We start from the raw sequence: 63,298 nt of genomic DNA, 5'->3' as shown, positions 1-63,298 counted from the left end.
CGTCCTCGTCCCCTGACCTCCCTCTCTATCTCCGTCTGCTTCTCGTCCACGTCCGCTGTCTTCGTTCTCCTTCCCCGTCTTCTTCTCGTCCTCGTCCACTGACCCCCCTCTCTATCTCTGTCTGCTTCTCTTCCTCGTCCGCTGTCTTCGTTCTCCATCCTTGTCTGCTTCTCATCCTCGTCCGCTGACCCCCCTCTCTATCTCCATCTGCTTCTCGTCCTCGTCCGCTGTCTTCGTTCTCCGTCCCCGTCTGCTTCTCATCCTCGTCCCTTGATCACCCTCTCTATCTCCGTCTGCTTCTCGTCCTCGTTCGCTGTCTTCGTTCTCCATCCTCGTCTGCTTCTCTTCCTCGTCCGCTGACTTCGCTCTCCATCCTCGTCTGCTTCTCGTTCTCGTCCACTGATCTCCCTCTCTCTCTCAGTCTGCTTCTCGTCCTCGTCTGTTGTCCTCCTTTCCATCCTCATCTGCTTATTGTCCGTTGTCTTCCTTCTTTCCTCTCCTTCTACGCCACCTTCCCTGTCTGCTTTCCGTTTTTAATATTTATTTTTTTCCATCATAGTTTTTAAATTTAATACTCCTATAACCATTCAAAGTGTCTCTCACCCTCCAATGGAGTATCTGCACTGAGGATTTATTACTTCATTTAATCTTCTTCCCTCATCTATTTAAAAAAGGGGGTTGTTTTATTTCGGTGGAGCTGTTCTGGTAAGAACCCAGCCCCGGTTCGTGGCTGCAGTCAGCCCTCGCCCTCTCCAGGATCTTCACTGTCATCCTCCTGGAACATCTCCTGGGGAATTGGAGTTAATTCCTATCTTTGGGAACTCCATGGGCCCTTCTGAGTCCTATTTATCGGGGGGACCTTTTTACCCAATTGCCATTAAAATTATTTTAATATGACTAATAGGCTCCACTAATAGTCATATTAATAGGTAAGCGTCACTTACCACATGCTTCTGTGGTTTGGGACTTTTCACTCCGCCATCTTACTGGACGTCCCTTGAGAAATCAGATCTGCCTGGACTCCTCTCTGAGCCTGGATGCCCATGACTCAGAAATTGCCAGGAGTGCATTTGCACATCTTAAACTTATGTGCCATCCGCGTCCGTTCCTTGAGACGTCAGATCTGCCTGGACTCCTCTCTGAGCCTGGATGCCCATGACTCAGCAGTTGCCAGGAGTGTATTTGGACATCTTAAACTTATGTACCATCTGCGTCCATTCCTTGAGACGTCAGATCTGCCTGGACTCCTCTCTGAGCCTGGATTCCCATGACTCAGCAGTTGCCAGGAGTGCATTTGCACATCTTAAACTTATGCGCCATCTGCGTCCGTTCCGTGAGACGTCAGATCTGCCTGGACTGCTCTCTGAGCCTGGATGCCCATGACTCAGCAGTTGCCAGGAGTGTATTTGCACATCTTAAAGTTATGTGCTATCTACGTCCGTTCCTTGAAACGTCAGATCTGCCTGGACTCCTCTCTGAGCCTGGATGCCCATGACTCAGCAGTTGCCAGGAGTGCATTTGCACGTCTTAAACTTATGTGCCATCTGTGTCCATTCCTTGAGACGTCAGATCTGTCTGGACTCCTCTCTGAGCCTGGATGCCCATGACTCAGCAGTTGCCAGGAGTGTATTTGCACATCTTAAACTTGTGTGCCATCTGCGTCCGTTTCTCGAAACGTCAGATCTGCCTGGACTCCTCTCTGAGCCTGGATGCCCATGACTCAGCAGTTGCCAGGAGTGCATTTGCACATCTTAAACTTATGCGCCATCTGCGTCCGTTCCTTGAGACGTCAGATCTGCCTGGACTCCTCTCTGAGCCTGCATGCCCATGACTCAGCAGTTGCCAGGAGTGCATTTGCACATCTTAAACTTATGTGCCATCTGCGTCCGTTCCTCGAAACGTCAGATCTGCCTGGACTCCTCTCTGAAACCGGATGCCCATGACTCAGCAGTTGCCAGGAGTGTATTTGCACAACTTAAACCTATGTGCCATTTGCCTCCATTCCTTGAGATGTCAGATCTGCCTGGACTCCTCTCTGAGCCTGGATGCCCATGACTCAGCAGTTGCCAGGAGTGCATTTGCACGTCTCAAACTTATGTGCCATCTGTGTCCGTTCCTTGAGACGTCAGATCTGCCTGGACTCCTCTCTGAGCCTGGATGCCCAGGCCTCAGCAGTTGCCAGGCGTGCATTTGCACATCCTAAACTTGTGCGCCAACTCTTCCCGTACCTTGAGTTATTAGATCTGCCTGGACTCCTCTCTGAGCCTGGATGCCCAGGCCTCAGCAGTTGCCAGGCGTGCATTTGCACATCCTAAACTTGTGCGCCAACTCTTCCCGTACCTTGAGTTATTAGATCTGCCTGGACTCCACTCTGAGCCTGGATGCCCAGGTCTCGGCAGTTGCCCGGAGTGCATTTTCAGAGCTTAAACTTGTGCACCAGCTGCACCCGTATCACAGATGGGGCAGGAGGATTTTTAGTCTGTTTTTAACTTGGGTATATTTTATGTGATTTTATATATAGACTTGGTAATTGGTTGAATTTTATAACAATTTTAAAGGTTTTTAACTGTGAGCCACCTTGGATCCCTCCGGGGAGAAAGGTGGTATATAAATGAAATAAATAAAATGAAATACAATAAGTATTGGGGGTACAAGAGACATGAGAATGCATGCGAAATTCACAGAAAGGTATCTCCATTAGCCTTAATATGACAGTATTCGAGCCCAGATGGGAAAGAAGAGGTGAGGCGAGGCCAAGAGATCCAGCTTTCTTTATGACACACTTGAACCAGGAACTAACATAATTCTCTTCTGCTAGATGTTTAAGCAGATCCAAGTCCTCCTCAAATACTATAACCTTCCTCTATAAGTTAAGGGCAAGCCACTAAGCTATGCTAGATAAGGAGTTTCCCCTGTTTCCCGCAATAGCAGAAATATAAATATAAATAAAGTCATAGGCCCCTTGTTAATCCTAACTGTAGTGGATAATATTAACTGCAGCAGAAATCGAAAGACATTTGGTAAACCAAACCACAGCAGAAATCATAATGTCCTTTGCAAAACCAAAGTATTATCTGTCATCCGCTTACCTTCCTTCCTTTCTTCTTTTCTTCTCTCTTTCTGTAATTAAAGTCTTAAAACACCTGTTAATCCTAACTGTAGTAGATAATACAAAGTATAGCAGAAATCAACAGACACTTAGTAAACCAAACCACTGATACATATCCATTCTGGGAGGGACCAGCCGTTGAATTGAACCCAAAGTGATGGATATACTCCTGGCTTCACAGAAATACATACAAACCACATTTACACATTGGAAGACAAATCTCAGTGGTTTTTGAACGTTCTCTCAGGAAAAGAAAATGTGACACAATGGCCCAGTACATACCGGGATTTGCGGCGCTCGTCACGTGCGAGGGTTGCCTGGGGGCGGAGTGACCACACACCATACAACCCTCGCACATGATGAGGGCGTAACAATGGCACCAGCATTGTTACGTAAGTGCCATGTGGCATCCGCATGGCGCCGCGCGGTAGGTATGTAACAAGTGCGCCAGTGGCACACTCGTTACGCCGCCACCATGGCAGAAAAAGAGCCCGTTTTTGTGGGTTCTTTTTCCGCCGGTGGGAAGCCTCGCAATTTGGCATCTGAGGCTTCCCTCCGGCGGAAAAATAGCCGCCGGAATGCCGCCCTTTTTGGGCGGTCTGTACGGCGCCAATGAGAACATTTGCTCTGTAAAACCTCAGCTGTTTCGGCATATTCACTTTTTGCAACCTGAAAAACAGTAATGAGACATTACAGAGACCTGTTTCCTAGCATCCTTACTGCCTTTAAGAGATATCATTGAGCTTTCTCTTTTGAGGGATCTCTGCCTAAAACACTGTTGTTGGTATTTATTGCTATTGAAAACAGAGAAGAGGGCTTACCTGATCATACAGCCGCAATTTCCGAAAACAGTTGTGTGGATTCTTCATGGGAGCTGCTAGAATGCCAGAAAAGGAGAGAAGCCCCCCCATACACAAATACACACAACATACAAAAGCATTCCCTTGTTATTCCTGGTGTGGAAAGAGAGAATAGAGGGTTCACCAGTACTTGGGTCCCTTGAAGCCTGAACCTCTTGCATCTGAAACACTGTCTCCTCCTCCGGATCCGGGAAAAGCAGCCTCCAGACCCCAGTGCTCCTCAGTCCCTCCCAGTAACCCCAAAGACCTTCTCTGGCCGATCCTGGAGAGAAGGCCTTGTTTGGAGGGTCAACTCTTCCAAAACCAGGAAATCAGAGAACACCCCTCGACACACAACAACACAAAAGCAATGCAGTAAAGAAGGTTACACAGGGATCAAATGCAATGTGAATAAGGGATCCAATGCAGAGGGGAATTGGGGCTAAATTCAGTGGCTTGTTCCAAACAGTGATTCAATGGGATTTGTGCAAGTGGATTGGGTTCCCAACTGACTGTTGATTTCTGGTAAGGTTAGTATTATTTATTACAGTTAGAATTAACAATTGTCTTAAGGCTTTAATTGCAGAAGGAAGGAAGGAAGGAAGGAAGGAAGGAAGGAAGGAAGGAAGGGTAAATAGATGACAAATAATACTTTGGTTTTTTAAGTCCTAAAAGGAAAATTAATGCAAGTAAAAAGTTTAAAACCAAAACCAGAGGGAAAATAGTAACGAGGAGGGAACGAGGAGAAGTACTAAAAGAGAATTAATCAAAACAAAGTAACAAAAAACATGAAGATAATCCAGTGGGTCCTTGGCATCCGCTGAGATTTGGTTCCAAGACCACCATCCCCCAAAGTTTGGGATCTTGCCCACATTCCAGCTCCCTCTTGGTCTGGTGACATTGGGCATCCTTTGCTGGCCTTGCAGGGTCCTTTCTGTGGAGCAAACGCTGCCTCTTTGGGATGGATGCCAGTCCCTGTGCCAGTCTCTGGGTCCCAGTCTTTGGATGTTTGCGGGTGAAGACAACTGGACAGTGAGTGAACCTCCGAGATTTGACTGCATTTGAGGACCTTGTTCTAGTGCCTTCCTTTGAAGGGATTTCATAGCAATAATTGTGCGGGAAGCATGTTACTTGAAATGCTGTGTTTTTGATAAAATGCTCTTTGGCAATGGAGGGAGGGGGCACTGAAGCCTTTAGTCTCTGGTTCCAGATGCCTCTTGGGATCACAGACACACCAGAAAGCAAACTTCCAAGAAAAATAGCCAGCAAGTCTCCTTTGCATTGGATCCCTTATTCACATTGCATTTGATCCCTGTGTAACCTTCTTTACTGCATTGCTTTTGTGTTGTTGTGTGTCGAGGGGTGTTCTCTGATTTCCTGGTTTTGGAAGAGTTGACCCTCCAAACAAGGCCTTCTCTCCAGGATCGGCCAGAGAAGGTCTTTGGGGTTACTGGGAGGGACTGAGGAGCACTGGGGTCTGGAGGCTGCTTTTCCCGGATCCGGAGGAGGAGACAGTGTTTCAGATGCAAGAGGTTCAGGCTTCAAGGGACCCAAGTACTGGTGAACCCTCTATTCTCTCTTTCCACACCAGGAATAACAAGGGAATGCTTTTGTATGTTGTGTGTATTTGTGTATGGGGGGGCTTCTCTCCTTTTCTGGCATTCTAGCAGCTCCCATGAAGAATCCACACAACTGTTTTCGGAAATTGCGGCTGTATGATCAGGTAAGCCCTCTTCTCTGTTTTCAATAGCAATAAATACCAACAACAGTGTTTTAGGCAGAGATCCCTCAAAAGAGAAAGCTCAATGATATCTCTTAAAGGCAGTAAGGATGCTAGGAAACAGGTCTCTGTAATGTCTCATTACTGTTTTTCAGGTTGCAAAAAGTGAATATGCCGAAACAGCTGAGGTTTTACAGAGCAAATGTTCTCATTGGCGCCGTACAGACCGCCCAAAAAGGGCGGCATTCCGGCGGCTATTTTTCCGCCGGAGGGAAGCCTCAGATGCCAAATTGCGAGGCTTCCCACCGGCGGAAAAAGAACCCACAAAAACGGGCTCTTTTTCTGCCATGGTGGCGGCGTAACGAGTGTGCCACTGGCGCACTTGTTACATACCTACCGCGCGGCGCCATGCGGATGCCACATGGCACTTACGTAACAATGCTGGTGCCATTGTTACGCCCTCATCATGTGCGAGGGTTGTATGGTGTGTGGTCACTCCGCCCCCAGGCAACCCTCGCACGTGACGAGCGCCGCAAATCCCGGTATGTACTGGGCCATTGTGTCACATTTTCTTTTCCTGAGAGAACGTTCAAAAACCACTGAGATTTGTCTTCCAATGTGTAAATGTGGTTTGTATGTATTTCTGTGAAGCCAGGAGTATATCCATCACTTTGGGTTCAATTCAACGGCTGGTCCCTCCCAGAATGGATATGTATCAGTGGTTTGGTTTACTAAGTGTCTGTTGATTTCTGCTATACTTTGTATTATCTACTACAGTTAGGATTAACAGGTGTTTTAAGACTTTAATTACAGAAAGAGAGAAGAAAAGAAGAAAGGAAGGAAGGTAAGCGGATGACAGATAATACTTTGGTTTTGCAAAGGACATTATGATTTCTGCTGTGGTTTGGTTTACCAAATGTCTTTCGATTTCTGCTGCAGTTAATATTATCCACTACAGTTAGGATTAACAAGGGGCCTATGACTTTATTTATATTTATATTTCTGCTATTGCGGGAAACAGGGGAAACTCCTTATCTAGCATAGCTTAGTGGCTTGCCCTTAACTTATAGAGGAAGGTTATAGTATTTGAGGAGGACTTGGATCTGCTTAAACATCTAGCAGAAGAGAATTATGTTAGTTCCTGGTTCAAGTGTGTCATAAAGAAAGCTGGATCTCTTGGCCTCGCCTCACCTCTTCTTTCCCATCTGGGCTCGAATACTGTCATATTAAGGCTAATGGAGATACCTTTCTGTGAATTTCGCATGCATTCTCATGTCTCTTGTACCCCCAATACTTATTGTATTTCATTTTATTTATTTCATTTATATACCACCTTTCTCCCCGGAGGGATCCAAGGTGGCTCACAGTTAAAAACCTTTAAAATTGTTATAAAATTCAACCAATTACCAAGTCTATATATAAAATCACATAAAATATACCCAAGTTAAAAACAGACTAAAAATCCTCCTGCCCCATCTGTGATACGGGTGCAGCTGGTGCACAAGTTTAAGCTCTGAAAATGCACTCCGGGCAACTGCCGAGACCTGGGCATCCAGGCTCAGAGTGGAGTCCAGGCAGATCTAATAACTCAAGGTACGGGAAGAGTTGGCGCACAAGTTTAGGATGTGCAAATGCACGCCTGGCAACTGCTGAGGCCTGGGCATCCAGGCTCAGAGAGGAGTCCAGGCAGATCTAATAACTCAAGGTACGGGAAGAGTTGGCGCACAAGTTTAGGATGTGCAAATGCACGCCTGGCAACTGCTGAGGCCTGGGCATCCAGGCTCAGAGAGGAGTCCAGGCAGATCTGACGTCTCAAGGAACGGACACAGATGGCACATAAGTTTGAGACGTGCAAATGCACTCCTGGCAACTGCTGAGTCATGGGCATCCAGGCTCAGAGAGGAGTCCAGGCAGATCTGACATCTCAAGGAATGGAGGCAAATGGCACATAGGTTTAAGTTGTGCAAATACACTCCTGGCAACTGCTGAGTCATGGGCATCCGGTTTCAGAGAGGAGTCCAGGCAGATCTGACGTTTCGAGGAACGGACGCAGATGGCACATAAGTTTAAGATGTGCAAATGCACTCCTGGCAACTGCTGAGTCATGGGCATGCAGGCTCAGAGAGGAGTCCAGGCAGATCTGACGTCTCAAGGAACGGACGCAGATGGCGCATAAGTTTAAGATGTGCAAATGCACTCCTGGCAACTGCTGAGTCATGGGCATCCAGGCTCAGAGAGGAGTCCAGGCAGATCTGACGTTTCGAGAAACGGACGCAGATGGCACACAAGTTTAAGATGTGCAAATACACTCCTGGCAACTGCTGAGTCATGGGCATCCAGGCTCAGAGAGGAGTCCAGACAGATCTGACGTCTCAAGGAATGGACACAGATGGCACATAAGTTTAAGACGTGCAAATGCACTCCTGGCAACTGCTGAGTCATGGGCATCCAGGCTCAGAGAGGAGTCCAGGCAGATCTGACGTTTCAAGGAACGGACGTAGATAGCACATAACTTTAAGATGTGCAAATACACTCCTGGCAACTGCTGAGTCATGGGCATCCAGGCTCAGAGAGCAGTCCAGGCAGATCTGACGTCTCACGGAACGGACGCAGATGGCGCATAAGTTTAAGATGTGCAAATGCACTCCTGGCAACTGCTGAGTCATGGGAATCCAGGCTCAGAGAGGAGTCCAGGCAGATCTGACGTCTCAAGGAATGGACGCAGATGGTACATAAGTTTAAGATGTCCAAATACACTCCTGGCAACTGCTGAGTCATGGGCATCCAGGCTCAGAGAGGAGTCCAGGCAGATCTGACGTCTCAAGGAACGGACGCGGATGGCACATAAGTTTAAGATGTGCAAATGCACTCCTGGCAATTTCTGAGTCATGGGCATCCAGGCTCAGAGAGGAGTCCAGGCAGATCTGATTTCTCAAGGGACGTCCAGTAAGATGGCGGAGTGAAAAGTCCCAAACCACAGAAGCATGTGGTAAGTGACGCTTACCTATTAATATGACTATTAGTGGAGCCTATTAGTCATATTAAAATAATTTTAATGGCAATTGGGTAAAAAGGTCCCCCCGATAAATAGGACTCAGAAGGGCCCATGGAGTTCCCAAAGATAGGAATTAACTCCAATTCCCCAGGAGATGTTCCAGGAGGATGACAGTGAAGATCCTGGAGAGGGCGAGGGCTGACTGCAGCCACGAACCGGGGCTGGGTTCTTACCAGAACAGCTCCACCGAAATAAAACAACCCCCTTTTTTAAATAGATGAGGGAAGAAGATTAAATGAAGTAATAAATCCTCAGTGCAGATACTCCATTGGAGGGTGAGAGACACTTTGAATGGTTATAGGAGTATTAAATTTAAAAACTATGATGGAAAAAAATAAATATTAAAAACGGAAAGCAGACAGGGAAGGTGGCGTAGAAGGAGAGGAAAGAAGGAAGACAACGGACAATAAGCAGATGAGGATGGAAAGGAGGACAACAGACGAGGACGAGAAGCAGACTGAGAGAGAGAGGGAGATCAGTGGACGAGAACGAGAAGCAGACGAGGATGGAGAGCGAAGTCAGCGGACGAGGAAGAGAAGCAGACGAGGATGGAGAACGAAGACAGCGAACGAGGACGAGAAGCAGACGGAGATAGAGAGGGTGATCAAGGGACGAGGATGAGAAGCAGACGGGGACGGAGAACGAAGACAGCGGACGAGGACGAGAAGCAGATGGAGATAGAGAGGGGGGTCAGCGGACGAGGATGAGAAGCAGACAAGGATGGAGAACGAAGACAGCGGACGAGGAAGAGAAGCAGACAGAGATAGAGAGGGGGGTCAGTGGACGAGGACGAGAAGAAGACGGGGAAGGAGAACGAAGACAGCGGACGTGGACGAGAAGCAGACGGAGATAGAGAGGGAGGTCAGGGGACGAGGACGAGAAGCAGACGGGGACGGAGAACGAAGACAGCGGACGAGGACGAGAAGCAGACGGAGATAGAGAGGGGGGTCAGCGGACGAGGACGAGAAGCAGACGAGGATGGAGAACGAAGACAGCGGACGAGGACGAGAAGCAGACGGAGATAGAGAGGGAGATTAGCGGACGAGGACGAGAAGCAGACGAGTCTCCAGTGTGACTATTGCTACATTTTCTGGTGTTGGGAGGTCCACAGTCGGCAAAGCCATAATACAAGTGGTTAATATCATGGAATTGGTGCTCATGAAGAAAACTGTTTACCTTGGAGACTATAGTAAGGTAGGCCATTTTCTACCATTTGTCTTTACAGCATCCTGTTATTTGTTGCACAGTTTCAGTTTGCTGTTTGTTACTTTGTAGTTGTACTTAGCTGCTTTCTTATTGTTACTCTCAGTATCTGTTCCACTCTTTGATAACTGCTTTGCTTTCCTGCCCTCTTGTGCTGTATTGTAATTGTAACTGATTTACAATGAACATTACTAATTACCATTTTGCGCTTTTTCACTGCCCTTGCAGGTGATGGCTGGTTTTGAAGCTCTGGGATTTCCGCAAGTGATCGGAGCAGTGTACTGTTGTCACTGCAACATAGTTTCTCTGGTGCATCAAACACTGTGCCTAAGGCCTTGTATTATACACTTTTTTTTTTCTCCTTTTAGAGCTTTTCAGTTAAAATAAATATAAATTTCTATCCTTTGCGCAGGTTATGAATATATATTCCATGATTTTATCTTTAAAAGTCCGTGTATTTTAATGCTTTTAATGTTTTAAATACTTTAAATGCTCTATATGTTTTATATTTTTATATATATTCTGATGTTGATGGCTTGTTGGCTGAAATAAATTACTGATTGATTGAATTTAAAAACTATGATGGAAAAAAACAAATATTAAAAACGGAAAGCAGACAGGGAAGGTGGCGTAGAAGGAGAGGAAAGAAGGAAGACAACGGACAATAAGCAGATGAGGATGGAAAGGAGGACAACAGACGAGGACGAGAAGCAGACGGAGAGAGAGAGGGAGATCAGTGGACGAGAACGAGAAGCAGACGAGGACGGAGAACGAGGACAGCGGACGAGGACGAGAAGCAGACGAGGCTGGAGAGCGAAGTCAGCGGACGAGGAAGAGAAGCAGACGAGGATGGAGAACGAAGACAGCGAACGAGGACGAGAAGCAGACGGAGATAGAGAGGGTGATCAGGGGACGAGGATGAGAAGCAGACGGGGACGGAGAACGAAGGCAGCAGACGAGGACGAGAAGCAGACGGAGATAGAGAGGGGGGTCAGCGGACGAGGACGAGAAGAAGACGGGGATGGAGAACGAAAACAGCGGAAGAGGACGAGAAGCAGACGGAGATAGAGAGGGAGGTCAGGGCACGAGGACGAGAAGCAGACGGGGACGGAGAACAAAGACAGTGGACGAGGACGAGAAGCAGACGGAGATAGAGAGGGGGGTCAGCGGACGAGGACGAGAAGCAGACGAGGATGGAGAACGAAGACAGCGGACGAGGACGAGAAGCAGACGAGGCTCCAATGTGACTATTGCTACATTTTCTGGTGTTGGGAGGTCCACAGCCGGCAAAGCCATAATACAAGTGGTTAATATCATGGAATTGGTGCTCATGAAGAAAACTGTTTACCTTGGAGACTATAGTAAGGTAGGCCATTTTCTACCATTTGTCTTTACAGCATCCTGTTATTTGTTGCACAGTTTTTCAGTTTGCTGTTTGTTACTTTGTAGTTGTACTTAGCTACTTTCTTATTGTTACTCTCAGTATCTGTTCCACTCTTTGATAACTGCTTTGCTTTCCTGCCCTCTTGTGCTGTATTGTAATTGTAACTGATTTACAATGAACATTACTAATTACCATTTTGCGCTTTTTCATTGCCCTTGCAGGTGATGGCTGGTTTTGAAGCTCTGGGATTTCCGCAAGTGATCGGAGCAGTGTACTGTTGTCACTGCAACATAGTTTCTCCGGTGCATCAAACACTGCAGGTCCAGGTAGGTCTTCTTCACTGGGGCCAGCATTAGTTTCTTCCTGTGGAGGAGGACCTCCCTTGTGAAACGTACCTTCCTAAAAGAGCTCCTCGGAGCCCTCCACTGGCTCCAAATGTCGATGGTGTGCCATGCTGGGGTTCTGAGGAGCAGCACCTCCCGACACTATCACAACATCCGTTGCAGAATCTACCCGTTTCGTCTCTACACTGGAATCGCCGGCAAAGATCTCCTTCAGCTCCAAAAATAGGGCATGGTTACTGGTCCAGCCCTGCTCCTGTTTTCTAGCTGGTTTGCCTTCTTAAAGTTCCACTTCATCCCTTTGGCCTTTCTTCGACTTTCCGATCCTGTCCTTTTGGCTCTCAACCTAGCGGCAATTCTTTCATACACATCTTTATGGCGGTGATTTTTCTTGAGTGGCATCTGCACCGCCTCTTCGCCCTAATTGCTACCAAATCTTTGGTCTCCTCCATGAAATCTCCCTCCCACTTTTTTGGGAGCGATCTGCCGTGGAAAAGCGGACCGAGAAGAAATAGCGTCTCCCATCAGAATTAAATTGCGCTCGGGTTACAAATCCAACAACCTGCTTTGCGTGGAAGACATTTAAAAATGGCGCTTTGCCAGGAGTTTGGGGATGGGCACAAAGGGCACAAAGGTGGGTGGGCAAAGGTAACTATCGGCATCAGCATCCCCCACCCAGCTGGTAATGCCCTCTCTTCCTGTAGGCATGACCAAATGGCTGATCAAAATGGCCCCTATGCCATTTATTCGTGTATCGTTAATGCCATTAACTCGTGTATCGTATATACTGTCATTAACACCCCCGGAAAACCTCTGAAAATGACACCCTCACCGCCGCCCCCCCACGTCATCGACTGTAGGCTTCCAAGGTTAATGCTCGCCAAAGGACAAAGAAATTCTACCTTTGAGAGCCCTTGATCGCTTGTGCTATTTTTGCTGTACGTCAAAAAAACGTGTAATCGATCATATTATTAAAATTTTTAAAAATTCAAACCCCCACAAATAGGATCCCGCTGTTGCCTTACTTCTAGAAATACGTAGAGAAACGTCCATGCCCACCTCATTCACAGCATGAATCGATTCGCTTATAGCCGATCTGATGGGAAAATCGAAGCCAAGCCACGCGTTTGGTAGACTTGAACAAATTGTGTATTTCAAGCAAGAAGAAGGCTGGGTGGGTGACAATCCATGGCCAGTCTCTCTGCTATTGTCCCTCCTCTCCAGAATAATGCGATTTCTGATCCAACATTTCTTCCACATGATGAACACTCTCCAGAATCGATTCTTTCCAAAAGAACAGCTGAAAAACTAGTGTCAGGAAAAACTGGGTGTTTTGAGTTTGCCTCGCTGTGTCATGACAGGAATCGATCACATTACGACAGGAACCAGTTTCAAATTGGAACAATGGTAATTTAAACCGATTGGTGATTCGCTTTATTTCATAGTGGGAACGCATCTCCAGTGTGTTTGTATGGGGGGTTTCTCTCCTTTTCTTGGGTTATAGCAGTTCCTATGAAGAATGCACACAACCGTTTGTCCGAAGTCATCACCGACCCATTCCCATTGCAGTTGGATGATCAGGTAAGTTATCTTTTCTGTATTTTAAGAGCAAGGCTCAACAAATACCAACAATAGTGTTTTAGGAAGAGCTCCCTAACAAAATCAATCTCTAGGATGCATCTTAAAGGCAGCGATGATGCCAATAAGGAGGTTTCTGCAACATTTCATGACTGTTTTTAGGTTGCAATAAGTGAATACCTGAAACATTTGAAGCTTTACGGCTCAAATGTTCTTGTTCTAATTCTGTCAGGTTTTCTTTTTCCTGAGAGAACACTCCTGTGTTCTCTCAGGTTTTGCTTTTCTCCTTGTTGCATTGCCAGAAAAAAAGCAAAAGGCGCTGGTGGTTGGCACTCCTGGTTTCCAGGAATGGGGTTCAAGTCCCTGCGGAGCCTTGCTTTCCTCCCAATGCAGCTCTCTTCTCCTCTTTCTGCCTTTTCCTATTTCACAGACAGTGCTCCCTCCACATTCCCTGGGATTTGAGACACAGGGGCCCTGAGATTGGGGAAACTGCAAAGAAAAGCACACTGGTTTTTTTTTATTACCTGAAAGAACAGTTCTCTAGGAAGGTGTTCTTAGTGGGGGTTGTACTTCATCTCCTCTGTCTATCTTTTCCTATTTCATATACTTCCATTCTAATGAATAGACAGGTTTTGTGCACTAAGAACTTCATGACAGCATAGTGTGTATGTGTGTGTTGTGTGTGTTTCTGATAATTTCAGGGAACAAAAGTAGCCCAGCTATTAGAAGGAAATGTTCAGAAAGAAACAGAAGACTTGGTGCCACAATGTGGAAACAGATCTGGGAGAACTGAAAGAAGATGGTTTTGCACCAGCCTCTTTGGTCACAATTCATGTCACAAGCAAGACATTCACAAATAAACCAAAATGTACCAACTTTCTATTGAAGTTTATTTTTTGTAAGTTAGGATGGAGCATTTTGATGGAGAAGTTTCAAGAGGCAATATAAATTGCTTGAAATCACTAGTCTGGAGGACCCAGGGATGGATTCACCAAGAAGCAAAACTGGCATGGAGCTTTGAGGAGAGGCATGAAAGAAATAAAAATTATTTTTACTTGTTATTATCATCAAGGGAAGGGGGCAGCACAGAAATTTTCCAGTGCTAAATTAGGAGTCCAATGGATCCTCTTCTTCTTGCCTGATGAAGAAGCCCATGGAGCTTCAAAACCTTGCAACAAGTATATTATGCATTTCCGTTGGCTAATAAAGGTACCGCTAATAGATTTTTATTTGTATTTTTTAAATGGCCAACACAGCTGCCGCTGCCTGTTTTCTGTGTTGTGAGATACCACATTGTAGCTGCAACAGGGAACCATGAAGAATCTGTGGACTGGGGCTTCAACCGAGGTAAAACAATTTTTACGCCGATGGCTTTACCAGAACCCTTAGGATTTTGGTGCTCATCGACGCAGTTTGGCTCCTTTCTGACCATCTACTCTTAGAAGCTTCCTTAGCTGATATTATTAACTATTATTATGTTTTATTTATAGAGTGCTGTATAGAACGCTGTAATTCTCTTTTGAGGAGCTTTAGAAGGCATCTTTACAGGCATTGGGACTAAATTTATAAATTTATGCTGCTTTTGTACCACAAGCTTATGAAGCAAGAAATGGAAATGAACAAAACAACAGCAAGAAGCACAAATCAATGTTGTCGTCTGCTTTCAAGTCATTTTGGATATATAGTGATCGTAAAGTGACCTTATCATGGGGGTTTCTTGGCAAGATTTGTTCAGAGGGAATTTGCCTTTGTCTTCATCTGAGGTTGAGAGAATGTGACTTCCCAAGGTCACCCAGTGTGTTTCCATGGATCAGCAAGAATTCGAACCCTGGCCTCCAGAGTTGTAGTCCAACACTCAAACCACTCCACCACACAGGCACCATTCCAATGATGCAAATAATGCACTGATTGTGATGATTAATGGTGAGGCCTTTCATGCTACAGAATTATAGCACTATGATTCTGCTTTAACTACTGTGGTCCCATCCACTGGAATCCTGGGCTTTGTAGTTTGGTCAGAAACACTAGAAGAACTCTCAGGGGAAAGAGCGCTCTCTGAACTGCCAGTCCCAGGATTCCATGGGAGGAAGCCGTGGCAAGTAAAGTGCTTCATAGTGCTTTAATTGCGTAGTGTGAAAGTGCCCGATAATGGGATAGTTTCCAAATAATTCTGTTTCTGCCACAGTCCGTCCAGCTTTTTGGCCTGACAGTGTCCTCACCTATGCGGTTTACCTTATTTGGGAATATACATACATCATCTGCCTACATGATATATACTCCCAGTGCTTATCTTACCAGCTCTTTCTAAGTCCAGCCTCTACCTTCCACAGAAGAGAGCAAGGACGGAAGGAGCAGTAACAAATATGAGACACAGGAACAAAGTTGTGTGGAAGAAAGGCTGCATCTTAATCAATATAAGATGTCATCTGCATGACAGTACAAGCTGTCATAAACTGATGAGTATTTTAGAAACAACCAAAGAGTAGCTACTTCTGGTTTCACACCAGAAATTGCCTCATACTGCAAACACAACACCCCCACTGTGTGTCTGCAGACTGTGATGAGTTGAAATACGAACTGGGTGCAGCTTTCTGACTCGTTCTATATGTTATTATTTTTCCAACTGATCATGCATGTGACTTTTAGGGAAGATCTGGAATTGTGAACTGCCTCTGCACTTCGGAGCTGCTTTTCATAGAACTACAAGAGGAGAAAATCAAGAGGTTGTCTATGTAGTGACAGCAAGACAAAAAAGGAATGAAATGGAGCAGAGAATGGAGAGTACCTGGGGAGGGTGGGGATGGGAGCTAGGCCAAGAAGTGACTTGTCTCCTGAGGACAAAAGACCAGCCTTAGCAGAGTTGGTTGCTCTACACACCAAAGGGACACAAGAATGAAAGAATGACTGGCCCTCTTGACTTTAGCGTAGATGGGGAGATGGGAATAAATGCATATTGTTCTTGCTCTTTCCTTTTCCCACTTCTCTCAATAGCATCCTTGTTTTGTTTTATTTTTTGCTTCCTTCCTAATCCCCAGGCAGTGCTCCATTTCGCATCTGTTTCCTCTTCTTCCTCCCTGACCCCCTTCTCATTGCTTTATCACTTTCATCCCTTAACATTCCAGAATGCTCTCCCCCTTTTCCCTCTATAAAAGGAGCCCATCATTTTTCTCCACCAAGGAGCCAGGGCCACTGAGAGTGGGTTCTGGCCTCAGTGAAATTTTTTTAGCCCCTCCTACTGCTAGCCAAGTAGAATCAGTATGCTGTAATGGGTTTGAGTGTTGAACTGTGACTTTGGAGACCAGAGTTTGAATCCCCGCTTGATCATAAAACGCCTTGGGTGGCCTTCTGCAAGTCACACTTTTTCAGCCTCGGGGAAGGCAATGGCAAACCTCTGAACAAGTCTTGCCAAGAAAACCCCATTATAGGCTCGCCTTAAGGTCGCCATAAGTTGGAAATGACTTGAACCACCACCATACTGTTAGCCAGCAGATCTGCACAATGGGTAGGGGCTAGCACCAGGTGACTGCAGGTTGGCTGTGCAAGTACCTCTGGGCTAAGCTTGTGTCTCTGTGCTGGGAAAGAGACTCTTGACTGTGCCCCCAAGGAGAGAATGGGAAAGGGGCTCTTCTTTTGCTCACCTTGACTTCCTGAGAATCGGGAAGAGATCATAGAGATCTGATGCCCAAGGGGTCTTCTAATGGGTGTGCCCGCAGTGTTCCCAACAGCAAAGGGTGTGTGTGGGAGGATGGTGTGTGTGTGTGTGGGGGGGGAGTGAAGTAGACATTTGGTGTGGCCTGTGGGAGGAAATGAGAGGAAGTCTCCAGTGCCAGGAGAAAGCTAGTGTGATGTAGTGATTTGAGAGTTGGACTATGACTCTGAAGATCAGGGTTCGATTTCCTGCTTGGCCATGAAAACCCTTTGGGTGGACTTAGGTGAGTTACACTCCCTCAGGCCCAGAAAAATCTATGATAGGTTCACCTTAAGCTCATGATAAATCAGAAACGACTTGAAGGCACACCACCACCACTGGCTGGAATAGCCTGGCGGCAGGAAGACTTTTCTCCTTTCCTCCCCAGTCAAGCTACTTCACTTGGTATTATTATTATTATTATTATTATTCTTTATTTTTATAGCGCTGTAGATTGGTAGGCAGGTTCTTGCACACCTGGCACCAATTTTGAACCCTTGCTGGACTGGGTAAAAATCTTTAAATGGGATTTCAAATTTTGTATATCATTAGTTCCTTTGAAATTCACCAGTTTTAAAGTAGATGTCAAAACCAATGAACAAATAATGACATGACCAAGAAAAACAAAACAGATGTAGTCTGGTCCCAGGCCTTCTTTTGGACTGAGAAGCCCTGGTAATTTGGATTGGATCCCAAACCTCATTAACACTAGGATGGTCCCACGTCTTGTTCTTCAGAGCACAGTCTTTTATTTGAATAGATTGTCATGTAACAGAACCTTCCAGGTGTTTTCCTCCATTTGAAAGGCCATGTCTGGTTTAAAGCTGAAGAACCAGAAAGAAGGAGAACAAAGCAGGAGGCCTTCAAGTTGCCCATCAACACCCAACAGCAAGCTGACCAGGTACATAGATCAGTCACCTAGCAAGAGGTATTGTATTTCTATTTAAATGATAGTAATTATTTCTGTATCTGCATGTTCCCATATACATTGGCTTATGCAAACTACATACAAACCATTTACTTTTTGGTGGTCACTCTTTCCCATAATGGATCTTGGGCACTGACAACAGGTGGCTCCTATGTCAGTGGGACAGTGAATTTGTTCTGGGTTTTAGACCAAACTTTAAGGGAATTCTACCAGACACTGAACCTAATTGCAGGATAGTGTGTTCTTTGGGGAAATAGCTTTGTTACAGCTCAGAGTAAAAACCAGGGCAGTTGACATGGAAGCAAACAGCTGCTAGGGATCTTGTGTAGTCTGGGTTTTCTATTAATCACTAACATGTCAGTGAGTCTGAGAAGATTTTATTGAAGCAGGATGAGAGGCTGGAATCAGCTGAGGTCAACTTTGAAGCTCGCAGATGCATTAAAAAACCAACGGACTGCCACCCCCTTCTTGCAAAAGACAGTTTGATTATAGGTTTCTTCTTTTCCTCCTCCCCTATATGACTATATGTTCCCTATGGGTCTAAAAAGGTTTCCCACTGCTGTCACAGAATTGTGTCCCAATTGTTTAATTGCTCCGAGGTCTTTCAAATCTACTGATTTATGCAATGGTCCACTGGTTTCCATAAATAAAAATCAGCTTCTAGAAAATATCAGCCATTATGCTATGATGTATTCTTTATATAAATATATGCAAATATAAAATAATGTTGACAAGTGGATGTATGTTGAGTGGATGTATTAATCACTGAGTGTCATAACAATGAGAATAGCTTTCTGTTATGTTTGACATATCTAATGTTAGGAAAGTCTGCACCTGTGAGGTGTTTTTAAGTTACTCTTTACATAGAATTAAAAATGTATGAATGTTGTTTGTTGGTTAGTTAGAAATGGCTGCAGGTGAAATAGCAGATGGTATTTATAATAATGTGCTTTTTAATTAAGTAAATACAATATTCTGTAAAATGTTATGAGCCAGAGGGAGGGAATCTAATGCTGCACAGATTCTCCCCCTCCTCATACACAATAATTTTCACATAGGACTTGGTGTCCCATATGGAATATTAGTCATTGCTACAATTTCATTTAATAAAGCACCGACAATGAATCATGTAAATAGTCTTCTTCATTACAGTACAATCATCACCATCAGCCAAAAAACTACTTAAGGGCTTTTGCAAATCAGTTTGTATTATGCTTGCTCACAATTGAAATATATGTCCTGTTCCTTAAGTTTAAAATTATGTTTTAATTGTTTAGTAATAGATTATTGAACAAGCAGGGGGTCAAGAAAACTAAGACAATATCTGGGTACATGTTACATCGGAGACCTGTGACTGGGGCTGTAATGTTGGTCTTAATCATCTGACTTCTTCCCAGGTTCTTCTCTTCTGGTGACTACAACCAATTCCAAGCTTCCAGCAGAGTGTGAGGGACAAGTGAGTAGAATTAATATATAACCATGTAGTAAATTTCCCAAACCTTCCACTCCCCCTCCCCTCTTCCCTTCTATATAAAGACAAAAGCTATTTTTGTTTCCTAGGAGAAAGCGAAAAGTTTGTGTTTTTACTGAGAGTTAAGTGTGTTACAAATGTGTTGTGAGCATTCCCAAAGGAGAGCTACTTGTCGTCTCATTAGACATGAACACAATGTGTATTTTGTGTCATTCAGAGGCACAGATCCCTTGCTGTCAATGCTGGTGGGGTTTTTCAGGGGCACCAGCTCCCATAATATCTGATAACTTACCATATAGAGTGTCTCTTTGTTTGTGTAGGAGGTATCGAGGGCTAAGAAACAGTCAGTTGTAATCCTCAGTCTCACAGACCTCCAGGAGGATGTAGCTGATAAATTATTATTATTATTATTATTATTATTATTATTATTATTACATTTTATTTATAAAGTGCTGTAGATTTGCACAGCGCTGTACACAGAATGGACAAAACCGATAAGAATAATAAAACCTGCCAGTGGCGTACAATCTAAAAATAACAAATGCATATAACAGTAGATAATAATACAAACTAATAAAATAAGCAAACAACAGGTTAAAAACATCAAATAACAGGCATCAGGTCAATTATCAGATGTCAAACAAAAAGATCAGTTGATGGCCCCCGTGTGTGATGTTGTCCATTATCCATAAAGTGGGCCTTCTTAGTTCAATGGCATCTAGTAGAATATGTCCCTTTCATCTTACATCATGCTGGGCTGGATAGCAAAGTAGCCAGCCACAATGGTGGTCTTGGCATCCTTTGTGGTAGCTTTAGTCAGGTACTGATACTGTGGCATTCTGGTCATGGCCCAAATCATGCCCTCAGATATGTAAATGAGGACAAAGTTATGGTCCAGCTTGTTGGAGTTGATGGTTATGGGGTGGGAGGTGGGAGGTGGGGAACCACTGCTGGACACTATGTAGGCATAGGAATGCTAATTCTAGGCAGCATGTGTAATGATATTAAGAACAGGAAAGCTGCAGTCTTTCAAATGCAAATACCATCAATGTACTACAGTGCAAAACTCCTTTTAAAACTAATGCATGTGCCAGGAGAGGGTGCTTTTGGCAGCAGGAGCAATATTAGTAAAGCAGGATGAATTCCCTCTTTCATTATTATGAAGCTCTTGATCTGGGTGAATCATGGAATGTGGGTCTTTTTGAAGACGAGTCACACAGGCTGTTAAAATAAATTTTATATCAGCGTTTATCGGTTAAAGAGATCTATAAATTGTACAATTATATGACTCCTCTTATGGCTCCAGAAAAAGCTTTCAGTGGAGTGCAATGGAGTTATCCCTGTAAAGTCATGGATAAATCATGTACTCTATGTGCAGCCCCCATATCTTGTAAAAATGAATGCAATAAGCTCCTCATTATTAGATGAGAGACAGAAAAGGAGGGGGGATTAAATGGGATTGTTGGCAAAATGTTACTTTTCCTCCCATAAAAGAACAGTGGTCTTTGGCCATTGCAGAAATTATCTGATTAACTGAAATTATTTCTTAAATAATGGATCTGTCTTATTAACTAAATCAGTAGAAAAAGAGACAATTTGTTTCTTACTGGAATGTGAAATGTAAGTTTAAGCAGCTGGTGAAAACTATCTGCACAATATTTGATAGGGGGATTAGTAAAATGTACACCCCACATATAAAGATACTAAATGCACAAAATGCTAGAAGCAAAGGGCCCAAACAGACAGGCCAAAATAAAGCTGCTTTGGGTCACTTTGGAGGTATGCTGTTTAAATGATGCATGCGTCCTAAGAGGCCGGAAGCCATGCCAAAGCCATGCTCCAATCCTAAGGACTGGAGTGCAGCTTTGACACAGCTTCTGGCCTCTTAAGATGTGTGTATCATTTAAACAGCTTACCTCCAAAAATCAGAACCAGCTTTATTTTGGCCTGTCTGTTCGGGCCCTAAATTAATAATGATCCTCTGTGAAATATCTTTTACACTGCTTCATGTACCTAAGTGTCCTACATTCAGTCTGGTCCAATGTGTGTATTTGGTGAGCCATGTCTCTCCAGGGTGATGAGCATCAATTGATGAGTACAATAGTGCATTGGCTCATCAATCATCTACAAATCGCTATAACACCAGCATTATCTGTAGCCCATGTTTTACCAATTTGTCAACAGGCATATAATGGAGACAGCATTGAAAGACTTGCTAAAATCAAGATGTCACTACAGTATATGATACTAACTGTCAAAAAAGGAGATATGATTAGCCTGGTACGATTAGTGTATCAAGTAATGCCAAGTGCACATTTGTTGACACATTTTTGATAATTAGAAATTAAATACCTGGTTGTTGGGATACACTTGCTATCGCATGAACGTTTCACATTGACAGCATGAGAATGATTACAGCAAGAGGATGCTTTTGTTTGTTTAGGCATCACATGTATAGTAACGTTCAAATTGTATTAGTCACCAAATAAGAAACCTATCAAGAACACAACTGGTCAGAGATTTTGGCCAAGAGATTTAAAAAAGAACAGTTAGATGGTAAATTTCAAACTGGCTTCTGGGCGTGCTATGGAGTTGAGACTGCCATGGTCGCCTTGGTCGATCATCTCTGTCTGGGCATGGACAGGGGTAGCGTGTCCCTGTTAGTGCTCTTAGACATCTCAGCGGCTTTCAATACCATTGACCATGGTATCCTTCTGGAACGCCTGAGGGAGTTAGGAATCAGGGGCACTGCACTCCAGTGGTTCCGTTCCTACCTCTCGGGCAGATTCCAGATGGTGCAGCTGGGGGATGTGTGCTCCGATAAGAGGGCAATTACATCTGGCATCCCTCAAGGAGCCATTCTGTCCCCCATGCTATTTAACATGAAACCGCTGGGAGAGATCATCCGGAGACACGGGGCGCGGTGTTATCAGTATGCTGATGACACCTAAATATGCTTTTCTGTGTCTCTGACTGATGCAGTGACCAGGGATGGCATCTCTCCTCTAGATGCCTTTCTGGAGTCAGTAATGGGCTGCGCGAGGGAAAACAGACTCAGTTTGAATCCAGAGAAAACGGAGGTGCTCGTGATAGGTTCCCCGGGCCCGGGGATGGAAATTTGTCCACCTGTCCTGAATGGGGTAACACTTCCCCTGAAGGACTCTGTTCGCAGTCTGGGGGTGCTCCTGGACTCGTCGCTCCACCTGACATCTCAGGTGGATGCGACAGTCAGGAGCACTTGTTATCAGCTTTGGCTGATACGCCAGCTGCGACCCTACCTGGGCCGGGGGGACCTTGAAACGGTGGTACATGCTCTGGTAACCTCTTGGTTGGATTTCTGTAACACGCTCTACATGGGGCAACCCTTGTACCAAACCCGGAAGCTTCAATTAGTGCAGAACAGGGCAGCCAGGCTGGTCACTGGATGCCCCAGGACCAGCCATATAACACCTGTTTTACAAGATCTACACTGGCTGCCCATTCGCTTCTGGGCGCAATACAGGGTGTTGGTTATTACCTATAAAGCCCTAAATGGCTTGGGCCCAGGGTACTTGGAGGACCGCCTCTCCCCATATAATCCGCCCCGCACCCTCAGGTCGGCCGGGAAGCAATTGCTGAGAGTTCCAGACATGAAATACTCTGTGACTGCACAAAGGGCATTTTCCAGCTTGACCCCGCAGCTCTGGAACTCCCTTCCTGGTGAGCTCTGCTCCGTTACCTCCCTTGACTTATTTAGGAAGAGGTTAAAAACCTTCCTCTTCCACAGGCTTTCCCCCAGACAATGTAGCATCTGCTCTCTCCCTGGTGTATTGTTCCACCTGCACTTTACGCTAGCTATTGTTGTGTTTTAATTCTGTAGTTTTTACCTTGTTTTTAATCTGTTTTATTGCATTGCTTGTGCTTTGATTTATTTTATACTGTTTGTGAGATTTGTACATTGTTGTACTTTTTTGTTACACGCTTAGATCTGCAAAGGATAAGTGGGATACAAATAAACAGTTTATTATTTATTATTATTAAATAGCGAATAGTCAGAACAGTGCACTCAGAGCAACTGGGAGGAATAAATCACCAGGAACAGATGACATACCAATAGAATTGCTGCAATTTACAGAGACAGAACCAACTAGTTCTAACTAGACTCTGTCAACAGATATGGAAAACAAAACAATGATCCACAGTTTGGAAATATACATTCCAATATACTTTCCTATCCCCAGAAAAGGAGAAACAGAAGACTGCAGTTACTACAGGACCATTGCATTAATTTCCTATACAAAGCCATGCTCAAAATTCAGACGCTGCCACCATATATGGAGTGATAAATTCCAAAGATGCAAACTGGTTTCAGGAAAGGAAGAGGCACTAGGGATCACACTGCAAACATATATTGGATAATGGAGCACACCAGAGAATTCCAGAGGAAAATCAGTAGATGCTTTATAGACTATAGCAAAGCCTTTGGCTGTACAGATCATGAAAAGCGATGGCTTGCTCTTAAAGAATTGGGTGTGCCACTACCTTTTATTGTCCTGATATACTCAGGACAACAGGCTACAGTTGGAACAGAATGTGGAGAAAAAGAATGGTTCCCGATGGGAAAAGGGAGTCAAGCAAGGGTGTCATCTGTCACCCTATTTATTTAATTTATATGCAGAAAATATTACACACAGACCTGGTTTAGACTTTGAAAAAGGAGGAGTGAAGATCAGAGGAAGAAATATCGACAATCTAAGATATGTAGATGACACCACTTCAGGGCTGTCTATTTTGCCCCAAACTTGCATTTTAGATCCATGTAGGTGAGCTGTGGAATGAACAAGATTATCATGTTTATTAAAAACCATTATTTACTTCAATAAAAGCCTGAGTCCCAAATATGTCAGAGAGCATTCTCTGTTGTTGGTTTTTCCCCACCAGGAAGACAGGACTTCCTTAAAAGGTCTGAGATAATTCTTCTGAAGAAGAAATGGAGAGCAGAGCTGGTTGCTGAGGAAAGAGGGAAGTCATGCTGTGAGCTTATGGTTAAGCTCCAAGTTGGTAGCAGGACCCAGTATGAGATTTCAAGAAGAGGTCTCACTAGAGAACTCAGCAATTGCTCCTTGGAACAGAATAATTCTAAAAGCCAGAAAGAGCGGGAGAACCATGAGGCAGAAGAAAGCAGCCCAGCAAAAGCTGGCCTTTGTTATGAAGGAGGGACTGGGGGTAAGGCTGAGGGAATTTGGTTTGAGGAAATAGCTACTGAGAACTTCTTTAGCCAGGGAAGGCTCTTTGACACATTTGGGGCTCAACCTGTTATTGAAAATATCACACTTTAATTATGTAAATAAGGATTTTAATAAACATGATAATCTTGTTCATTCCACATAGGCTTGCCATTATGGGTCTAAAAATGCAATGTAGTCCTTATTAGTCCTGATTCTCATGTGTCATAAAGTTTCTTCCTGTCATATCTCACCACCTAGGTACCAAAGAATCAGAAACTGAAGTTACATGGGGAATGTCCTTTGGATCCAGTTGATGACTCCTGATCCCCCAAATCTGAGCTACTAGGGGCCAGTGCCACTGATGAGCTTGGCTTTGCTTTCCACTGTTGATAGCTCCTACAAAAGATCACATATGTGCCTCACACAGAGCTATGGGTAAACTCAGATTTCTTGATTTGTGCAAATTTTGGGGGGAGTGGATATCTTTGAAATGAGGGGGTAGTGTGTGTAACAACAGTTCATATAGGCCTGGTGTGGCATATGTTTCCTACTCTCACCTGAACCAGAGCTTCCACATGTTGCCCAGACCCCACTGCCTGCCAAGTATGGTGGTAACAGGAACTGCATCTACACTACAGAATTAATACAGTTTGACACTGCTTTAACTGCCATGGCTCAATGCTATGAAATTCTGGGATTTGTAGCCTTGTGAGATATTTAGCCTTCTCTGTCAGAGAGCTCTGGTGCCACAACAAACTACAAATCCCAAGATTCCTTAGTACGGAACCAAGACAGTTAAAGTGGTGTCAAACTGGGTTAATTTTACAGTATGGCAGCAGCCAGAGAGCCATTGCTCTCTGACCAATCCCAAAAGGATAAAGAAAATGCAAAGGGGTATATTTAAAATCCTCAGAGGGCAACAAGCATCAGTAGGGGCACAGGTGACAACCAATACAGTATTTTTGTTGTTGTTGAGCTTCTGCCACATACAGTCTGCCTCCACACATGCTAGGCCCCCCATGGATATCAAAATCAATGAATGCTCAAGTCCCATTAAATACAATGGCATAGTAAAATGCTGTCCCTTACATAGAATGGCAAAATCAAAATTTGCTTTTTGGAATTTATATATTTTTAAAAATATTTTCAGACCATGGATGCTTGAATCCATGGATTAAAAAAAATCCGTGGATATGGAGGGCTGACTCTACAATGGTATAGAAAAAAATGTCCCTAACATAAAAAAGCAAAAGCAAGGCTTGCTTTTTGGATATAGATAAATATATATAATGCTGTAGATGGTTGAATCTGTGGATATAGAACCCTAAGTGTAATTTAATTCTCCTGATCTCACTGAGTGTACCAACATTAGATTTAGCCCCCAAGTATGCATTCCACCCTATTTCCCCTCTGAATCCACAAGTGCCTTATTTTCTTGCTTCTGCAATGCCACAGAACTCCTGTAAGGCCATGCTGTGTTTTCTACCCAGCATTAGTGCTGTAATGGTTGGAGTACTGGACTATGATACTGGAGGCCAGGGTTCAATTCCCCACTCAGCCATGAAACTCACTGGGTGACCTTGGGCAAGTCACACTCTCTCAGCCTCAGGGGAAGGCAATGGCAAACCCCTCAAAGATCACAAATAAAGGGCTATGCATCTGTTTATTCCCTTCATTCTAAATTCTAACATATCAGCTGCTTTGTTTCTGTAAGTCTGTCACATATAGACTACAAATCCATCAGTGATACCTTTATTGGCCAACTGAAATGCCCAATATACTTGTTGCAAGCTTTTGAAGCTCCATGGGCTTCTTCATCAGGCAAGAGGTTACAAACCAAACAGGAGAAGAAGAAAACCCAACAATTGGAGATGCTAGTGTGGATTTTTGTTTGTATTTGTCGAATGGCCAGCACAGCTCTCCCTGAATGTTTTCTGCATATCAAGACTAGTTGAGTGGAGGAAAAATCCACTAGTAAGGAGTGAAGCATTTCGTTCTTCTGCCAGTGTGGGAATCCCTTGCTTGTTCCCTATGCCTTCAAGGAGACCAGGCGTCCTCCTTTCCCAGGGCCTGCCCTCCATTTCAACCTCCTGTCCTGGAGGCATGTCAAAATGTCCTCCATTCTGAGCAGGACTAAGAAGCATGGATTTATATTTCTATGAGTATTTTTTTTGGCTTTTGAGTTGGCCACGTCCTCCATTTTCCCTGAAAGTCCTCCATTCTGAGCAGTACTAGGGAGCCTGGATTTACATTTTTATGTGACCCCCCACTTTTTTAGGGGTCCCCCCCTCTCTCTGCCCCCATCCCTCTCCTCTTGGCTGCCCCCTTTGCAAGACCTCTTGCAGAAGGAAGGCAGCAGTGTGTTATTTCATGCCTCTTGCAAACAAACCCTGGGCCAATCCAGACCCGCTTTCCTTCCCCTGGCCAATCCGGACTCGCCTCTTTAGAGGAGGGCTTTCCCCTTCTCCTTCTTTGTGTCTTCTTTTTTTCCCAGGGAAAGGGAAGCTGGCCTTGCAAGCTTGTTGCCAGGAGCAGCAGCAGCTGCTTGTGTGGGCTGCCTGCCTGCCTGCCTTGCTCCATGTGGCTGCTGCTGCTGCTGCTGCCACCATGCACTCGCTCTCCCAGGAGATCCGCGCCTTCTCCAAGGCCAACCTGAGGAAGCAATGCACCCGGGTCACCACCTTGTCCGGGAAGAGGCTGATCGAGACCTGGAAGGACGCCCGGATGCAGGTGGTCGACTGCCCCGAGGAGCTGGGACACGCCTGCGGCTACGTCCAGGACCTCAGCCTCGACCTCCAAGTGGGGCTCCTCCGGCCCTGGCTCCTGCTAGGTGGGTGGGTGGGTGGATGGATGGATGGATGGATGGATGGGGGCTTTCTGCCCCAGATGTGCTCAGGGTTGCCCTGGCCTTTCTCTGAGGTTGAGAGAGTGTGACATGTGGCAACCCCAAGGTAGGGTTTTCTTGGCAGGTTTCTTCCAAGGGGGGTTGCCCTGGCCACCTCCTGAGACTGGTGTGACTTGCCCAAGGTCTTCATGGCCAAGCAGGGAATCAAACCCTTCCATAAAGATGCCTTTCTCTCTTCTCCTTTTTGCTATTCCAGATTTCTGAGTCTTCATTTGGCTGTCACTTTTGATAAGAAGCCCCTTTTAGCCTAGATACATTCCTCCACGGCGGAGCTGGGATTCAAACCCGGGTCTCCAGAGTCCTAGCCCACCACCCAGACCCTGATCTCAGAGCCCAAGCTGCAGGATCGTTAAAATAGCAAGGCATGTGGATAAACCTTTGCGCTTGTGTGCCTTCAAGTCGTTCCTGACCTATGGTGATCCTAAGGAGAACCTATAATGGGGTTTTCTAAGCATGATTTGTCCAGAGGTTTGCTATTGCCTTGCCCTGAAGCTGAGAGAGTGTGACTTGCCCATGTGGGTTTATGTGGCCAAGCTAGGACTCAAACCCTGGTCTTCAGAGTCCTAGTCAAACACCACACTGGCTCTCAAACCAACACACCTATTTGTATGATAATCTTTAGTTTTAAGGATGTGTGTGGGAGACATCAAAGGCCTTGAAGCATCCTTTCTTGTTGTTTTTGTTGTTGTCTGCCTTCAAGTCCGACCTATGGCGACTCTATTATGGGGTTTTCTTGGCAAGATTTCTTCAGAGGAGTTTTGCCCTTGCCTTCCTCTGAGGCTGAGAGAGTGTGACTCACCCAAGCTCACCTGCTGAACTTCCATGTCGGAGCTGGTATTCAGATCCTGATCCCCAAAGCCAAAGCTGCAGAACTGTTAAAATAACAAGGCATGGGGGTGTGAATAAACTTACACACCTATTGTATGACAGTCCTCTGTTATGGGCTTTGACATGTGTTCTTGGCCCTATACTTTTTTCTTTTCACAATATATTATTGCTTTTGCCACCAAATATTTATTTGGTGCCCAAAGTGCTAGTGTTGTTAATTGGTGTCATGTTGGCTGCAATGTAACGGCAACCCTGTGAACAATGAGAGACCCTGTTATCAATAGCCCTGCTCAGGTCCTGTTGCATGTATCCACATGTAATGCGGTCTTCCACTTTTCCAGTGTTACTTGAGGTTAAAACAAGCACTTCATTTTATCAGAAAGAGCTAAGCACTCTCTCTCCTTTTCTGTATGTCGTTTTTTTGTTGATCGCTGGGATAACTTGTGCTTCTCTCATTATAGGATCACAGGATGCTGCTCATGATCTGGACACAATGAAAAAATACAGGGTGAGCACATGTTTGCTATATGTTTTGAAGCACTGTCTCGTGTAGATTGGAGTTTTCAAAACAGTTTTAAAGCTTATTTTTCTGTGCTGAAGTTTTTAAAAAACACAATGCTCAGGTTTGTAAAGGAATCGCAAAATGTACTCTTGATTCCTAGTTAAGGGAAACTGAAATCCATCCTGCAATGTACACTAGCAAGGAAACATGTTCTACTAAACATCTGTGGGACTTAAGGGACATAAGCACACGTACTAGGGAGTAACCCCATTAGACTGATTAAGCACACTTAAAATTGCAATGTAGTATTCATGTAGTATATTTAGAATTAAAGTGGAAGGTTACATAATTCTTCATCTCCATGCTGATTCTTCATCTCCACTAGTTAGCATTAAATATTAAAACATTAAGGCCTGTTCCTAAAGCCGTCTACTGAAAAAAAGATTCTTGTTTTTGCTGTCCTTGGTTTCATGCCATGAAATGGAAGGAAGTGTTTCTAACAGGTCCCTTAGATTTTGCTTTGAAGTCCACAGCCATGTCAGGAGTTGAAGATTTAAAAACCTGTCTTGTTTTATTCTCTCTTTAATGTATTTCAGGTCACCCACGTTCTAAATGTAGCCTACGGAGTTGAAAATGCCTTCCCTCATGACTTTACATACAAGACAATCCCTATCCTAGACCTTCCTGAGACTGACATTATCTCCTACTTCCCTGAATGTTTTGAATTTATTGAGGAGGTCAAGTTAAAGGTAATTGATGCAGTGTGTGAGTATTGATTATTGTAGCTGAAGTGCTACAAGAAAAAACTCTGATTTTAGAAATGATCACATTAAGTATACTTAGGTCCATTGGTTTCAGGAGCAGATCTTAACATTTTTTTTTATTGTGGCATTGAGTTGAATAGACATACCCATACCACACTTACATGGAAGATTTAACATTCATATATGTGCTTTGGCCTATAATATCATTTAATGGGTAAATCCAAGATTATATACGGTATTAGAATGAATATTTTATAAATGTACAGAGTATTGCCTTTCACATAGCCAGTATATTGTGAAAGGAAATCAAAGCTCAATCGGCTTCATATAATCTGTTCATTTGATGCTGCACCCTGACAATATCTTGACTTTTCAAGCCTGGCTCCAGATTATTCCACGAGATCTACCATTTTCATTATTTACATAGTTTGGAATTAAGGAAGATAATATTGCTCAATCAAGCCTTGTGTTATTTTAGAAGGAAAGAACACAGCGTATTCTTTACATCTTAACTGAAAGGTGTATTCATTTCATGCCCTCCTGGAGGTTTCCGGTTACAGTTTCCACTTCATTTCTAAATTAGATTTACCACCCTCAATAGCGTAGCACCACTGTTTCTGCCTCAGAGGTTTAATATGTTCTTTATACTAGGGAACGCTTTTCTAATCTCTTCCTGACAGTTCTGATAAATGAATAATGCGGTATGCTATTGTTACAGTCAATATATAATAGATTGCCTAAAATTTAGATAATTTGTTCGCATCTCATGAAAACTCCCTACTAGACAAAGCAGGCCAAATAAATAAAACATGAGACTCTCAATAGCCTCAGTAAAACTGTCCTCATCCCCTCCCCCCAAAAACCCCCAATAACTACAAACTCTCAAAACAAAAATAAAACACGTAACCGGAGATAATGTAACATTAAGATCTGAAATTTACTTCTAAAATAAGAGAGTTCGGGATTCCAAAATTATCTACTTTGTAAATGGTGTATGTGTGTGGGGAAAGCAATGAAACTGTATTATGCAATATGATGGAAGGGAACATATATCAGGCTAATTCTCTGCTTTTGGGGTCAAATGTCCCTTAAGGATACAATCCGAAACTGATGTCCTCCCATTGCTTCGACTAGAGCCATGTAATTGAACCCTTTGCCAGGCAGAAATACACAATTAAAGCATTCCTGAAAGATGCCCATTCGTTCTAAAGGTAAAGAGTCTACTACCTTCCGAGGCAGTTCATTCCCCTATCAAACTGCTCTTACAGTAAAGAAGAGAAGAGGGAATTAGATAGGTTGGACCCAAGCCATGTAGGGCTATAAAGGTTATTACCAACACCTTGTACTGCACCCAGAAACTAATAGGCAGCCAGTGTGGTGATTTTAAAATAGGTGTTATTTAGTCACTTCTGATTTTTCCAGTGACCAATCTGGCTGCCATATTTTGAAGTAACTGAAGTTTCCGGACTAGGCACAAGGGTAGCCCCATGTAGAGCCCATTGCTGAAGTTGAGTCGTGAGGTTACCAGTGCATGTACCACAGCTTCCAGGTCCCCTGGTTGGGGGTAAACAAATTGAACTGGGGAAAAAAAGCTTTTGACTCAGTGCATAAAATGCAAATCTAAATTGAGGCATTAGATTCTAATTTATTCATAAAATAGTAAACAATCAATCCCAGTTGTAAATGTAAAAATCAATTGCTTTTTTGCTCCTGTTTCTCACTCATGAATTTTGTCAAAAGATGGAACTTCCTTGCTGACTGCCATCCAACCAATCTGCCCTGGATTCAGGCGATTCGTAGATTTTTGTCTTGACTGACAAAAGAGAACTGAATACAGATTCATACAAGTATCTTTGTCTCACCCCCTGAAATTACATCTTACACTCCCTGGGGGTGTCCCCACCCCAAGTTGGGAACCCCTGATTTAGAGAGACCTGGGATGCCTGCTTATAATTTAGTAGTATGTAAAGAAACGGACACATCTGTCCCCATCCCACCCCAGCAATGTGGCAAAAATTGGATGCTTCTGTTTCCAATTTAAAAGTCACTATAGGCTGTCATTATACCTCACAAGGACAAGCTATGGCTAGTTTAAGGTAAGGTTGATTGAAACAAGCAGAGATCAAACTTTGTTTTGACTCTGGCTTGTTAAAATGAGCTATTGGTTTAAACTAGTTACCATTCTCAGTTATATGCATTTAAAGACACATACTGCTCCAGTCTAAACCAGAGAACAAATGCTTCCAGTCTCTTCTGGCTTGTGGTGGCGGGAGCACATAAAACACCAAGTTTGAGCAACTCTCAAATTATTCTTATGTCCAAACTAAATTAATGTATCTATGAAACACGACTGAAAAAACTGATGTAATTATTCACTGGGCCCTATTAAGTCCTCTTCATTTGCAGAAAGCACCTCCATTCAAACAGAGGTTTGTTAATGATTCCTCTCCCTCTGCTGCATTGAATGCTACAAAGGCCTGGTGTGGAAAGATATGCAAGTGTCCTAGTACATATTTAATTATTTCTAAAATTACTTAGACACCACATTCAACCCTATGGCCTAAATCCAATTTCTTGTCCCAGCTGCTGTACAAACATTGAATCATTTGTTGAGTGATAAGCCAATACTTATGTAAAACCCATTGATTCAATTGATCTACTCTAGCTGGCATTACCAATTCTATTTAAAACCATATTTGAACCACACCATATTTGGACCCTTCAGATGATGGGGTGAAATAATGGTTAGATTTGAATTAAGCATCCTAGGGAAATAAAAACACAATGGTGTAAACTTCCATGGAGATCACTTGTTTGGCTATCAGTTTAAGGGACCAAGTTTTTAAAAGAAGGAGAAACCAATTGTTAGTATTTCCCAGCTCAATATAGGGCTGTTTTCCTTTTAGTCCAGTCTATTCTGCCTGAAATGGCTCAGATGGAAAACAAATGAGAAGAAAGTGTGCAAGAGAAATTAATTCAGTTCTCAAAATTTAACAAATTCACATGATCTGAAGAGTAACTACAAGGTATTTATTTCTTTAAATTCATGCTTTTCTGAAATGGGGAGGTAGTCTAGAAAAATGAAACCAAACCCAATTCAAACCATGTACAAAATATGTATACTTTAAAAGAATGCACAAAAATTAGTATCTTTGTGTATACAAAAATGCTTATAGTTTGCATAAAAATGCTTTATTCAGTTAAAAATGTTTGAAAATGTGTACTTTTGAAAAGCATGCATACAAAAGGCCTTAATTTTAAAATGTACAATATATCGGGTATAGCAGATGTTGTGCTCCATAGAAAAAATATTATATAAATATTTAAATTAGCTGCTATTTCCTTCTAAACATTTTCTTACTTAGATCTTGTTTAAGCCTTTGAATGTTCCTAAGTAAACTAAAATTTTCTTTGATATTTGCAAATTTATATTTTAACTTCACCTTCTCTTAAAATGTCAAGGGTAGATTACAACAGAAGAGGACTAATGTTAACAAATACACACACACACACATATATATAGCCATTGAATAGGCATAGCAGTTATAAGTACCAGGCACCATCAGGTGAGTTGGGAGGAGAGATTCCATACCTCTGGTCAACAATCTTCTAAGAAGTAATCAGACACAACTGACAACACTGACCAATGGGAGGTTTCTCAAGCACAGTAGAGCACATGCAGCCTACCAGGATTTTGATGCAAGAGGATACCTAAGATCTATGTTTAAGAGGTTCCCCCCCCCCTTTTTTTTTTTTTTGGTAGAGGGACTGCTTGCTCAAATTAGTCTTTAAAATGTATATTTCAAAAATTTGCATTAGAGTTTTACTTTTATTTAAGTAGAGTTTTCCAGGGGTGCAGTGGCTTAGTGGTTAAGATGCCAATTCTGATGATCGGAAGATTGGAAAGTTGGCAGTTCAAGGCCCGAATGGTGCATGATGGGGTGAGCTCCTGTCACTGGTCCCAGTTTCTGCCAACTTAGCGGTTCAAAAGCATACAAATGCAAGTAGATAAATAGGTACCATTTAAGTGGGAAGGTAAGAGCGTTTGGTGCAGTCATGCTGGCCACCTGAGTCATCTTTGACAACTCTTACTCTTCAGCTTAGTAACGAAGATGAGCAATGTCCTCTACAGTTGGTTATGATTCATGTCAAGGGACTACTTTTACCTTTACCTTTGGCGTTTTACTGGCAATTGTTTTTTAATTTTCCCACCTCTCTCACTCTTTTTCTTCCTTTGTTTCTCAAGGATGGTGTGGTGCTTGTTCACTGCAATGCTGGAGTGTCTCGTGCAGCAGCCATCATAATAGGCTTCCTCATGCACTCAGAAGGACTCAATTTTGCCAAGGCCTTTTCCTTGGTGAAAAATGCAAGGCCTGCTATTTGTCCAAATCCCGGTTTCATGGAGCAGCTCCACAAATATCACCAGCTGAATAACAACAAAAATGGGAACCTAAACGATTCGGAATGATGAGAGATGAATTAACTTTTCTGGTTGCACTTTAATGAGAAAAAGTGAACTTGACTACAATGTAATGGAAGATGTCCAGAATTACTAAATTTGCCTTCACTTTTCAGTGTATATGTTTATATCCATTTCATCAGATTAAATCTTTTGTGTGTTTTCCCCAACTTTTCACAATAATGGACATAATTATATAATGAATTAACCTGGATTGACTGTGCCTCATTGCTCTACCGGTGGGTCCATTACTATGTTCTAAAAAATTTTAAGCTCACAATAGCGTTCTACTTATTTATTGTATTATCTCTTTATAAAAGAATTTAACCTTCAAATATTCCTGCATTCTCTTCAAGGGCACTTTATCTCAAGAACTCATTTCTACCAAAATGGGGAACTACAGGGTGATCGTTAGGCCCCAGGAGGGCTAGGATCTGGGTTCGTGGTAAACTTACTAGACAATTCAACTACAAGTTTTCCATTCAAAATTACAGTACATGCTAGTCAGTACTAACTCTAAACAATGTGTTGACTTTAGGGTCACTTGCAGTCTATATTCAAGGCACTGTTTTGTACTGGTTTGAGTGCTGGACTGGGACTCTGGAGACAGGGCTTAATTCCTACTCATGAAACCCACTGGGTGACCTTTGGCAAGTCACACGCTCCCAGCCTCAGGAGGAGGCAATGACAAACCTCCTCTGAACAGATCTTGCCATGAAAATCCCATGATAGATTTGCCTTAGAGTAGTCTACATCGGAAATGACTTGAAGGCACACAATAAGAAGTATATATCAAGCTTAAATTACATTACAGTCACCTCTCTGTATCCACAGATTCAACCATCCATGGCTTGAAAATATTTATACAGACACACCAAATATTTATTTATCTGGAGTATTTATATCCCACTCTTCAGCCCAAAGGCTCTCAGAGCCGCTTACAAATACTTAATCAGACATTTCTCTTCCCTCAGGATTACAATCTAAAAAGACACAAAAGGAGAAGGGAATGGCAGCAGGGAGGGTGAAAAATCCAGTAGATCTTCTCTCCCTCTAAAGCTTGGTCCAAGGCAGATGGACTGGAAGGAAGAGGGCCTTTCTTCTTACTCTGGCTAGGCCTGATGGAGCTGGCCTGCCCATCTCTCCCTCTGGTTTTTTCCTGTAGGATTAAAAGGCAGAGGTAGCAATAGCAAATCTTAATTTTGCCACTTTATATACAGTGAGACCTTGGTATCCATGGACTTGTCCACATTGTCCCCAGTGGCACCACATGCATGTGGCTGTCTTGCCATTAGGCACAATGCAACTTTACCTGAAGTCCTGTTGTTCTTAATGGCAGTGTGGCCTGAGTTTCCCAACAAACACGCAAGCTTTCTATGGCTACTGTGGTTAGTTAGCCTCCTTTTTGTTGCTTCCATAACAGGGCGATAAACTCACTTCCTACTTTTGGCTAGAGATAATCACTTCAATTCAACACCTGAATTTGCTGCTGGTACACATAATGGTGATTCTCCAGAGAAGGAAATCAACCTAAAATCTACCAGTGCGATTTTAAGGACAACTAAAATAAGTCACAATTAAAACAATATAAAATTACTTTAAAACATACAAATAAAAATAAAACACACACCCAGGTTGCGGGAATAAACCAGTTTGACAATGCTGTAACTGCCCTGGCTTAGTGCTAGGGAATCCTGGGAATTGTCTCACAAAACTACAGTTCCCACAATTCCATAGCACTGAGCCAGGGCAGTTAAAGTGGTGTCAAACTGGATTATTTCTGCAGTGTGGATGCAGCCCATGACTCTCCCATGGACTCCCACAGGCCTTTTCATTTATTTATAAGGCCTTGCCAAGAAGTGTGTGTGTGTGTGTGTGGTGGTGGTGGTGGTGGTGGTGGGGATTTGTGGCGGTTCAAATAAAGACTACAGGTTCATCTCCACTGTAGAAACCATGCAGTATGACACCACCAAGTACTATACTTCTAACCTATGAAATCTTGGGATTCGTAGTTTTACATGGTGTGTTCAGCCCTCTCTACCAAAGAGTGCTGGTGCCTCACAAAACTACAAATCCCAGGGTTCTGTAGTCATGGCAGCTAAAGTACCAAACGGTGGCTGAATCCACACTGGAGAAATAACCCGGTTTGGCACCACTTTAACTCTTTTCTGGCTCAGAGGCCCCACAACAAACTCCAGCTCCCAGAATTCCATAGCCTTGAGCCAAAAAGCATTAAAGCGGTGCCAAATCGGGTTATTTCTCCGGTGTGGATTCAGCCTGCATTAGTTCACAGTAGCTGCATCCGCACTGCACAGATAATCCAGTATCTGCCACTTTAACCATTATGCCTCAATGCTGTGGAATCCTGGGAGTTGTAGTTTGTTGTGACAACACCAGAGCTGTCTCTGACAGAGGCCCAATGTCTAACAAAACTACAATTCCCAGAGTTGCACAGCATTGAGCCAAGGCTTTGCAACGGAAACGCCTGTTCCCCCCCACAGAGGTCTCCGCCCCATTACCCCTTAACCCGGAAGTGACGTTAAGAAGCGGGCAACCCGGCTAAGCAGAGCGACTTCCGGTCTATTTGAAAGCGGCTTCTCTGGGCGGAAAAAAAAGAAGAGGGGCTGAGTGGGCGGGCGCTCGCTCGCTCGCTCGCTGGCGCACGTGCGTCTCGGCGGCTGCTTTCCCTGGCGCGCACGCTTTCTCTTCCTTTCTAATGTCTGCCTTCGCCATGGAGCTGCCGCTGCCTTCCCCTTCTGTAGGTGAGTACTTTGCTCTGAGCCGCCGGGGTCAGTTTATTGACCCCTTTCGGCTTCCTTCCCTTCCTCCTCGGCCGAGGTTGTGCTTGTGGCGCGCGAATGCGGGGCAGGGCGGGTGGGATTGTAGAACGCGGCATCAGTTCTGAGAGAGGGAGGGAGGGAGGAAGGAGGGCGTGGCGTCACTCCCCTCAATTGCGTGACGTCAGTAGGAAATAAGTCCGCCATGGAGCCCGCCAGCTCCTACAGGCGCCGCGCGCACCCCGCCCGGGAAGTGACCTTTGCTTCAGAAGCCCTTGTTTTAGGTATGACGCAAGCGAGCCCCCGGTGGCAGAGTGGGTCCAGCGCCGGGCTGGGGCTCCGGAGAACGGGGTTCGAATCCCGGTGGGAGCCTCCTCAGGGGCTCAAGGGGGGAGGGCAGGGCAGGCCTTGGCAAGAAGAGCCCAGGATAGGAGGGTCTCCATAAGTCAGAAGGGGCTGGAAGGCACACTGGGCCCAGTGACCTGGAGGACAGAATTGGGGACACACTTATCAGATTTGCAGATGACACAAAACTAGGAGGAATAGAAAGTTTATTTCTTCAGAAGAGGCTTTGCCTTTGCCTTCCCCTGAGGCTGAGAGAGTGTCACCTGCCAAACATCTGTGATATTTGTTCTTGCAATTAACAATACCTAAATAAATGGTTTTTTTTAAAAACCCTCTTCTGAAGAAACTTGCCAAGAAAACCCTGCGATGGGCCCAGCTTACGGTCAGGCATCAATAAAAAGCTACTTTAACAATCACATTATAAGCACATAATGATGACTAATGACCTTGACTGTCTTTTACTACGGTCATTATGTTGGGATGATTATGTTGATTTGTGTTTCAAGGAGGGAGGGGCAGTGGGGTGTATTTCACTCTATTATATGGGTTTTTACTGAGGTATGCGGCCCTGCTCTTGTTGAAGAAGCGGGAGGGAAATACATCATCATCATCATCATTATTATTAAAGTAATTTTTTATGTATGGTTGACCTTAAGGTGGACCTATCACAGGGTTTTCTTCACAAGTTTCTTCAGAGGAGTTATATATATATATATATATATATATATATTGTTAAATCCCAACAACAAATATCAAAGACAGACATTTCAACAAACATAAATATAAAATGACAGGAAAACATAAACTTAGCACTTCCTCTGCAGATTTGGTTAACCTGTTATTTCTACCATTAAATGCCTCTTTACAGGTCTCCAAGCATTATTGTTTTACAAGTCTTCATCTTAGTCTCAAATTTCAAATTAAATTAAAAGCAGGGTTTGCCACAGGAGCTTTGCCCACAGTCACCAGGCCAAAAACAGACGGCCCTAAAGAGGAACCGGATCAGAACCGCAGCAACCACACGCACAATGTGGCATTTCCCCAGTGCAAAAAGAGGCAGCAAAAAGAAGCTGCCATGCCCCTAAACAGACTCTTACTACTGGTCTGTTTACCCCCCAATTGGGCTTTTTTTATGATCAAGTGGGAATCAAATCCTGATCCCCAAAGTCATAGTCCATCGTTAAAAACCACTGTATGCCATGCTGGCATCTCACCCTTATCCCTCCCACCTTCAATTCATGGTTTGTTACTTAAGTTACTTAAACACCCTTCTTATGCTTTTGGATCGCAACTCTCAGCAACTCAAGGAATGCTATCAGTTGGAGTCTAGCAACGTCTGGAAGGCCACCTGGGTGCTCAATCCTAGGTAGTTTCTTTTCCCCTGCAGAATTGCTGATCCATTTTGATTGTGAAACGCTCTCTCAAATAGGTGCTGAGCCGATGACACTGGGCTCCCCTACCTCTCCGAAGCCAAGCACCGGCGCTCAGTTTCTCCCTGGGTTTTTGATGGGCGATTTGCCAACGCCAGTGTCGCCACAACCTCGCTCCTTAAGCGGCCCTGCCGTTGGTGTCCTGGAAATGAGGTCGCCCTTGGTTGCCGGTAAGGTATATCCTGTACAGCGCTGTAGTTTAATAATAGTAATGGTGTTGGGCTCACAACAAAAGGGCATTCTCTTTTGGTGAAATGGTTCTCCTAAATGTAGGTAAAGCTGTACTTCTCATCATGTGTGTCTGTGAGCACAATCAATTATAAACTGAAATGTTTATGCCAAAAATTGACCCTAAAATCCTTAGTTGAGTGATATATGGGTCAGTACAGTAATACTGCTTGGAAAGGTCCTGAAAGAAGCTCTGCCCCAATGCTCCACTCTTTGTGCCTCGGCAGTGATTTCTGAAAGAGCCATGGAGGCAGGGAGTGTGTGAAAGAGGTGATCAACCTTCTCAGTCTGATGTTCTCTCCCCATCCTGATCTCTCTGATCACCAAATATCCTATTTCCCTCCACTTTCTTCACTACCCAAACCAATGTTAAAGCCTTTCCTTCTCATCCTACTCCTTGGATTTCTCCTGACCACCAGACACCCCATTTCCCTCTACTTTCTTTCTTTCCTAATCCAGTGTTAAAACCTTCTCTCCCCACCAAACACCCCATTTACCTCCACTTCCTTTCCTTCCCAATCCACTGTTAAAATCTTCTCCTCTAGCACCAGGAAAGTGGTGATAGGTGGTCAGAACAGGTCCTGAGAAGGAGGGAAGGAAGTGGCATTTTCCTCTTTAGATCCTTTGTTGCATGTCCCTAAATTTTACCCTTCACTTATCCCTGGGTCATATCCAAATCCATAATTTTAGCCCCAAAACCTGCCCTCGACTTACACATGAGATCGACTGGTACACAAGTATATATACAGTACATTCATTCCATGTTTTATCTCCAAGGATGTGTGACACGACAAGGGGCATCTTTGAATGTTGCCCAGTCTTAGGTACAGGGATATGACCCCATTACATAGCATTAGACCCAAGTAAACAACTTGCATAAAAGCAAGACTTTTGCGGAAAGAATTAGCATTTGTTTATTCTTGGATTGCTTCCCACTTTTGAAGAACAGAGCCTCATTTCTTAGGCTCCTGAAGATTTCATTTATGCAAACTGATTTGGAGTAGGGCCTGATTGAGCATGTTTGGCTTTTCCTTAGTAAGCAGAGCTTTAAAGGTTTGCCATAAATTTCACGTTCTGTATCTCAAGTCTTTCCAACAAGAGTATTTTGACTAAAATGTTTACCAGAAAAAGAGAGACCCACAATAAAATGAACAGACAATTTCACCTATTTTTCCCAATGAGAATAGCTGTAAATGCTTTAATAGACAACAACTCAGTGTTGTTGAATCCACAGTGTTACCAATTGAATCCACTGATTCAACCAACCATGGCCTGGAAATACTCAAAACAATTTATAAATTCCAAAAGCAAACCTTGTTTTTTTGCTATTTTATATAAGGAACACCATTACACTATACCTTTGTATTTAATGGGACTTTTGAGCATCCGTTGATTTTGGTATCCAGAGCGGGGGTCCTGAAACCAAACCCCAGCAGATACCAAGGGCCCACAGTAACAATCAAAGCTGTTTTTGTCTGTGTGGGGATTATAATTATGTCACCCCCAAGTATGTCTGGTAGCAGCAAGTGAGAGAACAGCGGCTGTTAAGAGAAGTACTGTTATTTTAAAGCTTAAATGCTGTTGCTACTGACAATGCTGGCATTCACAAGCTGTTTAAATAATTCTCCAAAGAACATTTTTGGGGCAAGTAACCCTTGGAAATTTGGTAGCATTAATTTCAGTATGCCAAAAAAGTAACATATTGTATATTCACTTCTCAGGGCTACTCACCTGGGAAAATGATATTTTTAAAATTGTCTAATTAGGCTACAGTGTCCATTCAGTATGTTGTTATTTTTAATAAAACAGTTCTTTCAAAATCTCATATTTGTAGTGCAAAATATTGTAGGGATTTTTTTCTTGGCAGCTGCTACGTCTTCCCTAGCAAATGCATTAGATTTCTAGGTGCAGTTTCTATTTCTAAAACAGATTGGGATGTGTGATAATTTAAGGCAGACTAGAAAGCAGAGAAAACCTTCACAGGGTGAGGTGTTTTTATTCAAGAAGAGCAGATTTATTGTGTTCAGAATCCCCATTTATTTATAATATGTAGATTGTCATGCTGTGTCAATATTTCTGTGCACGCAAATTTCAAACACAGGTGCTTTCAAGAGTAAAAGAATATGCACATTGCATTTAGTTATGGTTAAACTATATGCAGAATACATTTGTTCAGTGTAAATCTTCTAAACATTTATATACCACTTATCTCCCAAAATGGGACTCAAGGCAGCAATGAGCCTTAGTGTACCTAAGGATGAGGAGGAAAGGGTGGAGTAGGCAGGTGTAAAAAGACTTTGGCAGAGACTTTGATGTGTGTCTGTACTCTGTTCCTTCCAGCTGTCATCCCAGCCAAGTTATACAATGCAATTTTTAAGCGTTGATCAACTTCTATTTTTATTGTATGTGTGTTTGAATATTTTAACTACAGAAAATTAAAGCTGCAATATATAAGCATAATTGAGAGTAGTGGTTCATCTCTGCACACAGCTGTGACACTATATAAATAAGATGAAAATTCTCTGAGATGAAACTAACGATTGATTACTAGCAAGCTCTGGAAAGCTTTTTAATAGAAATAGGTCTTCGTTTCTTAGCAAGGTTAGTTTTGCAAGGTCATTTGACTGCTTGGATGTAAAAATTATCTTCAGAATCGCATAAAAATGACACACTTTTTTGTTATTTAACATAGGTGGATCTCCTCTACAACCAGTAGTTCCAACACATAAAGATAAAGGTGGTGCTCCACCAGTTAGAAGTATATATGATGAAGTAGCTAGTCCTGGCCTGGGATCAACACCCTTGTCTTCAAGAAGACCAGTAAGTGACCCTAAAACAGGTTGCACTGTTAAACTAAAGCTTGCACATAGTAGATCTATAGTAGATCAAATATTTCAGCATATTTTTAAAAAATATAGCTTGTGATTTTACTTAATGAAATTAGTTTCAAGTGGCTGTGCATGCATGCACACTCTGTGCTTGCATAGTAGTCTGATTCTGTTGTTGTCTTGTATGTTAAGCTGAGAAAAATGCAGCAGCTTTCATAGGTAGCTCTTTGAAACTGCATAGCTGAGAATTCCCTTTCTATGTTCTTCCACGTTTTAGCCTTCCACTAAAACAATTGATATTTTTCATTTATTTGTGTGCTGAAGCATTGCAGTCAGTTTGATACTAGATCCCAGCCTAGTGGTTAAAAATAGATGCCATTGCAGCACAATCACTGTATTGCTGTAAAACCTGTACCTGCTACAAAAGCTGCAAATATTTAGTTCCAATTTGTTGTTGCAATTACTTTGTTGTATGAACAACAAGATGGACTATTGCTTGCTTTGGCCTGTAACAGATGGGCCAAAAGAAGCGGCTTCTGAACACTTCAGGAGTGTGGCATTCAGAGGACGCATGCTCCAAAGGGGCTGGAAGCCCGAAGCCGCTGGAAAAAGGAGCGGATTTAATCCGCCCCTGGCAGCAGGCTGTTGGGAAGGCCTTGGCAGCCTGCTATGTGAGTAGGCTGTACATCACTGCAATCCCGGGCCAGTCTCGGCTGGAGGCCACTCCTTGCCACTTGTCTCCTTTGGGCCTTTGTTACTGAAGTCGGTATGTGTATGTAGAAGGAAACACTTATTTGAAGAGGCAACTTCCTTCGCTTTTCCAGTTGTCAATGGCTATTATAACCACTTTAAGTTTTGCCTACCTTTGCCATCTCATGGTTGAGACTTGTCTACCTGCATTATTTTAGTAGAAAATAATACAGTTTCAACAGTGGCTGTGCATGGATACATTACTACTTATATTTTGAAGAATATTTTCTTTTCTGTTTTTGAAAACACTTTCTAATCCAGTATATATAACCTTTTGCAGGCCAGTTTTTCTGTAATGCAGAGCCCAATTGTTGGAGCTATGCCAACAACTCCTGGAACAGGTAATAGTAATAGCAATAATAATTATTATAAATTTTATTTCTTTCCCGCTTCTCCTCAAGACAGGGTACAACATGTTAAAATACAAACACAATTTAAAAATATATAAAACCAATGGTTAGAATACAATACTATAAAACCATTAAAGTACACTCATATAATCCATTCTTTAAAACATACCAGTTAAAAAGTTATTGGTGAATTCCTTTCTCCATCATTTTATTCAAATTTGACCATAGGAAAAAACATCTTAATAATAGATGTTGTGTTCCTTCAAGTCATTTCTGACTTATGTCAGCTTAATTTTTTAATGCTTTGCATCAGCTCTGTAGGAGGAGGTACATGTCCCAACTGAAAGAAGGTCAACATCTGATTCTTTGCTTCTTGCAAATATTTGATGAGGATTCTGTCTAGTAGCTAACTTCCTGATCCTCATTTGGCTCCTCCTTAACAGATGTTGGAAAAATTGCATTTGGGATAGCTAGTTCTTGTAACTTACATTTTTAAATAAGTAGCAGTCCTAGGAGGAAGGAACCCTGTTTTGGAAGTTCTGTCCTTCTGAAATGTCTGCTGAGCTTTGATGGTAGTGTGGAAATAACAGAGTTGGTTTTTTGTCTCCCCTTCAAACAGAGCTTTCTAAAAACTTGAAAATGAAATCCCATCCTATTGCAAGCAGCACTTTTCTCTCATTGTGAACACAGCATTTCTATCCATTGCAGAGTGTTGAGGAATTCTGGGATTGCAGCTTAGTGATATTTGGAGGGATGCATTTTGCCCACCCCAAACATTCAGAATTTGATGCCTCTATAGTGACTGGAAGGGACCACAAGGTAACTCCACTATTTGGACTCCTTTTAAGGTTGGAGTTTCATTGAGACGTCAGAGGGAAGTCGGCATTGAGTTCTCTAGCCCCAGGAACTGCAGAATTTCAGGTTTTGTAATGGAAAGCAAGCAAGCTGTTTGTCTTGCCTTGAAACATCAGCAGTTGTGGCCTTTCCAGTGTTAGACAGAATGTCTCATCAACTTTACCTAGCAAAACTAGGAGTGAGAGATTGTGGAATTTAGAGTCCGCAAACATTTGGAGGACCAGGAATGTTCATCTTTGCAGTAGATCCTCACAACTCCTTTTCCTATACGTAATTCTTTCTGACATATCTGTGAAATTATTGTGAATTCAAGCACTCTGTTACTTAGGTATGAAACAGACTGGCATAAAAAGCCAGCTTCCAGGCGTCTTGAGCGTATGGTGTACACACGCCCCCCAAGCTGCCTGGAAGCCAGCTTCAAGTCACCAGCTGCCTGGAAGTGGACCAGCTTCCAGTGCAGTGTTTACACGCCACATACTGCTGGAGCACTTTAAAGCCAGCTTCCAGCCGTGGCGGGGAGGAAAAGCTGGCTTTTTGCCGGCGCAAAGAGGAGTGTCTGTTTGCCTCTTCTTTTTCGGCCAGCAAGAAGGTGTGTTGGGACCATGTCATGTGGTTGCCATGGCCCCAATACGGCTTTGTCAGAGGTGGCTTGAAGTAGTCCCTTTGGGGTGGTCTGTTTCACCCCTTAGGTTCTTGATATTAATGCTTGTTGTCTGCTTTTCGTTTCAGTATAATGACATTTAAGGCATGTTTTACTACAATTTGACAGGTGCAAATGTGTTTAGTCCAGCAAGTCTTGCACAACCCAGGAAAACTACAATGTCTCCAGCTCAGCTAGATCCATTCTACACTCAAGGAGATGCCCTAACATCAGAAGATCATCTTGATGACACTTGGGTTACTGTATTTGGGTAAGGGATCTTTAATTCTATAACACAGAGATTACTGTGTTGTCTGAGAACAGTAGTGTACATTTGAGCAGGCATCTACAGTATGAATCTTAAAAAGCTTAGCTTTTTCAGTTCATGAAATATAAGCTCTGTAGGGGAGTAGGATGAAGACCATGAGAGATAAGTAACAGTATAGATAATGATTTATACAGTGTTTCCATGGAATAATTTTCAACAAGAATGCCTTTGATTCTTAAGTTGGTTGGATGCAGGTGTCAGTGTTAAATTATTTTTATTATATATTTAGGATATCAATGTTGGTGTTTACCTTGGTTTATTTTATATTTAAGGTATTTTTATTGTATAGTTCAAAGTAATGAAAGTAGTTTATATAATAAAATTTGAAGTAATTAAAACATTCTAAATGATTCTTTGGAGACCTTAACTGCCAGATTTACTGTACAGAGTCAGTCTGTATTTCAGTACTGTTGTGTTGCATCTCAGTCTTTCATCTGCACACTAGAAGAATCCTACAGTAATAATAATTTTGGCCCATAAGGAGCTTTAAACTGTGAGTAACAAGACTGGCAGATTCTAAACGTTTCCAGTGATTTACTTGATACAGTAATCTGGATTTCTGGGAACATTTTTAATGGCATAGCATTAGATGCTGACAGCAAACTAAGTATTGACTGTTTACGTTTGTGTCCAATCCAATGATAATGTGAATCTTGTCATTGTTACAGGTTTCCACAAGCATCAGCGTCATACATCCTATTACAGTTTGCACAGTATGGAAACATATTAAAGCATGTGGTAAGTCTAGATATGTTGTTTACTCTAAAAACAAAAACCACCTAAGTTTTTAGCTTGGTTTCTTACTTAATCTTCTTACTTGGTTTCTATCTTCATCTCTTCTTACTCATTTTTACAGATGTCTAACACAGGAAACTGGATGCATATTCGATATCAATCAAAACTTCAGGCCCGGAAAGCCTTGAGCAAAGATGGAAGAATTTTTGGTGAATCTATCATGATAGGAGTGAAACCTTGTATAGATAAAGTGAGTTAATTTTATAGGCATTTGTAAACATGTGTTTTGGGAACTCTTACATAATGCACGTTGGGTACATGTAATCGGATAGATTGTATAATCACTGTCACTAAATTAATTCCTTTTACCAGTAAGGAAACTGCTAATAACTTGATTGCAGAGCTTCAATGTGATTTTTTTAGGTCAGGAGTGGGCAAAGTGTGGCATAGGAGTTCTCTGAATTGCTGTTTTTATGTTTGTTTGTTTAAGAAGATTTATTTCTTAAATATTGAATAGTTTCTCCTGGAAGTCTCCTGAAACTACAGTTTGCGTTTTTTTAAAATTAGTTTGCAGGTTATCCAGCTACTTGTTTTGTTTAGTTTTTGTCCATTGTTTTGGCAGCCTGAACAGGATCCTGGGGCAGAAAAGTGGCCCCCATACCTTCTGAAGTTTCCCATTTTAAATTCTCAAAGTGCACAATCCACTTCTATAACTCTTATTCAAGTCCCATTATAAATTAAGTATTGAATGTAAGTTCCCTTATTAAAGAGTATGCATATGTCTCATCTTGTGAGTCCATCACTTTGTCCTTCCCTGACCAGCATTTTTTCTTGTTTCATTTCTGACCATTACATGCTTTGTCCAAGCACCTCAGTGATATTAAATTTTGGACCTCACCTGACATACTGCTAAAATAATGTATTATTAATTCAGGTATCAGTAAGCATAAAAATGTAATGAGGAGATAGATAAGCTGAATAGAACATTGGTATTTGTTTGTTCAGTATTTTTTCTTCCAGAATGGTCATGTGATTGTCTAATAATCAAATAGACTTTTTTGATGGAGAGTAGATCAAAGGAAAATCTACTATAAAGAGCTTATGCCAAAAGCATATTTTTTCTGGAAGAAAATGTATAGGAATTTCATTGTTGTGAGATCTATTTTTTTAAAATAACTTTTACTATATAGTCATGTATTGAGAAGCCACACTGAATTCAGTGGGACTTGCTTTCTTATAATAGCATAAAAGGTTTTAGCATTAGTGTCATTGAACATACAAGAAATTGTCAAAAACTGTGCACCCTACTTTCTAATACATTTATGTTCTCTTTACCTGTAGTACCTGTATGTTGCACATGCTTGCATGGTGCACAGTCTTTGCTAATGCAAATACAAATGGTCTTTTACACTTCTACATGGAAAAGGAATAGTGTCTTAGATTACTTGTGTTGATGAAATGCAATACTTTGTTAGGCTTCTAACTTGGATCCAGATAACTTTAATCTTTTCCCCCCCAAATACTTTATTTATAGAGTGTGATGGAAAACATAGATAGAGGTCCTACATCATCCCCAACTTCAGTCTTCACGCCACCAATGCAAACACTAGGTACACCAGTGCAGCCTTCAAGTACACAGAGGATTTCCACTATGAGACCTCTTGCTACAGCATATAAAGCTTCAACTAGTGATTACCAGGTACTATAAGAAAGCATTGTGAGATAAATTCTAGGCATGTTGATCTGGAGAAAAGAAATGCCTTTTTCTTCGTTTAGAAGAGACACATCTGACACACATTTATCTTTTGTAGGTGGTTACTGACAGACAAACTCCCAGGAAAGATGAAAGCATTGTGTCCAAAGCTCTGGAGTACATGTTTGGCTGGTAGTCAGAAGAAAAACGAGTATCTGTGGCTAGAGCCTATAGTAGACTGCCAGCATTTCTGGTTAGTTGTATAACCGTTCATGGTAGCACTTCAAACATCAGCTCTGCCTTCTGAACAGAATTTGGCACACATGTAATTTGCACTTTAATCAACATCTGGATCTATGCTTGACTACTAAGAAATTGAATGGTTGCAATCATTGTTCTGTGCTCTGTCTGGTGTGGTGATTGCATGACTTGGGTAAGCATTGACTTTTAACAAACAGGTCTTGGGTCCAGGAAATGGTAACACTGCGTAATTTCCCAGCAGTAGGATTCTCTTTCTATCTGGAAAGATGGTGTTGTTAGCTGGAGGGTAAGTTATGTAGACTACTGTATAAAGAAACTGAGATACAGTGTCAATTTTAAACCAAATATTTTAGTTTAAACGCTTTCCCATAAGTAATCAGTGTTTATATATAAACTCTGGTCAAGTTGATTCTAATACATACAGGTGTTCCAAAACTGTTTTTTATATCTTTCTTAATAAAATTTGTGGTGCTATGGATTTGTGAGCTGACCATAGTTTGTGCATCTCCTGCAACTTTATACAGACATCACTGCTAGTGAATTTGGTATGCACATCAATAAACAAATATCTTCTTAGGCACAATCAGTGTACATTGTTGCATAGTTCCACTTGCATTTGCACACAAGTCGACAATGAAATAAATTTTAAAAAAGCTGACAAAATATAATCAGTTATGTCCAACATCTAGGACTTTTTCTGGAAAGTTTATAGTTCTTACCTTATGTTCTGTGACACAATTTGGCATTGTAATATGAAATCTCTACATAGTTTTCAAATGTTCTATTTGGAACAGATATGCCAATGTCATTGATTTTATTTCTAAAAATATTATATCTTGTATTTCTTTCATAGAAAGTAAAGGTTAAGATTTCCCCTTTGACGCAATTGTCTAGTCTGGGAATGCTCATCTCTGTTACTAGGCCGAGGGAGCTGGTCTTGTCTTTGACTCCATGGTCATGTGGCAAGCATGACTATATGCCAAGGCTCACAGAGCACTGTTACGTTCCTACAAAGTGGTACCTATTTATCTTCTTGCACGTTTTACATGCTTTCAAACTGCTAGGTTGATAGAAGCTGGGACTAGTGACATGAGCTCACTGTCACGCAGTACTTGGGTCTTGAACTGGCGATCTTGCAGTCATCAGAGTTGGCGTCTTAACTGCTAAGCCACCACGTCCCATTTCTATCATAGAAGATGTAATATTAGAAAAAAAGTCATTAAGGCAAATGCATTTGTTAGTCCCATTTAGAGTAGACCTGCTGCATTAATGTGGCTTGAATCAACACCTGTCTAAACCTAATTGTTTTCTTGCAGTGTGGAGGTAATTTCTCATGTTGGGTTTGGCTCCTTCCTTGGATTTCACAGGCATGGCTTCTGATCTGTCAGGCATTCTTACCACTCTGAGATGGAGAGCCATCTTCCCACTTCCATCCTGCCACATCTTGGATCAGGACAGGGCTTTTATGTTCCAGCTAAAGTTTGAGATTGGGCCAGGATTGCTGGCTGAACATCATTCTTATCTGAGTCTTTACCATCCTAATGGGCACAGTTAAGCTAAATGTCATGGTGAATGCACACAGTTCAGATCTTTCCTTGAATATGGAATGTGTAATTGTGTGCTTGAGCAAGTGTCCACAGGGTGTGAGGAAGGTTCTGACTGGCTGGTTCTTTCTGAGGCATTGGTGTTGAGTCTTGGTGGCAATGAGACAGCACTTCTGTCTTGCCTTATCTTGAATCAGGACAGGGCTTTTTGCACTCTGGCAACTTTGACCCTGGGGATCAGTTTTTGATTAGAATTTCTCCAGTTTGTGCGTCGGGAGACCATGATTTATAAGTTGCTCCTCCTTATCCATGGATTTTTAATACACGGATTCAAGCATCCATTGCTTGAAAATATTTTTAAAGTATAAATTTCAAGTATCAAACCTTGATTTTCCCATTTTATATAAGAGACACCATTTTGCTATGCCATTGTATTTAATGGGACTTGAGCATACATGGATTTTGTTATTCACGGGTTCCTGGAACCAAACTCCAGCAGATAACAAGGTTCCACTGTATTGAGCTGTACCATCCTAATGGGCACAGTCAATCTCAACTTAGTAGATATAGACAATGCCTATTCTATATGGATAGAATATAGGGCCACCAGTGCAAAGGGGAGAATGTTCAACAAGCACCTGAATCATACCAGAAGTATCATGGAAAGAGTATTTCGTTGCCTGAAGGCACTCTGGAAGGGCCTGACTGCCACACTGAAGATGACTGAGGAGAACATTGTCCCCATCATCGCCTCATATTTGATTCTACACAACATGTGCGGAACAGTGAGCAGGGTGCTGGACAAGGCCTGTCACCATGTGTTGGACACCCTGGGGGCACCCATTGTGGAAGTGTAGGTGTAGCAAAAAGCAGAAGGTAAGGTGTTCTGTGTGATTGACCAGGAGGGCATAGGGCCAGAGTGCCCTTGCATGCCACTTGTAGCCTGTCATGCAAAGCAGTCCAATAAACGTCCCAGCATCCAACCTCTAAATGGCTATGAAGTTTGCAGGCATGCACTCAGTGCAGTCCATCTACCCAAGGAGTGCCCCCCCCCCCACAAGGATGCAAAATGGCATGGGGGAACAGCTGACTCCTGGCCAGTGATGGGAACATAGGACCAATGACTAAACCAGGGGTAGGCAACCTTTTTGAGCCGGGGGCCGGGTTGCTGTCCCTCAGAAACTGGGGGGCCGGAGGCAAAAAATAAATAATTAAATTTTTAAAAATTTAAATAAATAAACTGGGACAAATGTAGGACAAAATTTTCAATTGGAGGACACGTTTTTAAAAATGGAGGAGACATGAAAAAATTTGTTTTTTTTAAAGTTAATATAAATGCATGTTTCTGAGGCTTCTATAGACAGTTGCCCCCTCGCGCGAGAAGCCAAAGGCCCTGGCGGCAATCAGCAGCAGGACCGGGCTGGGGCCGGTCCCAAGGCCTCGCCGGGCTGGATTCGGCCCGCGGGCTGTAGGTTGCCTACCCCTGGACTAAACATTGCTCTGAAAAGTATCAACTTCCTACTGTTGCCACTTGGCGGTTACTTGGGGCAAACATTAGGGCCTTGATTCTAACCTGGTCTGCCAGGGTCCAGATTGGACAGGGCCATGAGTGGCCCTTGAGGTGTGTGAATGGTTAAGTAGTCATGGGGTTGTGCAGAGGTCCCAAGATGATGGCTGCCAGGAGGATGCTGTACCAGATCACCTACTGGCATGACCAGGAGGTCCACATCCTCCCAGACAGCCTCATGGATGCTGCTGCTATGGGAAGGACCATGAGCAGCAGCAATCAACCAAACCGGAGGTTCTTCACAGTGGCTGCCTAGTAGCCTGCACCGCCAGGGCTTCAATAGGACCTATCCTCAGTGGCAGAGCAACTTTAAGGCACTGAAGGGACAGCTCTTTCATGTGCTGGAGGATCATAGGAAAGAGCCCTCAGTGAAGAGATGGCCCCATTTTATGACCAGCTGTATGCCCTATGGATGAGGGTATGCCAATCAAGCTGACATGGCTGACAACCTCCAGGTGAGTGCCAGGTCTGTGCCATACTGGCCAATGCCCTTAGGGATGTGCCCCTGTCCTCCCTCCTATTCCCTGCTGCCACATGCTGTGCCTGATGGCATTCTCATTGTCCCTAATTACAAGGATGTGCAGGCACTGGTGATGGGGATCACAGTGGGGAAGGCAAGCTATCTAGTTCCCCATCATCCCAGTACCAGGAGGTGGCCCCTGGCATTGTGGGCCACAAGCCTGGATTCCCAGAAGGTAGGTCTCCAAGGAGAGGGTCATGGCTGAATGGTGTAGCTGCTGTGGCAGTCCTATGGGTCCACTTCCTCCCTCTAGCACTGGTGACCTGATAGGTGACCCAATCCCCCCTTCCTCACAGCAGTTGAGAATGGTTGAATCCAGATTCAGCCATGGCATGGGGAAGGGACATCCTGCCATGCTTGTTTGCCCACTGTGGCAGGACAAGCAATAAGTGACGCTAACAGTTGGACAGAAAGAGGTATGTCTCTGTGTAGTCAGCAGAGGGACTATGTTGGGGTGGGGGGTAAGGGGATCCTGTGCATTCCCCTTTGTGATTGGCTCCATATCTGTCTCCTAACCAATCACTTCCCTTGTTCTTTCCTTGCAGCTCACTGACTGGAGCAGAGGTTATGGCCATGAGAAAGCAGCTACAGGAGTTCCAGGGGAGCCTTCAGGCCCTTCTGGAGCAATATGCACCTTCCAGCCATAAGCCCTCCCTCCCTGTATATACCTCCTCCTCCTACCCCACCCCCATGCTCCCAATTTGACCACCTTACTTGTACATAGAATTCAAAGATATAGCCGTGTTAGTCTGTATAATCAGTATGCAGAGAGAGCTTGTGGCACCTTTGAGACTAACTGAAATAAATAAGTTGGCAGCATGAGCTTTTGTAGACTTCAGTCTACTTCCTCAGATGCTTCCAAAAATATTTGGACTTCTATTTATTTTTATATTCATAATGCTTTCTATTTCTGTTATCACTTTCCCCAAATTTTTTGTACATATTTACATTGCCACCACATATGCATATATGACCCTACTTGACAACCTCTCCAAGGATTTTTGGAATTATTCTTATCAGTATTGTGTAATCTCACTGACATCAAACACCATTTCCATACCAATTTATATTAATTTTCTTTGATCCGTACCGATAAAATCTTCAAATGTCTTTGTTCCCAAATTCTACCCCTTATCTATTCCTTATCATATATTTTACATTCTAGTTCTTCCATACTCCTCTGAAAATATTCTCCTTTATTTCCCCTCCTTTATTTTCCTTCAACATTTTATACATTTTACTAATCATTCCTTTCAAGTTCTCATTTTCCTTCATTTCTCTTTCTGAATTAATTGTTTAAATTGTGTGAACTTTTTTCTTTCTACATTCTTTTTTCTCCAATTTTTAATCCAGTCTTCTATTTGCATACAATGGGACCATTTTTCCTTTATACTCGCTTTCTCTATCCTTACATCCAACCAATTTTCTATTCTATCTATTTACCTTTCCTTTAACTCCTTATCTAACAATCCTCGCAAGTTCTTTGGAAAATTCTTTTCCATTATTATTGGTGTTATTGAATCTTCAGTCATTAACTCTTTTTCATATTTACTCCATATTTCTAATATATTATTTCCAATTATTTTAATTTCTTTCTTAGTAAATTTGCTAAAAATATTCCATATTCTCATATCTACTTTCTCTGTATCTAATTCTAACCATTCTAAATCTGTCGCATCTAACATACCTTCTATCACATATCTCAGTTGATTAGCCTCATAATACCCTCTTACATTGGGAAGGTCCAACCCTCCCTCTTTTTGTGATTTATACCAAAGTTGTTTATTTAGTCTGGTTCTTTTCCCTCTATTACAATATGTATTTAATATTTGTTGCCATTTATTCAATTTGGTTTCCGAAACTTTTAATGGTAGCCTTCTACGGAATAGTACTTTGCTAGCAAATTAATTAACCTTTTCATCTGCTTTTTGGGAATCCTGCTCCAGATTTGAGAGCACTGCTGCATAGGCTAATTGAACTAGAAGAGTAATGTGTCAAGACTCAGCATGTTGTCCAATATCTGTCCAACCAAGCAAATATATAGCACACTGACACCAACCATGAGGTGTGCAATATTGGATTTTGGACCCAGTACAGGTGCACATTCCTTACCTTGTCATGTGTCACTCCAATGGAGAAGCCTCCTCCTGTCATGTCTGACACAGAAACAGGGTGCCTGGATGCACCCATATGGCCAGGCACCCCATTTTCATATCAGATGCAGTGACGCAGGGGATGGCTTCTCAGTCAGAACAATGTACAGCAAGGTAAGGAGAGTGTGGCAGTGTGAACAATCTGGGATTGCTATGGAGGTTCTTGGAAACTCCACAGCAAATCAGGGGTAAATTACTTTGTGGTATCGACAGTTTACCCTGGGATCAAATTGGATCATCCAGATCTGCATCTGGTCTGGCAGGATTGAGTCCAATATTGGCCCTGGTGCTTTGCCTGTGTTGTTTGGATTAGATAACATTAAGCTGAGGGGACCCAGGTCTTTTGGCCCATGTGGATAATCCCCTAGAATCATACAATTGGAAGAGCTCTAATGGACCAACTCATTCAACCCCCTGCTTAATTGCAGTATCTCCAGCTAAAGTATCCCCAGCAGGTAGCTATCCAGCCATTAAAAAAAAAAAAATCTACAGAAGGAGAACCCACTACATCTCTAGGCAATTTATTCCATTGCTGAACTCTTACTGTCAACAAGTTCCTTCTAATGTTCAGTTGAAATCTACCATAAATATGCACCTATAAGTCAATCTCATGTATAAACTGAAGGCAGGTTTTGGGGCAAAAATTATGGATTTTGATATGTCCTGTTGTCATGGCCAGCCAAGAGCAGGACTCGGAGGAGGATGGGTCTACTCCAGAGCAAGGGGTAATTGAGGCTGCACCTGGTGTTAATTCTGCTCTGCCAGAGCCCAGCCCTGATCTCCCAGCCCCAGAGGAGGAGGTTCAGCCAGGTCCTAGTGCTGATGGGATTCCTCTGGTGGTACACCAGTCTAGTGGTGACTCTGGGGAGGAACCAGGCCTGGAGGTTCCCTCCTTTAGGCAACGCAGGGCTGAAAGTGCTGGCAGGCGCAGATCCCGGAGAATTGCTGAGAGGCAATTAGTTAATCAGCCTCACCTGGTACGGGGGAGAGCGTCTCCTATTTAAGAGGCAGGGAGATGCCAATTAAATGCCAGAGTTTATTGCATGATCCTTTGGTGTGATTGCTGCCGGCACTGGCTTCGTGTATCCTGACTCTTTGTTGCCTTGACTCTTGACCTTGGAACAGACGGTACTCTTGCTACCTTCTGGCTGCCCTGACCCTGGACTGGACTGTCTACTCTGAACTCTGTTTTCCCTGACTATGGCTTTGGCTTTTGGCTTGCTCTCTAACGCTCACTCCTTGCAAGGTTTGTGGACTGCTTCTAGTTGCTTTGCTAGTTGCCTTGCTAAGCTATTCTTATTGCCGTTGTTTGTGTGTGCTGGCCGCAGTCCAAGACACCTGTGGATAAATTGAGGGTAAAATGTAGGGTTAGACTCAATCAAGGAGACCACAGGCCTGAGCCTATAGGACTTGAGTAGAGCAGTGGAGGATAGGAGGCATGGAGACATCTCCTTCACAGGGTCACCATGAGTAGAAGTCGACTCAAATGCAGCTAACAAGAACAAAAACTTAGGGCATGTAACAAAGGATCTAAAGGATGAAGCAAAGGAAAACATTGCCAAAGAATATACATAATTCCATCAGGCATAACTGTTTGTGCTCACCCATAAGGCTGAATGTATGAAAGAGTTATAGGGGGTCAGTGCTTTCGGGACAGATTACACTCTTGCCTTTCACCAGGGGATGGTTCTCTCTCTCTCTCTCTCACACACACACACACACACACACAGAGTACTTACATTTATCTGTGGATAAGTGGGGTTTTTTTTGGGGGGGTGTCAATTATTTTGACTAAAATTTCTAGACTAATACATAAATATATACAGTACTCTGCTGTAACTTAAAACCATTAGTTCTGGTCTTACCTTCTGGGGCAGCAAAGAACAGGCCTGCCCCCTCCTCTCTGACAGCCCTTGAGGTATTTAAAGAGTACAATCATGGCACCTCTCCATTTTCTCTTCATCAAGCTGAATGTGTTCACAGCCTTCAGCCTTTCCTCACATGGTTTTTTGTCCATGCCACTTATCATCCTCATTGCCCTTCTCTGAACCTGTTCCAACTTGTCTATATCCTTAAAATAAAGAATTGAGAACAATGCAACCTGCTGCTCATGAAAATGAACTTGGAATACAGTTTACCAAAAGGAAGCACACTGAGATGCCAAGAACCATACAAATGAAAACAAAGTTGAGCAGTTACAAGGCTGAGTCTAGCAGCAGTGAGGATTTAATTTAGACATTATCAAGATGTCCCTTTTAGAACTTTTCTCCCTCACTTCCTAATCCAAATCGCACACATGAAGGGCTGCTTGCTTCTTTAGGCTTCGTAGGGCCTGAGCAGATGGGGCAGGATAGCATGGGTTATCCTGCCCCTGGTACTTACCTGGGTTAGTCCCTCGGTCAATGTGGGGTTGGGTGGTTGTTCACACACCAAACCAGGACCCAGGGCCACTCCTTATATTTCTGGTGGGTGATCCATCTGAGAAGCCCCCCCCCCCCACTTACCCCTCTGACATGGAAACAAAGTGCCTGGCTACACCCACATGGCCAGGTGCCCTGTTACCATGTCAGGTGGGGTGACTGGGACGCATTTCAAATAGGTCAGCCACCAGACAGATAAGGAGTGCGGAAGGGGAGGCTGTCTGGACAGCCCAGTTTTGCCACAGAGTTTCTTAGGAACCTCATGCAAAACCAGGGTTATATTACCCCAGAGAAAAGGCTCTTTACCCTTGCATCAGACCAGATCTTCTGCTTCCATATTTGTGCAGGCAAAATCAGGCCTGATCCTACCACAATGTTTTGGCATGCACTGTCTAAACTAGATGATGCAAGGCTGAGGGGATGCTGGGCTATTTGCCCTGTGCAGACAACTGGTTGAGTAAAATAAAATTTTGCTCATGGGTTTTGCCTATAAGGGAGACAAGGACTAGAAGCATGAGGAAGAGTTTATTATATCTGTACATTTTTATACACATAAAGATCTGTACATGTGTTTATATGCATACATGTCTACAGATTCCAGTAATATGGATTGCTATCCAAAGGATTTAGTATTTCTCTGAATGTATAACTATTCTTGGCTTAGACAACCGGTTGAAATATTTTAGTGAAACTGTTTTCAAAATCCATCTAAGATACTTTTAAGAAGGCTAACAAATATGAGGACAAGATGGAATAGAGTGTGGAAAAGTCGCTTTTAGATTGTGGATTCCAGAATCCCCAGGCTATGCGGCCATTGGCGTTTCCAGTTTCTGCAGTTGTTTGTGTGGGGGGGGGGGGGAAGGGATGGATTTCTGTGTGAACAACTGAAAAAAATGACATGGGATAAATAGGCTGGTCTCTTAATTTTAAAACCAATGGTTTAAGCACTGGACTATGACTATGGAGAACAGGATTCAAATCCTTGCTCAGGAATGAAACCGCCTGGGTGACTCTAGGCAAGTTACACTCTCTCAGCCTCTGAGGATGGCAATGGCAAGCCCCTTTGAAAAAACCTGCCAAGAAAACCCTGTAATAGGTTTGCTGTAGGGTTGTCATAAGTCAGAAATGACTTGAAAGCATAAAACAACAATAGATATTGTGGAAAATGAATTAATTCATTCTTTACAAAGGCTTGGAATCTACATGACTCCCATGAGCTGTAGTTTGACTAGCTTTGGTGCTCTTCCTGTAGGCAGAGCTCTTCTATTTCTAACAATGTACCCAGAGAAATTGGGATGTCATAGAATGGTATGCTAGAAAGGCTATTGGTGAAAAATGCGAATTTTGCTCTGGTACTTTGGTTCTTACAAATATGCAGCATAGGCTTATATTTCAATACGCTAACTAGAGCTGAAATGGCCAGCCATAGCAGTACTGTAATAGGCTATTGATTTCAGACACAATTTTCTATTTCTTTGTAATTGAATTGCACACATAAACATAACATGTTCATTTGTAGGATGAAGGCGATGAAGGGAAAATCATGCCAGGGAGCATCAGAAATATGAAGTATATGCTGAAGAATGATGAAATATTAATAATACCATTGTTTTCTGAGTGACTATTGCCAAAATTTAATTTGTGTGCATTTTAATGGTGATGTTATTTCACTTCTTATCCCTAAATGAGACATCATAAAATTTAAAAAATTATTTCATAGTGGCTATATATACACATTTACATTTGTCTTGGATCTTATTGCTTTTTCCAGCAAATGTTGTTTTCATTTGGGTTAAGGAAATGTCAGCCTCTGAGGTCTGAATTCTTCTTTTTTTTCTTTTTCTTTCCCACTACAGAAGGTGAATTGTTTGCCATAAAAAGAAAACAGGCCTGCAGCATTATTCTAAAAGTGAATCCAAGGTTGGTATGGAACCTTTATAGTGTTTATTTACCATCCTCTTCAAAGCCTTGGAGGTTTTTGATGTAGTCAAAATCTATTAAAATCGTTTTGAGTAAGAGATAAAAAACAGACCACAGAAAACCTTGAAAAATTAGGGGGTTACCTAAGGACCCCAAAGGAATTCATGGATTGTGTGAGATTTAGGAAATGATAAGAACTAACTTTTAAATTGTATAACTGTCATCTGATTAGGTGGTCAAAGCAAAATCTTGTACGCTGTTATATGTTTGGACCAGTGACGTCACTAGGGGGTGCGAATCACATTGGGTGACACCTCAGAAGAGGGGTGACATTGATTGGGTTCTCCTCCAGCTGCTGAAGGGTGCAGTGCTGCCGCCAGTGCCAACTGCTTCTTCTTCGCTGCCATAGCTCTCTCCTTGAGGAAGAAGCCAAGGCAGCAGAAGAGGAGGGGGGCCCTCTTGGCTTTGCCTCCTCCCTCTTCCTCCAATATTCCTCATGATTACCTTCCATTTTTTCAGGATGTTCTCTATCTGAAAGACAAAAAGAGAGAAAGAAATCTTGGAGACACCTAAGATATTCTTTGTTATAGGAAAACTAAAAGCAACATGACAAGACTCCCACTGTGAGCAAGGATTGCATTAAATGTTGCTCCACATTGGATGCCATCTTAGTTTTGTGCAAATGACCATTGGGTAGCAATAAGAGTTCCAAAAAAGCACCAGTTCCCCCCCCCCCCCGCCCTTTGTTAGTAAGGGTTAAAACAGTTTCATGCCCATATTAAGGCGCTACATTTGTCAAGCCATGAGTGAATGGTAGTGGCCTTTGCTCCTCCTTGACATCTGGATAGTTGAAACACCTGAAGAAATAGATAACCAAGTTTACTTTATAATTTCAATAAATGCATTTTTTATAAAAAAAAGTATAAACAATCATAGCCTAACATTTGTACTAAAATGAAAAAAAAAATTACATTTTGCACCTATTAAAAAAACCCTGATGCTGAAATTAACAACATCCCTACATACTTGTACGGATGATTTCTTAACTGGGGTTATTTCATTTTAAATCCTATTTGCATAGAGATTTATATTTGGAATAATAGTCAAAGTAATTCTATTCCTAAGGGGAACAATGGCGCGGCACAGACTGCCCCAAAGAGGTGGGTCTGTGGTGCCCCCTTTATCTCTGGGTCGGGGGAAGGGCAGCCTCACTGGCAGCCCTGTGGCCCCATTCCAGAATTTTTCCGGGTCACGGAGAAGTGGAAAAGGGGTGTCCCTGGGGCTTCATGCCCCTGGACACCCAGGGAGCCACAGTCATGGGAGACAGGGGCCACCTGGGGCGGCGCAGAGACGTCATGCACGTGCCGTGTGTTACATCATCATGGCAGGCCCCGTGTGGACGGGAGGCTGCCATGATAATGCCGCCACCACATACTAGGGTTGTGGGGCATGCGGATGGTCTGCCCCCGTGCAACCCTAGTATGTGGCCAGGTCGGCGCAAAGCGCTGGTCTGGACTGGGCCAATGTGTTTCTTTTTAAAGCTTCCATGTTGGACATGCATATATCTCTGCATTTGTTTTTTTTTTTAAGACTAATCTGTGTTTCTGACTAAAATGCTCTTGCCAAAATGTTGAACATTAATTATTGTGCTGGCCAAATGGCTGTAATAAAGTTATAGTAATTGTAATTGAACATTAATTATATTACCCCCAAAATGATCCCTGATTTTATGAATCCTGTTACTGTTTGCAGGATAGTTTTGAATCCTGTCCCTGTTCTCCTCTGTCTCTTTCTCTCCCTTTATATCTTCTTGACCTTTCTCAAAGTTGCTTTCTCCTCCTATATTGTTGGCAATATTCATATAATCCCTCCTTCTATAGTGTCTTGTTTCCTCTGGCCTAGAAAAGATGGCTGGGAAGGAGTGACCCGAGGCTGCTCCAGCCACAAGCAGGCCGGGACCATGGTGACTGCATAATCTACTCTGAAAACGGGCTACCCATGCTGCCAGGAGCCAGATTATCCTAGCTCTGTTTACTATGGTCCAAAGGACTGGTGCGTGGCATCAGAGCAGCTTTGGGCCACTTTGGGGACATGCGCTGTCTAAACGCCATGCCCCCAAAGTGGCCGGAAGCTGCTTTTTTTGTTTCATCTGTTACCAGGGCTCTGTCTCCTTCCCCTATCTTCTATTTAATTGTTTTATGTGTTGTTAACATTTCCTCCATTTACATTCATCATTAAAATTTACATTTTTAAATTTTAAAAATAAGACTAAATATATCATAAAACTGCAAATCCCAGAATGTCATAGCATTGAGCCATGGCAGTCTAAAGTGGTGTCAGCCTGCATTATTTCTGCAGTGCAGATGCAGTCAGAGTTGAACTTGGTCCCCCCCCCCCTCAATAATATGGCACTATCTGCTTTCAGCACTAGATGGTGTATTTTCTCTTTTCTCTTCAGCTTTATGCTTAAGTTGCACAAGTTCTTAGGAACAGGGCAATAGAAAGATAATAATAAAGATGTCCCTCTTCTGTAAATGTGGAAGTTGCACAACTGTTGTAAGGTATATGTACATTAGTGATAGGAAACTCTATTCCTAAAAAAGCTGAAGCTGCACTGCAAAGGGTGTTAGGCAAAGTGGAGCCTGTTCAAGTCAAATTATGTGTAAGAGATGTAGTTAAAGGACAGCATGCTTGTGATTTATGTTTAGTTAATTTTTGTACATATTTAGTGAGTTTTACACTATATAAAATCCTTTTAGCCTTAAGCAACATTATTTGTTCTTTCACATTAGCTGAAAGGGGTGGGTTGGGGGCATGAGAATAAAGGCGGCATTCATAAATCCTTTACTATAGAAGGCATTGTGCTTTTCTTAAATTAATGATGCTGTTCCCAACACTTGCTGGCTGAAAACAAGATCCCTGCTGGCTCAGACTAAAGGTTCATCTATTTTCTTTCAAATATAGAGGTGACAGCATTCCCTGCTTTGACTTCAGCATCTGACTTTACAGATGTACTGAGTTCACACATGCATGTTCCATTTACCTATCCGAGTTAATAGCTGTTACTAAACCTGCCCTTGCTTTGTTTCATAGGTGTAGGAATCATGCGAGGCCACATTTTTATGGCTCTTCCATAGGTTTCTGACAAAATAAAAAAGGAAAAGAGACGACTGCTGCTTCCAGGAGCTGGTTGCCCTTTATTGTGTGAGCTAATGAATGACCATACCAAAACAAAGGTGCAAATGGAGCCCATAGTTATATAATCTTCTACATCAAGGCAATTTTATTACGGCCAACCTGGTAGCAAGTTTGGGAGCTGAATATTAAGCAAAGCAGGTGAGTGGAAAAGGAGAATTTTATTCTTTGTAGCAAGGTTGTGCCACCACTGTCAGTGGGTATGTTGAGTCTGACTGTTTAGTATGTGGCTGCACACTCTTGAGAAAAAGAAGGAAAACCAATGATAGGATGATACGAGTGAGATTCTGAAACATCTTCCAAGATCCTTCAAGCTGTTTTTCTCAACACCATTTTAGTACTTTAAAGGTAGAAATGGGCCCTACACTCCTTTGAAAACTGCAACTTGAAGGCTCTTCAAAACATTTGTATGGTACAGCCGTTAGATGTTCAAAGAGGTTACTTTACTCCTTTCCAGCATATTCCCTGGCTGGTTTCTTGGTGTCCTTTTACAAACAGAAACCCTCTGACTATATGTTGGGCTGGCACAAATCATTTCCAGGACAGAGCTTGAATTATGCATTGGGATAAGATTCACCTGAAGCCATCAAATGGGAGCTGCTTACTGCTGCTGGCAGACTTGAGGCAGTGACTGCCCTTTCTATGCCCCTTGTCATGGCTTGTTTCAAAGTGCCGCCTAGAAAGCTTTGCCCTTTGCCTTCTGTCAGAATGTGCTCAGAACTTCACAGCTTGGCTGACCTTGGTGGATTAGGAAGGAGCACACCTGCAGACAGAGAAGGCAGGCATGGGGAATGAGGCTCCTCTAGATCCTGTTGGATTGCAGATCATCTCTCACTTTTGGGTATGTTTGTGAGGGCTGGTGGGATTTGCAATCCAACAACATCAGGAGGGCCTCCCGACATGGCTCATGTAGAGGGATTGCTTTTTTTTTTTTTGGCTAGCATTTTGGCTTGTTTGCATACCCTGTACTAGACACTGATGAATAATGTGCTTATACATGGATCCTTGTTATACGCTGGGGTTTGGTTCCAAGATCCCCCGTGTATAACAAAATCCGTGTATGCTCAAGTCCCATTAAGTATAATGACATAGTAAAATGGTGTCCCTAATAAAAAATGGAACATCAAGGTAAATTTATACTTTTTTGGAACATTTTCAAACCGTGTATGCTTAAATCCGTGTATAAAAAATCTGTGTATAAGAAGGGCCGACTGTAAATAATGGGATCCATCACTAGTTCGGTGTCAATGGTGGGATACAGACCGGCAAAATGTAACGTGGCGGTGGCAGTAGAGTTAGGGAGCGTGCACCGTTCAGATGCTCCCTAACCCTAGTACGTACTAGGGTTAGCCTAAGTATGTACTGGTGGCAGCAAAATGGCGGCGCCCTGTCTACATGGGCGTTGCCATTACGACATGATGGATGCATAGTGTCTGCATGTCGCGCCCCCTTGTCATGTTGCGAGTGCGCCATTGGCGTACTGCGACGTCACAAGAGTGCCGCAGAAAACCCTCCACTTTTTGAGGGTTCTTTTTGCCACGTGAGGAAGCTGCACAGTTTGTCTGCTGCGGCTTCCTCACATGGCAAAACAAGGCGCCGGCAGACTGCCCTTTTTGGGTGGTCTGTATAGCGCCAATGATTCGTAAAACAAATATACAGTAGAAATGTATTTGCTTAAAAACAAAAGAGAGAGAGAGATGGAGTTCCTCTCTTATCAGTTCTTTCCTATGAGGATTGCTTAAGACCACTTGTGCACGTGTGTGTGTGTGTGTGTGTGTGTGTGTGTGTGTAGTGTTAATTTTTGCACATATTAAAAAGTGATATGTAGTGTGCTATTGACATCTTCCATGGTCAAAGTGCATTTGCAATCTATAAACCCCCTGGGTTTCACTTTTCAACCAATCTCACTTTCTGACATTCCTTCGGTCCCTAATCCATCAGATAAATGTGAGTTTCCTGTATATAAAATGATTCTTAAGGTCCAACTAAATGTGATATCAAAGTCGTGTGGTTGAATCTCTTTTTGGTTGTTGCAAAAACAAAAAACAAAACCAGGAGTATTTGGATCAGGGTAGTGGGGCAGGAGAGCTCTCCCCTCCCTTTGGTAAATCAAACAAAACCATTTATCATTATGTCATGTCCCTCATCAAAATCTCTTCCTACTCTCAATGGCTTTACTGAAGAGGTAACAAAATGCACACAAAATGTGGTTACATGTTTGTTTCCCTTTCTATAGCTGAAAGTGGGGGTGGGAAAGAAATACAGTTTGCAACAGATAATTCCCATGGAGGAAAAGAGGTAATGCCACTTAATGTATATTTTCTCAGTCAAACTTGTCCCAAATTTTATCAGGCAAAGAATTAAAGACTGAGTAATGCAGTGACACATTTCTAATCACACATCAAAATAAGCATATACTGTATGTGTGTATATAAACTATGCCCTCAAGTTGCCTGTTGACGTATGGTGACTCCATGAATTTCATAGGGCTTTATTAGCCAAGAAAAACTTAGAGGTGGTTATGCCAGTTCCTTCCTCTGAAATATAGCCTACAGCACCCATATTCCTCGGTGGTCTCCCATCCAATTACTAACCAGGCTGACCCTGCTTAGCTTCCAAGATCAGATAGGATCTGGTGCCTTTAAAGTATTCAAAGGTAACGGTGGTTCCTTGACATGAATGTCTGGTTTTAACTGACTAGGGGGCAGTGCTCATGTCTGTTACTAAGCTGAAGAACCAGCATTGTCCAAAGACGACTCAGGTAGTCACGTGGCCAGC

General features: G+C 42.8%; 2 protein-coding genes across 5 annotated transcripts; both read left to right on the top strand.

The window, feature by feature from the left end:
• The first annotated feature begins 26,842 nt into the window (after positions 1-26,842).
• Positions 26,843-34,299, top strand: DUSP19 (dual specificity phosphatase 19). Its single transcript, XM_089523252.1, has 4 exons — positions 26,843-27,353; positions 28,718-28,764; positions 29,355-29,507; positions 33,769-34,299. The coding sequence occupies exons 1-4, from the start codon at positions 26,894-26,896 to the stop codon at positions 33,988-33,990; spliced, it is 882 nt and encodes a 293-aa protein (XP_089379378.1). The 5' UTR covers positions 26,843-26,893; the 3' UTR covers positions 33,991-34,299.
• Positions 34,300-36,618: 2,319 nt separating this feature from the next.
• NUP35 (nucleoporin 35) lies at positions 36,619-57,325 on the top strand. 4 transcript variants are annotated; one of them, XR_016281085.1, is made up of 10 exons: positions 36,943-37,042; positions 38,533-38,703; positions 41,454-41,581; positions 42,620-42,680; positions 44,314-44,455; positions 45,181-45,250; positions 45,369-45,497; positions 46,782-46,946; positions 47,059-47,193; positions 57,262-57,325. XR_016281085.1 is itself a non-coding variant. In XM_089523250.1 (9 exons), the coding sequence occupies exons 1-9, from the start codon at positions 36,698-36,700 to the stop codon at positions 47,134-47,136; spliced, it is 990 nt and encodes a 329-aa protein (XP_089379376.1). In that variant the 5' UTR covers positions 36,619-36,697; the 3' UTR covers positions 47,137-47,675. The 4 variants fall into 4 exon arrangements, 3 of the variants coding, with proteins under 3 accessions (XP_089379376.1, XP_089379377.1, XP_089379374.1); XM_089523250.1 differs by lacking the exons at positions 36,943-37,042; positions 57,262-57,325 and adding an exon at positions 36,619-36,743 and having other exon boundaries at positions 47,059-47,675; XM_089523251.1 differs by lacking the exons at positions 36,943-37,042; positions 57,262-57,325 and adding an exon at positions 36,720-36,739 and having other exon boundaries at positions 47,059-47,675.
• The last annotated feature ends 5,973 nt before the right edge of the window (positions 57,326-63,298 follow it).

The sequence above is a fragment of the Sceloporus occidentalis genome, unplaced genomic scaffold (genome assembly GCF_023333645.1).
Source record: "Sceloporus occidentalis isolate IW3139 unplaced genomic scaffold, rSceOcc1.0.p SCAF_4, whole genome shotgun sequence".
NCBI lineage: Eukaryota > Metazoa > Chordata > Lepidosauria > Squamata > Phrynosomatidae > Sceloporus > Sceloporus occidentalis.
This window is presented reverse-complemented; position numbering and strand designations above follow the sequence as displayed.

Coding starts and splice junctions, on each gene's coding strand:
- DUSP19 (XM_089523252.1), top strand. CDS start 26,894: ATGCCTCTTGCAAACAAACCCTGGGCCAATCCAGACCCGCTTTCCTTC. Junction 28,765..29,354: donor ACACAATGAAAAAATACAGG/GTGAGCACATGT, acceptor AATGTATTTCAG/GTCACCCACGTTCTAAATGT. Junction 29,508..33,768: donor TTGAGGAGGTCAAGTTAAAG/GTAATTGATGCA, acceptor TTGTTTCTCAAG/GATGGTGTGGTGCTTGTTCA.
- NUP35 (XM_089523248.1), top strand. CDS start 36,964: ATGGAGCCCGCCAGCTCCTACAGGCGCCGCGCGCACCCCGCCCGGGAA. Junction 37,043..38,532: donor TTCAGAAGCCCTTGTTTTAG/GTATGACGCAAG, acceptor TCTCTCAAATAG/GTGCTGAGCCGATGACACTG. Junction 45,251..45,368: donor GAAACATATTAAAGCATGTG/GTAAGTCTAGAT, acceptor TCATTTTTACAG/ATGTCTAACACAGGAAACTG.